The 71,647-nt window shown below is 42.4% G+C and overlaps 1 pseudogene; it reads right to left on the reverse strand.

Annotated features, from left to right (window-relative positions):
* Window positions 1–19,802: 19,802 nt before the first annotated feature.
* Window positions 19,803–60,512, reverse strand: LOC141929226 (kinesin-like protein KIF20B; annotated as a pseudogene).
* Between the last annotated feature and the right edge of the window lie 11,135 nt (window positions 60,513–71,647).

Raw genomic sequence — 71,647 nt, forward strand, 5'->3', positions numbered from 1 at the left:
GGGGTCCTGCAGATTTTTCAGCAAAGATACGAGGTGATTTGGAGAGACTGTGGCCTCTCCCTCCTGTGGTTATCACCTGAGTAAAACGGTACGTGTGCTTAAGGGTTTGGTGGGCTTGGAAGAGACCAATTAATTATTATTGGGCTCCAAAGCCCCATCCAGATGTCGCCTGCTGACTCGGGTCAGTTTTGTTCAGTAGTTGTGTCCCGGCATGGTTTCTGACAAGCACGGCAGTAGTATCTGAGGTTCATAACTGTGGAAGCCAGAGGAGTTCCTCGAGGTGAAGTCCCTGAGGCGCAGCGCAGGGCAGCGGGTGGCCCAGCCGTGGGCAGCGGCTCCCCCTCGGAGCAGGAGGGTCAATGTACACGTGTCAGAGCCCTGGCTCCTCACACAGCACCAGCCTCCTTTTGCGGAGACGGGGGATTGTTTTCCTGGCTTTTCATCTTCTGAATAGATGGCCCTCGGAGAGAGATGAACCCACTGGCCATATTCGCTTGGCGTAAGCTTGGAGGCACCAAACAAAATAAACATTTTTGCTGAATAGTGTCATAAAGGCAGCAGTTACCTTCTGTATGCCTGTACTGACACGTAGATGGCAAAATCCCATTCTCTGTGATGGACTTGCACCATCTTTTGAGTCCTAGGCCCACATGGGCCTCTTAGGCCATTCCCAGCTGGGACTCACAAAGTCCTTACCGTCAGGATTTAACGCCAAATCCCAGTTCTGCAGAAAACCACTTTGCCAGCATCTGCTTCCCTCTCTGGAGACCCTGACAGCATTTTTTGTGGAAGTGGGACATACGTGATGGTGGCTGAAGGGTTTCTTAGGGAGGGAATGGCAGGCAGGTGCCAGGTGCCTGGGAAGTCTTCTCAGAGGAGTCTTTGCTCCCAAGCGGAATGCGCTGAGCCGGTGCCCTTGCCTTCAGGTATGTTGAACTTGCCATTTGTGGTTGACAGCCTGTGGTTAGACTTGTCCTGCCTGAAAGCCGGATGAGCCCTTCTTGTTCGTGTCCCCAGCAGACATGGTGCGAGATCCAGTAGGTTGCTGGGGTGAGGAGTGGTCTCCACCAGGACAGGGCTGGCTGGCTGAGGGGCAGAAAGCTCCAGCTGGGGCGTACGACACCGGGCTCCGGGTCCCTGTGACTCCACCAGTCCGGAGCTACAGCTTTGGTGCTCTCTTAGATTATGTCTTTGGGGAGCAGTCACTGATTTAATTGCACTGTAAATTATTAACTGTGAAGATTTGCTTTACAAAACTGACACGGGATGCCTGCTGTGACTTTGTCTTGATATCCTTTCTATGAGCAAGAGCGGTCTTAAAAATCATTGTGATACACAGCCCTGGCCCTGAGTATAGTGCGTTGTGCACCGCAAGCTGAGAAAAACCAGATACTGTTAATAAATAGTAGTGGCAGTGATAACACAATGAAAATCCTGCTAAATATGGAGTTCCAAGGGGACAGTTCCTTAATTGATTAAAATCCTAGTAATCAGCTCTGCTCTGGTTTGTGTTTGTTTTTGTAATCCCGATTTGGTCTGTTTCAGTAGAATGGCTAGTTAATGCAAGGTATGTGTAAATTGGGGAATATTCCTATTTCCCATGGTATATGGTCCCTCACTTTAAAATTCTAGACAGGTGAGAAGCAGAGAGATTTTTGATGGTGACCTTTTCCTTTTAGAATTTCCAAAAATCTAATCTTTAATATAATGTAAAGTATATTCTCATCTATGATAGTAAGCAAGGTAAAGAACATTTATTTAAAAAAAGTGGATGCCCATTGAAAAGTTATTGTTAAAATAGGATGTCACCATTTCTCAATGACTCTGTAGTAAAAGTGCTACATCTGGAACATCACTGCTGAAGAATTTTGAGGAGATTACTTCACTTGAATCAGTCTTGATTTGGCATGAATTTGGGGAACTTGACTCAAATTTAGATGCAAGTGAAGGAGGATTTTGAGCAAAGTAAAAAAAAAAAAAAAAAAATCAGGAACAAACAGTGTACATCCAAGCATTCTAAATAACCTTAATTATGAAATTACTGACCTAACAGTGATATGTAGTTACTGTCTGTGATACCAGAGAAACAAATGTGATACTAATTTTGAGAAGAGCTTCGAATTTCATCCTGGAGGCTACAGATCAGTCAGTCTAGCTTCTGTGCTAGGAAAATTGTCTGCAATTCCAGTAAATACCGAGAATTTGTAGAGAGAAGAATAAACAGGATAAACAGCAGAGAAAAAGGAGTCCCAGAAATACCAAAAAAAAAAGACTTTTTGGGCTTACTATGATACGACTGTGACAAACATTTTGTACAGTACTGTTTAAGAGTGACCCTCCTCCTTTGCCGTATGTTTTTCTAACACACGTTTCTGTCAGTTCTGCACTTCTATCTGTTGTAGAGGATTTAGAGGTGACATTTGTGTGTAGTTCTTAAATATTTAAATCTCTGGAAGAAAACTTCTCAGACATGAACTTCTGTTATCCTTTTGCTGATAACATGTGCAGGAGCAGAGGACTAAATGAGACCAGGGGTCTTCTTTGCTCAAGAGCTTGTTTCTGACAGTCGTTGAGTTAGGAAATCCGTGACGTTTCTGAGATAACTTGCTCTTAGGAAGCGCTGCACAAGTCCGAGGTCGCGTTGCTCTGTGGAGCCAGCAGTGAGCCCAGATCCGTGCTGCGCCGGCACCAGTGCCCGGCGTGTTCCGTGCGGTGGCCCTGTGCCACCCTCCTGGGCGAGAGGGGCCTTCCCCCGGCAGAGAGCTCAGGCTGCCCGCCGCACCGTGCCTCTGCTGAAGCTCAGGACATCCAGCTGCATTCTTTCCAATGGTTTAATGGCCCAAAACATTTCCTCATTCCCTCCAGTACCCTTTCGAACCTTGAATTTAATTCAGCATTTTTGAGGACCAGCCTGTTCATCATTTATATGAGAAAATACATGTACAGACTTCTTTGAAACTGAAGTTGCTACATCCCTCTGCTCAGGTGGGAGTTGCATTTTAGCTGGTTATGTGGTCCATGAAATATTAGATGGAAGGAAGTAAATGAAAAGGAATTGTATGGCCTTTCTCCTCTGCCGCCGTATGCAGCTGCCAGGTGATACCATGAGTCAATCCTTAGCACAACTGATGTAATCTGGTGGTTTCAAAAGCGAGTGCAAACAGTGGATTAAAAAAAGTAATGTAGAACAGTTGCTGTAGTACCAGTGTCTCATCCATGGGCATAACAGGGTGAGCTAACTCGTTTGTTTAAAGTTTAATTTATTGTTGGTAGGCTACCTGTGAGATTATTGTGAAACCCCAGATAAAATTCCTGTAAATCCATGATCTCTTTGGATTTTTTGATTTTTTTTTTTAATTGTTCTTTCTTTTGTTGAGTACACCTTTGTGTGTGGTCATTCAGCCTAGCAACAGACATTTATCTTGAATTATCCTATTGAAAGATGTGTAATACAGGTACGGTGGCATTTAAACGTAAAGCCAAAGGAAGCAAAGGAGTTCAATCTCTTGTTGTGTAATTAAAACACAACCTGCCTAGAGAGCCCAAAGGTCAGGCTGAACGTATTATGCAATAAATTTATGCACTCACAAATATGAGTGGATTTAGAGTATTAAAAACTTAAGCCTACTGTCACTTCCTTTGTTATTTCTCCTGTCTTCCAGAGGGTGAAGTCAGATAAGGTTGTGTTAAGAACTATTTAAAAATGTGTCTGCTAATTATGGATGCTTCAGTTTTTGTGTTCAACTCATACATGAGGTTGTTTTTGGAACGTCTGCTCTTTGGTAGCTGTGATGATTCACCTCTGTTGTCTTTCCAGGGATGCAGGACGTGCCTTGGGTAGAGCAGGGGAGGGCCCTGCTTGGATGGGCTGCGTGGTCTGGTTCTTCCTTTGTTGGTCTTACAGCTTTTTACCAATAAATAGGAGAGAGATGCAATTTGTTCACTTTGGATTGTTCAAGGTATGCATTGGAGAACCTTTAGCATATTGACTCGGGAACTGGAAGAGACTTGAGGAGGCCTTGCATTCATTTTTATTGCTCTGGATACAGAGGAGGACTTGGCACCTCTACGCCAGGGCTCTGGGAAGGGGAAGAGCCCAGCAGAGAGTAGCCCAGCCCAACCGTTCTGGCCTCTACAGCAGCGCAGTCCCGGGAGTCTGCTAGACTGAACAGCACTTAAGAGCCGTCGCAGTGCTGTCTGGTCGGTCTCTCTCAAGTCTTGGAAGCGTGCTCTAAAATCTCGGAAGAGTCTGTTATCTGAGGAGGCTGTTGCGGGGGTTGGTCTCGGAGGAAACCTCCAGGGCTGGGCTCTGCTGGAGCCTGTGCCTTGGTGGTGCTACGCCATTCGGTGCTGAGCTGCTTTATCTGCTGTAGACGTCCCTTGTTTCTGATATGAATCTTCTAGAGGCCATAAGATGTTGTTTTTACATAATCTGATGAGCATTTACCGGACAAAATGTTGGGCATGATTCAACGAGGCAGCATTTTGTGCAGCAAACTATTGCACAGGTCTCTGTAAATTAAGCTGTAATAATTTGGCTGTCAAGGGGCTTATATGCATCTGTATTGCTTTTATTTCAGATTACTGGAAGCCTACAACAGCCTGAGGGACAAACACTTGGTTGAGTACTTCAACAATCCCCGGATAACACGGCATCTTCAGAGATCAGGACTGGTGAGACAAAAAAATTTCTTTTTCTGAGAAAAAAAGAAAAGAATTATTTGTTTCTCTTAATATTGTGCAAGTCAAATCACTGATAGCCCTGTTGGTCATTTGTTAGAGGTATGTGTTGTCACTGGTAAGAATTTGACCAGTCAAACACGTGCAATTGTGCTGTGCCAGATCAAAGCCACACGATCACACTGTGACCAAGGGCGGGTTGTTTAATCAGAGCATTCCCCACTCCTTTGTTCTCTGCCGTTGGTCAGCTGGATGTCACAGGGACACAGGGCTGTGGCGCTCATGGCTGCGCTACTGGAGTCAGAAAAGCAGAAGCACAGGTAAAGCGGGGCTTGGGGCTCAGCTCCATGTGCTGAGCGGTTTTTGAAGAGACTGGTGACAGCCGAGGAGATGCTGTAGCTGGCGCTGGGCACGTCTCGGGCCTGAGGGCCACCCGGGGGTGTGAAGGCACTGGACCGTGGGCTGCTGGTGGGGGAGGGTGGCACGCCAGAAGTGCCATGCTGACCGTTGGGTCGAGGCCACGCTCCGTGGAGGATCATGCTCACGCTTCCAGTGCACCTCTGTCATGCAGCAGTTGTGACGCTTGTCTGCATGAGCTGGGAACAGGGGCTGAGCAGATTGAGGGGGGGTGTAAATACTGGAGAGCCGTGGCTCAGCCCCGAGCTGCTCAGCAGTGCAGTTCCAGGAAGTTATTACACACGTCGCTGTATTGTTGCACGATTAGGGCTGTGTGAGGATGTCTGTCAATCTGCTTGTATTTCACACCCTGGCAGAAGAAGATATTTCATGGAGAGGTTTTGGTAAATTCAGAATGTTTTTATGGTTTTGCTGCGTACATATCTTTGCTCATTGGAGTTTGCCTCTGCAAAATCTTTCAGTTTGCAAATACACAGAATCATATTACAGAATCACAGAATCATTCAGGTTGGAAAAGACCCTTGGGATCGTCAAGTCCAACCATCAGCTCGACTCTACAAAGTCCTTCTCTACACCATAACCCCCAGCAGCATTGATTCTCTTAGGTTATTGATTGTCTTAGGTTTTTAAAATGTGACATCCAAGCATCTTTGACTCTAATAGCTGTTTAAATAGCTTCAGTGCTATTTTTTTAAAAGACTTTAATGGAAAACTGAAGGATTTGGTAAAGGTGAATGTGCTGAACATTTTAAATGGGTGTGACTCTGTTTAGCACATGCAGATGGTTGCAAGGCAAGTATTTAATTGCCCTCCACTGACTTGGGCAGCGGCCCCTGAAGAGCAAGGCTGAGCCCACGGCTTTTAGGAGATGTGACGGGGGCTATCCTGCCCTCTTCAGCTGGCTGATGGGGTCCACAGGGTCAAAGAAACGACAATTCTGTGCTCGGAAGGCGAGTTCCAGCATTGTGGCAGAAGCAGAGGTGGTAACTAACTGGGAAGAGAAAGTAGCCTTTCTGGGAAATTGTGCTCTGTTTAAAAACATACCTTGTTCTGTCTTGTCCTTCTTAGTTACATTATATTTGTTTATGGCAGATCTCGAGGAGTGGAAGAATAATTCCTGAGAAGGAATACCGGCTAAATACTCTACAGGAGGAACACCCAAGATATGTACGGGAGTGTCTGGCTGGCACCGTGTTTGATAAGGCCCTTGACATAGAGGTATGCATTTACCAGCGACGTGTGAGCCGTGTCAGGTACTCCCCTGCTGACAGCCAGGGCCTGTTAACTCGTACTGGACTGTTTGGGGTAGCTGCGCCCTCGCGGTGCCCTGAAAGGCTCTGTCCTGCTGGGAAAAGGACAGTCCTTGTGCTTGACATCCCCACGTGAAACCTCCACTGGCCTCTGGTTGTCAGCCCACACCATCATCAGAGCGTACGCTGTCCTGGCTCTCGTGCTGCCCTTCGGCACTCATCAGATTGGGGGATGATATTCACGGGGATAGTTGGCTTAAAAAAATTCTAGTCAAAACAGAGTAGTTGGAACATGGTCATATATCTTACCTGAACACAAAATTTGGGCACATTCCTGTTGCGTATCAAGAAAGGAGTTGGTCCCTACAACTTTACAGATGCTCAGTTGTTAATTGCCAATGTTAATTTACAGAGGTGTCATGCAAATGGGTTGAATCAACAGAGGTTTTGTAATAGGGCTCGGTGAGGAAAACAAACAAGGAGCAGGCAGGTGATAAGCAGAGCAGAAGCAAGTGTTATTACCTTCAGTGACATCTCATAATGTCCATTGATGTGGTTTCTCTCTTACATTGATAGCATCATCATCAGCCAGGAGCAAAGAAGAAACCTGCAAAGAATGGCAGGAAGGAGAAGGTGCGGGAAGTCAAGGTAAGGCTGGAGTGCTCCCGAGCGCTGAGGGGACGCGGCAGCTGTGCCCTGGGTTAAACAACAGCCGTGGGTCAGGCCAGAGGCTCGCTGAGCCAAGGGCTCTGTCTCTGATGTTTATGGAAAAAGTACAAGAAACAGGTAAGTGGAGGATGATCCTGCCCCAGGTTATGTTTCCTCCTTCCTCTATCCAGCAGTTCAGGAACTTCCATTCACGCACCTAATTCCGGTGGAATCTACTTATTATTTTGGTTCTGCCGTGTTCTTGGTTGTGGAATTACGAGTTGTAGGAAATGGTACTTTCTCGCATTTCTGCACAATAATTAATGTATCTGCTGTCTGATAATTCTGTTTGTGCTCCATTGTTCTCATTGTGAAAAGAGTTAATAACTGTTCTTTTCCAAGGCATTTGTAGTTTTACATACCTTTTTCATATTCCTTCTCAGTTTTCCAAGCTGAAGACTCTCAGTCTATTGAGTCTTTCACCCATGAGCCATTCCAGGCTTCTCATGGCTGTTGCCATTTTTCAACCTCTTCTAGTTCTACTGTTTGGGTTTTGAAATGGGGAACTAGAACAGGATGAATAATTCAGGATACATGTTGCAGTTCTTCTAGTAATTCTGGATGCTATCTGCTCTTGACTGCAGCTGCACACTGAGCTCATATTTTCAGTCATTTGCCTCTCCACACCCTATTTAGCAGAACCAGCATGTAAGTAATGAAAAGAGGTTTCAGAAGCCTTTGCTTTGGTGTCATGTAGGTAGAGCTTGGTTCTGTAGTTGTTAGAGTCATGGAAGTCCCACAGAAGTCAGTGGTTCTTCTCCCCATGAAGTCACTTGGACTCACATGGGAAAAGTTATTCTCGTTTTAGCTGAAATATACTCAGCATCTTATTTCTTTGTTAGGAGACTGTATCCATCGAGAAGAATGCATTGTGAAGCTAGCTGCTGCTTTGAGCAGTTGAAAAACAATGTCAAATCTTTCTGATTTTAAATAATACCTTTATGAGGTAAAGGAAGGAGGAGATTTTCATGACAGACAGCGATGGCTGTGGTAGTTGCAAAGGCACTGTTTACTGACTGAAGCCCTGCTGGCAGAGGTCACCCCAGTGGAAGCAGCGACTAAGGCAGCCTGTGAAGGGAGTCTGGACTTGGGTGATTTTGGAACATAAACCCAAACTGCTTCCTTCAGGGAGAAGCGTAGGGGAGATGCCTGCTGTCCTGGTTTTGGCTGGGACGGCGTTAATTTTTCTTCTTAGCAGCTAGAATAGTGCTGTGTTTTGGATTCAGTGTGGGATTTGGTATCAGAAGAATGCTGATAGCACACGGATGTGTTCAGTTGCTGCCAAGAGATCAAGGACTTTCCAACTCCTTCTGTCCTGCCCGTGGGTGGGTGCACAAGAAACTGGGAGGGGGCATGGCCAGAGCAGCGGACCCAAACTGGCCAGGAGAATATTCCCTATCGTGTAGCGTCACACTCAGGATGTAAAGGAGAGTCAGCTGGGAAGGGGTTGGTCCTCTCTCCCTTCCAGGACTGCTTTTTCAGGATCTTGGCTTCTCCGGGATCACCAGCTGGGAACGGGCTGGGTATCGGTCAGTGGGCGGTGGCAGGCGCGTTGTGCGTTACCCATTTCTACTTTCTATTATTGTTGGTTTATTTTATTTCAATTGTTAAACTGTTTTTATCTCAACTGCTGAGTCTCCCCACCTCTATCCCTCTGATTCCCTCTCCCGTGCCCCAGGGATGGGGGGTGAGTGAGCAGCTGCCTGGCGTTTGGCTGCCAGTGGGCTCGAACCACGACACCTGCAGATACGTGATCTGTATCTCTGCTGCGGTACCACGCTGGGACAGAGGAACCTGGCTGCAATTAGCAGTGTAATTTAACCCTCAGCTCATACATTCAGTGAATTCGGCTGAGTAGCTAATCTGAAAGAAAAGGAGAAAGAGAGATGACTGAGCGAGGGAGGACGAGAGACAGAGCTGTCTGTTTCCAGAAGGGTCATCAGTCCAACGTGGGGCTTTTGCAAAGAAAAGGGAGGGAGGGGCAGCAGCCAGAGCAAGGAAGTGGCAGATGCACTCAAATTTAAAAGAGACCTTCAACCAAGCCAAGAATCGGGAGATACACAGAAACAGGCAGATGAATTGAATTTGGGAGGATCAGCAGCTGGAGAGGGCTGCAGGGAAGTGAGTCAGAGGTGGGAACAAGTCTTTTCCCTCATCCCTCTCCTTCTCCCCGTGATTTCCTTTCCTTCCTTAACCAGGCGTCCCAGTGTCACAGCTGTCCAGTGAAAGACAGCCAGCAGGCAAGCTCAGACATTGCGGTTAGAGCTGGCAGGCCGATGTTGGCTTGCTTCTTTCCCACAATTTAGTACCTCAGAGATGTAAATTTCTCTTCTTTTAGGTGGAACCAGCCAGGGTTATGCACTTCCCTCATCCACCACCCAGTCCAAGAAATGATCATTGGCTCTTCCTTCCCCTTGCCAGAGAACCAGCTGGTCACTCCCGACAACGGGTGAGTTTTAGCAGCTACCCCGAAGGCGCTGGCGTGAGCACACACAGCGCAGGCGTGCACGTAGGCCTGTGAGGTCTGGGCTTAGTCTAGAGCACTGACTGCCCCATCCTCCATCCCCTGAGGCCGACCTCCTGTTTGCAGGCTTGTGTCATTAAAGAGAAATCTGCAGAAGCCGATGTTGCAGGAATGGCACATCAGAACCTAGAAAAAAAAAAAAATCTTTGCTTTGTGATAAATCTGCTTTAATCCTTCCCTTTTCTCTGCCTTGTCGGCCAAGGCTAGGCTGGTATCAGTACATTAAGTGTTGTTAATGAGTGCTGTGGCTGTAGGCGCGTTCACACACGTTCTAAAATCCTGAGAGCAATGGAGGTCTTTTAGAAAACAGAGGTGAAGGGGTGAAGTACGACTAAAGCTCATCCAGAAGGGCAGAGCTCTGGCTCAGAAACCTCTTCTCTCTGTTAACAGGCAGAGAAGGAATGTTAATATACTCTTGAAATATAATGATACTAACGTCTAAGTTCAAAGGTCAAATATATGGTTCAGTTTTAACTGGTTTTCAATTCCAGTGATGATCATGGGTGCAGACTGAAGTGAGATTTTCAGTCATGAATAACCTCCTCTCCAGAAAGAGGACACTTGGCCCTGTAGTTATGTGTGATGCTGGACATCATCGCATCAATACCGATCCAAGGGGTCTGCCTGTTCTAAGGCAGCGAGTTAACTCAGATAAACAGGTTTTTAACTTGGTATTCTGAAGGGTATTCAAGGAAAAGATGAACTAAAAAAGTCATAAAAAGGCTGAGTATTGAACAAAAATAGGCCTGCTTTGGTGGTGCGTTCCCTCAGTGTGCGTGTGCTGAAGTCACCAAAAGGCAGCACACGGCTGCGTTCCTGTGAGTGTCTGTGAGCTCACGTGTTTGCTTCAAGGCTGCACTGTGAAGAGATGTCGGGTACGACTTGAAGGACTCAGACAGAACGGCCTGTACTGCTCCGTTGTTAGAGGGGGATGTACTGGAACTTGTAGGCTACAAACCTTGGGAGGCCTGATAAAGGGAAGAGAAAAGCACTGGGAAAAGTGCTGATATGGTGAAGAATTGCTAACCTGTGAGTCATGCTTGATAAACAGCCGAAGACGGTGCAGACAGCAAGGAATTTAGAGTTTTTTATAGGAGCGGCTTAGTTGCTATTAGTCCACTTGCTAAGTGTTAAGTAGCTACCAATTAGCGCGCGCTGATAAGAATTCTGAAGCATAGCAACCAATCAATTTAACACACGCATCTTCTGATTTTCTATAAAAATGAGTGTTACATGTAATAAAGTGGAGAACTTTGCTTGCATCAAGCCTGCCTCCCGTCTCTCAATCGCGGCACCCATATACACTATAAATTAGATTAGTACCTGCATTGGCTTGGTTTACCATGCTGGACCTAAAAGACGCCTTCTTTTGCTTGCCTTTGAGCTCCGAAAGTCAGTTATTGTTTGCATTTGAATGGGAAAACCCAGAGTCCGGAAGGAAGATACAATTAACATGGACTGTGCTACCCCAGGGGTTTAAAAATAGCCCCACTCTTTTTGGAAAACAACTAGCTAAAGACCTGGAGCAATGGGAGCGATCGCATGGAATCAGGGAAGTTCTGCAGTATGTAGAGGATTTAATAGCCACAGAGACTAAAGAAATGTGCATAATATGGACTATTAGTTTATTAAATTTTTTGGGGACTTAATGGCTATCGAGTCTCTCCCACAGAAAGCCCAGGTATCTCAGCAGCAAGTAATTTACCTTGGATACGAGGTCACGGCTGGTCAACAGACCCTAGAGCTGGAAGGAGGAGGCCATCTGTCAGAGCCCTCGGCCACAGACAGCTAAAGAGCTCCACACGTTTCTAGGAGTGACTGGATGGTGTCACCATGGATATATAACTATGGACTCATGGTAAAACCCCTTTACGAACTATTAAAATCAAATCTGAAAACCCTCACTTGGAATGGAGAGGCAGACAGAGCATTCCATCAGCTGAAAAGGAAGCTGATGGACACCCCTGCTTTGGGTTTACCAGATATCACGAAGCCTTTCTGGTTATTCTCCCACGAGAAACAGGGAATAGCCCTAGGGGTCCTAGCCCAAAATTTGGGACCAGATAGATGGGCAGTGGCATACTTCTCTAAACAACTTGATGAAGTAAACAAGGGATGGCCTAGCTGCCTGAGGGCAGTAGCAGAAGTAGTTCTAAATATCCAAGAAACAGGAAAATTCACATTGGGCCAGAAAATCACAGTACTAGTATCCCACACAGTGTCTGCAGTACTAGACATGAAGGGAGGACACTGGCTTTCACCCCAAAGGTACCTGAAATACCAAGCCCTCCTAGTGGAACAGGATGATATGGAAATAGAAGTTACTAATATTGTCAACCCAGCTTCTTTTCTTAGTGAAACCACAGGAGAACCTGTAACACATGACTGCCTGGAAACGATTGAAGCAGTTTATTCCAGCTGGCCAGACCTCAAAGAGGAGTTATTAGAGGAAGCTGATGAATCCTGGTATACGGACGGGAGCAGTTCGGTCTGACAAGGTATCTGCAAGGCAGGATATGTGATAACCACCGAAGATCAGGTAAGAGAGTCTAAAGCTCTTCCTCCAAATACCTCAGCACAAAAGGCAGAAATAATAGCTTTAACTCGGGCACTAGAAATGGCCAAGGGTATAAAAATGAATATATGAACGGACTCTAAATATGCTTTCGGAGTGGTCCATGCTCATGGGGCAGTGTGGAAAGAAAGAGGACTCCTGTCTGCACAGGGAAAACATATAAAGCATGCCAAAGAAATCCTCAGACTCCTGGAAGCAGTGCAAGTACCTGAAAAGGTGGCTATAATGCATTGTAAGGCTCACCAGAGAGGAAGTTCCACCCATGAACTTGGCAACGCTATGGCAGATCATGAGGCCAAAAGAGTGGCTAAAGAAGGTAAAGTAGAAGTGCAGTCTTTGGTTCCAGACGGTAAAATACAAATTGATTTTTCTGAACCCCAAGAAAAGGGGGGTTTCAGTACCTTTTGGTCTTGACAGATCCCTTTTCCAGGTGGCCAGAAGCATTCCCTTGCTGTAAAAATAAAGCCAGAGAAGTAACTAAGGTATTGTTACAAGAAATAATACCAAGGTTTGGGGTTCCAGCAACAATATCCTCAGATCGGGGATCACATTTTGTGGCAAAAATTGTCCAGCAGGTTAGTAAACTTTTAGGAATAGACTGGCAATTACATAATTGAAGGGGGAACGGGGCAAAACACCAGCCCATCTGAAGTGCATGCATACCAATGCACACAGCATGGGTAACAAACAGGAGGAGCTTGAAGCCGTGATAAAACAGGAAAATTATGATGTTGTGGCTATCACAGAAACATGGTGGGATGTCTCCCATGACTGGAGCACGCCAGCTGATGGCTACAAGCTCTTTAGAAGGGATAGACAAGATAGGAGAGGCGGTGGGGTAGCACTGTATGTTAGGGACTGTTATGATTGCCTTGAATACAAGTGCAGTGAAGACAGGGTGGAGTGTCTTTGTGTTAGAATCAGGGGGAAGGTCAACAGGGCAGATGTTGTAGTAGGAGTCTACTATAGGCCACCCACCCAGGACAGAGAGGTGGATGAAATATTCTATAGGCACTGGGGTGAAATCTCACGATCGCTTGCCCTTGTTCTTGTGGGGGACTTCAACTTCCCAGACATCTGCTGGAAATACAACACAGCAGAGCAGGACCAGTACCGAAGATTCCTGGAATGTGTGGAGGACAACTTCCTAACACGGCTGGTAAGAGAACCAACCAGAGAAGGTGCCCTGCTAGATTTCCTCCTTGTGAACAGAGAAGGACTGGTGGATGATGTGGTGGTTGGAGGACGACTAGGGCACAGCGATCATGAAATAATAGAGTTCTCTATTCTTAGAGAGGCCAGGAAAGGGCTAAGCAGGACTAACATCCTGGACTTCCAAAGGGCTGACTTTGTCTTGTTTAGGCACCTGCTTGGAAGGATCCCTTGGGAGATGGTCCTGAAGGGTATAGGGGTCCAGGAAGGCTGGGCGCTCTTTAAGAAGGAAGTGTTTATGGCTCAGGAGCAGGCAGTCCCCAGGTGCTCTAAGAGGAGCAGGTGGCAGAGAAGACCGCCCTGGCTGAACAGGGAGCTTTGGCTGCAACTCAAGGAGAAAAGGAGAGTTTGCAGCCTTTGGAGGAAGGGGCTAGCCACTCACAGTGATTACAAAGAGGCTGTGAGGCTATGCAGGGCGGAAATCAGGAGGTCCAAAGCCCAGCTGGAAATTAATCTGGCTTCAGCAATCAAAGATAACAAGAAATGTTTCTATAAGTATGTCAACAGCAAAAGAAAGACCAGGGAGAGTTTCCATCCCCTGCTAGATGCTGAAGGAAACTTGGTAGCAAGTGATGAGGGGAAGGCTGATGTACTTAATGCCTTCTTTGCCTCAGTCTTTGATAACAAGACTAGTTGTATTGAGGGAATCCAGCCCCCTCAGCCAGATGATAGAGACTGGGAGAACGACCCCCCTGCAATCCAGGAGAGAGTCAGTGACCTGCTACATCACATAGACACACACAAGTCTATGGGACCAGATGGGATACACCCAAGAGTGCTGAAGGAGCTGGCTGGGGTGCTCGCCAAGCCGCTTTCCATCATTTACCAGCAGTCCTGGCTGACCGGGGAGGTCCCGACAGATTGGAAATTGGCCAGTGTGACACCCATCTATAAGAAGGGTCAGAAGGATGATCCAGGAAATTACAGGCCTGTCAGCTTGACTTCGGTACCTGGGAAGCTGATGGAGCAGCTCATCCAGAGTACCATCTTACAACACATGCAGGACAACCAGGGGATCAGGCCCAGTCAGCATGGGTTTATGGAAGGCAGGTCCTGCTTGACAAACCTGATCTCCTTCTACGACAGAGTGACCTGCTTATTGGATGTGGGAAAGGCTGTGGATGTTGTTTACCTTGACTTTAGCAAGGCCTTTGACACCGTTTCCCACAGCATTCTCCTGGCGAAACTGGCTGCTCGAGGCTTGGATGATCGCATGCTTCGCTGGGTAAAAAACTGGCTGGATGGCCGGGCCCAAAGAGTTGTGGTGAATGGAGTTAAATCCAGTTGGAGGCCGGTCACGAGTGGTGTCCTCCAGGGCTCGGTTTTGGGGCCACTCTTGTTTAACATCCTTATTGATGATCTGGACGAGGGGATCGAGTGCCCCCTCAGTCAGTTTGCAGACGACACCAAGCTGGGTGGGAGTGTTGATCTGCTCGAGGGTAGGGAGGCTCTGCAGAGAGACCTGGACAGGCTGGAGCGATGGGCTGAGGCCAACTGTATGAGGTTCAATAAGGCCAAATGCCGGGTGCTGCCCTTGGGCCACAACAACCCCCAGCAGCGCTACAGGCTTGGGGAGGAGTGGCTGGAGAGCTGCCAGTCAGAGAGGGACCTGGGGGGGTTGATTGACAGCCGGCTGAACAGGAGCCAGCAGTGTGCCCAGGTGGCCAAGAAGGCCAATGGCATCCTGGCTTGTATCAGCAATAGCGTGGCCAGCAAGGACAGGGAAGGGATCTTACCCCTGTACTCGGCACTGGTGAGGCCACACCTCGATTACTGTGTTCAGTTTTGGGCCCCTCACTACAAAAAGGACATTGAATGACTCGAGCGTGTTCAGAGAAGGGCAACGAAGCTGGTGAAGGGTCTGGAGCACAGGTCTGATGGGGAGCGGCTGAGGGAACTGGGGTTATTTACTCTGGAGAAGAGGAGGCTGAGGGGAGACCTCATCACCCTCTACAATTACCTGAAAGGAGGTTGCAGAGAGCTGGGGATGAGCCTCTTTAACCAAGTAACAAGCGATAGGTCAAGAGGGAATGGCCTCAAGTTGTGCCAGGGAAGGTTTAGACTAGATGTCGGGAAGTATTTCTTTACAGAACGGGTTGTTAGGCGTTGGAATGGGCTGCCCAGGGAGGTGGTGGAGTCCCCATCCCTGGAGGTGTTTAAGAGTAGGGTCGACGTAGCGCTGAGAGATATGGTGTAGATGGGAACTGGCAGTGCTAGGTTAATGGTTGGACTGGATGATCTTCAAGGTCCTTTCCAACCTAGTTGATTCTGTGATTCTGTAATTACATACCCCATATAATCCACAAGCCAGTGGTCAAGTAGAAAAAATGAATCATTTAATTAAACAACTGTGGTGGTTTAGTCCCTGTCGGGGTCTGAGACCATGCGGCCGCTGCCCCTCCCCCATAAAGGGAGTGAAATACAAAGCCCCAGGGCTGAGATAAGGAGAGGTTTAATACAACAGTGCAACAGCAACACAACAAACAACAGTAACAATAACAGTAACAGTGATAACAATGAACAGAGCAAGATATCTACCGATACAGCAGTGAGAGCAGAGAGATGGCGTAACACAGGCGATAACCGACTCTCCCGTGCTGCCGCACTTGGGCACCAGGACGTGACGTCAGCATGGTATTGAATAACCCGGCTAGAGCTTCCCCCCACTGCTGGGGAAACTTAACCCTATCCTAGCTAAACCAGGACAACAACAAATAGTAAAACTAGGCCAGGAAGCTGGATTGTCCTGGCCCCAAGCATTGCCCTTAGGCCTTCTAAGAATCAGAACCAAACCCAGAACTAAGGAGGGATTAAGTCCTTTTGAAATAGTATATGGGAGACCATATATGATACAAGCAGGAACATCAACCCAGGTTGGAGATGAAATACTAACAGATTATAAGTCTACAAAAGCAGCTGCGAGAAATAAAAAAACTGGTCCTAGGGACCAGGCCTCAAGGTCTGGACGGGCCTGTACACAACATTAAACCGGGTGATTATGTGTATATCAGATCTTTTTCAGATTCACCTCTGGAACCAAAATGGGAAGGTCCGTGTCAGGTGTTATTAACTTCCCATACAGCAATCAAAACTAAGGAACAGACATCCTGGATACACCACACTAGAGTGAAGAAGGCCCCTAAGCCAAAATAGAACTGGACACCTGTGGGACTGCTAAAGCTTCGCATCCAAAAATGGTGATATGGGTGTAAGTGCTTATGATTCTGCTGAACTGTAATTTAAAAAGTGCTTGGGAAGGGCCTTGGACAGATGCTTATTTTGGACATACAGACATTATGGGAAAGAATCTATTGGGGATGAATCTAGCAACCATTCTAATATATGACAACATGCCAACTTGAGATTCACCCTAATGAAACCCCAGAGACTATTATAATTTACATGGGTACAGGATGTGTTTGTTTAAGAACCCTGTGTAATTTTGTACAAGTGGATGACCTTATAATAGACACAAGTAATCATTTGAACATCTCTGTCTGAAATTTTGTTAGTCTTACAAGGTGTGATTTGATTTTCATAAGTATTTTAATGATGCAACAAAATCCCTTTTTCCTCTAAGTGAAGCGTATGTCTGAGGAAACTACGTTCTCTATCACAAAGAACACTGGTGAAAAACACTCGGTCTCTTCCAGCATGGCTCTGAACTTCTGAAGTAGAATTCTGGTGCTGGAGGTTGGGCTAAGCATAGGAGCTTTTTCCCCTCAAAGATGTGGTTTCTTAGGAGGGCCGGCAGAGAAACAAGGGAGGTTGGTATCACTGCAGAGCTTGGCTGTGGAGTGTGTTGCTCTTTCCCTGCTTTTCCTGCCCTTTGCTCTTTCCTGGGGGGATAGCAAGGGGACCTCCCTAGCTGTTCCCTTGCTCCCATTCTGCATCTCTCCCACCCCCAGGATACGCACCACCCACACCCATCAGTGTCACGAAGGCACCAGAGACACCCACAACCACCAGCTGCCTCCATCTCCCGGGATGGGATCTCAAGGAGCGAAGCATCCCTGAGTCACATCACCTGACCGTACGCTTGCTAAGGGCTTTGTAAAGGAGCCCCCGGCAGCGCCGTCTGCAGGGTGGGTCTGTACTTTGTGGGTGTGGGGTCTTTGGCCGCCTGGGGAAGCGGGCTGGGGCTGAAGGCCGGGGCTGTGCAGAGGCCGTGGCTGTGATGCGCTCTGGCCCCTGTGACATCACAACGGCTGAGCCACGGTGGGGATGGTTACAAGAGGCAGTGCTGCCCCAGTGCGCCCTGGGCCAACGGTGAGTGCACACGCGTCGGGAGGGAGGCTGGGCTGGGCTGGGCGAGGGACGGGGTAGAAACGCAGCCCCCTCCGCAGGGCCCAGCTGTTTGCGGAAGCACCTTTGGCAGGGCCCGGTGACGCCCCCGCCAAGGCTGGGCGCAGGCCTTGCTGCCTCGCAGCTGCCTCGCCCCCTCTCCTACCTGCCCCCAGTGCCCTACGGCTGCCCTCCCCTCTCCCCCCGCCACCGGCTCCCTGCCTGCCAGCCCCACTGAAACCCTTCTCCCCTTCCTCCTGCAGGCCATGGCTGTCATAACGTTACTCGTCCAGTTGCTGAAAAGCATCATCCAGCACACGCAGCTGGTTGGTGACAAGGTGGATGAGGCCATGGGTGACGACATGCAGCAGCGTGCGGCGCGGCTGAGCCAGGAGATGACGCGGCTGCTGCAGGAGGTGAATGAGCTGGAGCAGAGGAGCCCCAAGCAGAGCGGCTTTGGCTGGCCGGCCCTGCTCTTTGCTGCCTGGCAGCAGTGGCAGTTCTGGGCCACTGCTGGGCTCCTGGTCCTGTTCCTTGGTCTCTGCTGGTGGCTCAGGAAAAGGAGCCCTGAGGTGGACAGCAGCAGCAAAGAGGAGAGCTCCAGCAGGGACACAGAGCGGGAGGAGGAGCAGCAGGAGCAGCCACCGATCGGGGTGGGCAGCACCTTTGAAGGTTGGAGTCCCTGTGAGGACGACGCTGTCTACTGCCTGCTCGTGCCCCCCCATGGGCACGCCTTCCACCTGGAGCCGGGCACCCCAGGAGAGATGCCGGCAAAGATGCAGCAGATGGAGCTGCCACGCAAACATGCAGCAGTCCAGGTCCCGGACTGCAGGGCGTCCCTGAGCAGCAGTGACACCACCTGTGTGCGCTGCAATCAAGTGGATGACCTGCTCAGCCTGGTGGCGGAGCTGAGAGAAGAGGTCGAGAGACTAAGAAGTATTAGGGAGTGTGAAATGGAGATTGATTGGTGGTGGAACACCCTAGCACCCCTAATGCAACGGGAGCAAATGGGAGGCTCCAAACAAGGCAGGTAATCCCTCATCCTCTTGCTACCAGGCAGAGAAGGAGGGGACCTAAGAGATGGGGGAGGCTGGAAACAGGTCCCCACTCAGGGAGGCAGGAAAATCCTCTCCTGACCTCCCTCACCCTCCATGGTGTCTCTTCACAACAGATTCGGTGCCCTGGAACGTTTGAATGAAGAAGATGTGGAGCCGGCAGCCAGATGCCACGTGGCCAGCCATTCACCTCCCCCTCCCCCCTCTGATAAGATAGGGGAGGGACAAAAGAAGAGAATTCATGGGTTGAATAAAAAGAAATAATTTACTAAATATAACAAGAGAACAACAGTAACAATAGTGAGTCTTTCCTTCCTTGTGTGGGAAAACAAAACACCAAAGAAGAGAGGCCAGGTCTTAAGAGACTGTTATTAAAGTTACAAGGTTATAAAATAATTCCCTCTTGGGAAACAGAAACTTTAAGTATCAAAAGTTTTCAATGCATAGAATAGATTGATACTGAACTAAGTTGTCCTGTTGCAGATAGTTTCAGAAACCAGATTTACTCAAATGTGGGGGGATGGGGCGGGGGGGGGCAAACCAGTGGAAGTCACTGTTGGTACCCCAGGAGACTTTCCTTTGTGGGATTTGAGTTCTCTCAGCATCCCAGCAGCGCACGACCCCACTCCATATGCAGGAGCTTGTATTCCCCTCGTCAGCCAGCGCTGCAGCGATACACGCATCACACAACACTGCTGGAGTACAACCTTCCTGCGGCCAAGGAACTTCTGAAGAGAACAAGAAAAGTATTACCAGATGTCTTCTCCATGTGAAAATATAGACCAAATTTCCATGAAATGGTGCTTGCCTTTGGTCTTTGCTAGGTAAAGAATTGAGCTGTCCTCCATTAACAGACTAACACTAATCCTCTGTGCTCTGCAAGCTGACTGATGAACCTTACACTAAGGTAAGACTAAATTAAAGAGTAGGCCTATTCAGCTCAGCTTTTAATCAGTTACAGCACTTATCAGAAAAAGTCAGAAGGCAAAAGGGAAATGATGTCCTAAAACACCTTTTTGCTTTGCTGTCCAGAGGAGCTGAAAGAATGACAATACCCAGCCAGTCTCAGTATTGACCAGGAAAAAAATTATTTCCCATTACTTCCAAAGAACTGAAAGTGAACACCTTTATATGGGACAGTATCAAAAAAAAAACCTGCTGGCTTGAATTCTTTTTTTTCCCTTCATATCACACCCATGCTCTTCCTGCTCGGGAAATAATTGATAATCCTGACATAGACAAAGGTGGTACACAAAGTCGTTTTCTAGGCTACCAACACACAGGCTCAAACTTCAAGAGCTGTAGGAAGCACAGAAATCACCATCCCTTGACCAAAGCAAAGGGAGCATGCTTTATTTCTGTATCTATTCAAAATCAGTTACCACGAAGTTTGATAACCAAGTCTCCACCGATGAAGGAAGTTAATTCAGTGCAATTCTTGCAGTTGCAAAGGCTACCTTAGGGACAGAAAAACAGGGTAAGGGAAGCAGACAACATTTTTGTACATGTATATATAGCTACTCTAATGGCCAGATTATACTGAAAACATCCATTCAAATGACTTCCAGAAAAAACAGGTTGTCATACAGCCTCCAGCTAGCTCAGCAACACAGATAGAATTTTAGTAAATACAAGAACTTAGAAAAACTGGCAATACAGGTGGAAATACAGGGGCGTCCCTGAGTGTCACATGGCTTGACTAAGTTGAGAGATTCTACTTCCTAGTTAGCTGCACAGATAACTAAACTAAAATTTACCAGAGTCATTGAAATAAACTATTAAATGTTTTGTCACTTGTTATTTACCAACAAAATCAGAAAGAAGCACAAGTTATTTGAAACTATGAAATATTGTATCTGATAGGGAGAAGAACTCTATCAATCAGCAATTTCAGAGATGTCAAATGGCTGAAGATATTTCTATTACTTCCACACGTTTGAATCAATAAAGAAATCCTACATGCAACAATCCAGTAATTCAGTATTCTTCCAATCCTGCATTTACCCTGCAAATGTTTTTTGGTGAAGTAAGAGCTATAAGGCCATTTGATGATTTAATAAGCAATCAAACTGTCATTCAAGGCAGCACGATGACATATGAATTTCACTGCAGGCAAGTGCCAGGTTATACACAATGGAAGGAACAATCCAGCTAAACAGACACACGCTGATGGGTTCTAAAATTAACTGAAACTGTTCAGAGAAAGCAGCAAGGGTCAAGATGAACAGCTGACTGAGAACATCTGCTAAAAATGGAGAAAACCAGACACAATGTTAAGAGAAAGACAAAGAATAAATATTCCAAGTACTGTCCTGTTGTTTAAGACTGTTATATGACTTCACCTTGAATATATTTACTGTCTCCAGCTATGACACTTCTGTAAAATGACCAACTAGCACCTACATGAGGCAAGAATCTTCACTGCTGTGCTCTTCTATAGCCCTGAAAGAGATCAGTCCAGGTATCTGGACCACAGATAGCAGAAAATGGAAGATCTCGGGAAGGACAGAGGGGCTCAAAGTATAAAATCCTGCCTGTAAAGAGATACTAAGTGATATTGCATTTATTTTTGTTTAGAATTACCTGATCATCACCTGGATTTTACATCTTTCTACTAGAATGAAAAGAGGGAAGAAAGAAGATGACAATACCAAGCATGACAAGGAAATCTAAGTTCTCATTCACACAGACAGAAGGTGAAGACAAAAAGTTGAAGCAATGGAAGAACTGAATGGTTTGTGGATCAGGCTCACTTTGCCACTTTCAAGTTAGAAAGAATAAAGTATCAATCTTTGTTGAAGAGTACAGGGGTACAACTCCATTTTACAGCCATGAAGCTAGAGAAAAGACAGACTCGATGTTGACAGAGAACTTCTGAAAAATTTTTGTGGTCAAGACTATACCAAACCTCAACAGGCAATCTTGTAGACAAGATATTCTTCCTATGGTGCTGAACACTATATATGTGCAAACAGACTGATAAGGAATTCTTTAAACAAAGATACTTACTGGGATTGTCTTGTTTCATCCATGCCAACAGCAGGTCCTTGTCAATGCAATTTCAGCTCTTCCTGAAAGATGATCAGGACTGTTCCTCAAACAGTGCAAAATCCTATGAAATACAGTCACTGCCTGTGACTTCAGTAAATGCTACACTGATGAAACCAAAAGCGTTTTAAATGTTTACTCAGTCACTGATTATAAGCTGAAACCTTACTACGTATAGCTGGTCTAGTTGAGCAGAACTGGATGGTTGGAATAAAATGTCAAATGTCTGAGAGTGGGTCACTTTAATAGCAGATTATAATTATTTATGGATATTATAATCCCCAAAGAAAGAATATTTGCTTATAAATTACTTTAGAAGAGTAAATAGAAGACAGTTAAAACCACACAAGTGATGAAAAACATCGTATTTCTCCACATAGTGTCAATTCCTTTTTTTGTCACTTCACAGAATTTGTTGCATACTCTTTTTTTTTTCATTAAAAGTTATGGTAGGTATATTGGCCAGCTGAAAAAACCAACTTAAACCATTCCACACAGGCATAGTTCTTACTGCACAATGGATAAATTATGAACACTTCCAGAGACACCATTCCTAAAAAAAAAAGAAAAGATTCAGACACAAACTTCCTGAACAGTATTTCAGCTTTAATGGAACCAGAACCATAAACCATCAGAACAATTCTATACATCTAGATAAAGACTTCGGAGCATGACTAAGTACCTATTACTTCCTATAGACCTGAAACAATACAGTGTAAATATGTCTTAACTAGAAAATACAAACATGCTTTTGCAAGATTATATCGCTGTTTTTGAGCGTAGTTGTCACTTGAAGATTGGCTGATCACTTTCCTTCTCTTTTTTCTATAAAGATCTGAAAAAGATGATATTTCAAGAGTTACTCAGCATTTCTTCAGGGACAAATGACATGCACTTCTAGACCCACGTAACCAATAACATGGTTTTTCCCAGAAGCTGTTTTCAGAATGAATTTTGCCTGTTATCAGAGGTCTCCAGAACAGAGACGCCATTTTAGTGCATCATAACAAGCAACAAATGCTGGGAACATACAAAATGATATTTGTTTCAGCAAAAAATGGAAAAGTCCAAAGAAAACAGTGATCTGAAAGCAGCTCTCACTTCTTATCTCTAGTACTCATTTTGTGAAACAGGAAGTGTTCAGAAAACGTATTTTTAGCTTAAATTTCTTTAGCTTTCTGACTTTCCCAGGATTCATTCTTTAACTTTTCCTTTCACTTCCAAGCTCCTTAGCTTCTTTTGCCCTGCATTCCTGTCATTTTCTTCATCCTCCTGTGGACAGCATTTTGGTTACTGCTGCATCTATTCACACTGTTTACAGAAAAGTCAACAGAATAACTCAGTATGGGCAAATGCTCACCAGAGCAAATGAAAAAGGACTGGACAGAATGAAGAGATGTACTTCTAACAGCCAGAGCACGCTCAGCACTTTAGTTACTGACAAAACCATAAAGCTGGATTTCAGAAACAGTCCATCAAGCCCTGGCCTGTAAGACTCTCTATAGGCTGGCTTAGACAGGGCAACGCAATTTAAGCACACGCAGAAGGCTACTGAAACTGTGCTTTGAAAAGCATGGGTGTATCCAAATCCTAAAGTAACCCTAACATCAGCTGGGCAGAAAAGGAATCAGAAACCACCTTAGGTGCTCACTTGCCCTGCAAAGTTCACTGTACACGCAGACCTTTCTCTTCAGTGTTTCAGTCAGGCTATTCCAAATCTATGGATTCCTTAATGGTCTCTATTTCTGTTATCCCTTTATGCTACTCTTAAACGAACACCAACTACTGGAAAAACAAATTAAGGCTCAACTGCTGTACTAGAGGAAAAAGTAATACTCCACAAGCCCAGCTAAAGTATCTAAGAATCCAAATGTGAAGCATCTCCGTGACTACTGTTGGGGTGATACAGCAAGTCAGCAGTCACCCGCAGAGAAGAGAGGTGAGAAAACAGAGACAATTAAAGTAATGCATCACGAAGACCAAAAGGAATGGTTAGGTAGAATCAAGACATAAGTCAGTACTTTCAAACCTCTTCTGCAGTTTGACTCGATCAGGTTTGTTCTGTCCCCCCGATAGTTTATTTTAAGCCAAGATTACAGAAATAGATTACAGCGGACAGAACACTAACCCGCAATCACTTACTGAAGAATTAGGGACATCTAGAGGGCAAGAACTGTCCATTGAACACAGCTTTCTCTTAGCTCGTGCTGGCTTGAGCTCCTTTCCTTTGTCACTTTCTGGTTCTGCAGACTTGGGAGAGCTTATTGTTGCCATCAGCTTCTTTGCTACAAGAAAAATTTTATCGTAAATCTTATTGGTTTATGAACCTCAAAATTAATGAATAAAGGTTTAATGAATAAAGGTTTATTAAAACCAGTTTAAAAATGAAACAGATGTAGTCTGAAATTGAAACATAAAAATTCAGAAGTGGTATGTATTTGACTACCACAGTCTTCTATATCCAGAAACAGTTTTCTATAGCTTCAACTGCAAAAGCTTAAAGGACACATTTAAATAGCACCAAAAAAATCAATTGGGATTCAGATTTCACTGGATGCTAAATACAACAGGAATTGAAAACCAGGCTTAACTTCTTTGTACTGACAGAAGCACAAGGCTGAGTCAATTTCCTCTATGTACTTGTATAGTTTTATCAGACTAGTACCAGCTCTGTGAAGAGATGAGTGTGTGCATCTTATGAGCTAGAAGGAAAGAAGAGATCCCAAACAATACTAAGTTATGCAAAAGAGGGAAAAAACACAGGACACGGTAATAAAGGTTACAAATTAGACCTCATTTGCTCAAATTACGTATTTTCAGGGTGAAATTTGGAGTAGTCTGAATTCGGTTTCCATTGATAATGACATGTTGTCCTCATGGAACCACTCTGACAAATGCCGAAAATTTTAAAAATCCCACTATCTTAATTTTAACTGTCCATGTTGAATAGTGACTGACCTTGTTTTAACCAGCCAAATAATAGTGTCTTTTAGAATTGGGGATTCCTTGGGCCCTCTGCTAATTTTAATCTTTTTTTTAAAAAAACCCCAGTAACTCAGAAATCATGTCTTACTGTAGGAAAGAATAAAAATATATTCTTCAATGGAAAGTCCTAGCAGTTAATTTTCCCAAGGCTATGCTTAAACTTCATGAAATCCATTAATTGCTTCAGAGCTAGTTTATTGAAGTCTTCCACATATTTTCAGGAGATACCGGCTTTCAGACTCTGTAGAACTAATCTTCCTCTCCCACATACATACTTCAAAAAACATTAATACAATTTCCACAGAAACAAAGCAGGAGGCGGGGGAGGGATTGCTTAGAGAATAAGGTCAGATCTGGGTTTGAATTCAACTCTTGATTTTTTTAGATCAGCAGGTCAAGTTTCTGAAATTGCCTTTAACTGTTTTACTGTAAGCAAGAACAAAGTAACTCAGACATTTTGAGCTTAACATTGCTTTTAGGATCAGTTTCTATGCACATATTCCACACTGCATCCTTCCGCTCTACCTGGCTCACCTTTCACACTTAACCTAAACTCTAGAACCATGTGGTCCTTGTAATCCAGTCAGCCTCTTCCACTCTGCAAGATTCAGGCGAGCAGGCCCCAGCTCCGACTCCATTATTTCATAAATGAAAGAACAACTGGATGCAGCAGACGTGAGCTTTAACAGCATATACATGAACAGATTACAGCAGAAAAAAGCTATTCTACAATACCCAGATAACATGGAATAAGCCTTATTTATTCTGCACAAACCTTTAGAGTGAATAATAATAGGAGAACTTTGGAAAAAATCTCCAATTTTTTGTAGTGTTCCATCTTTCTTTTTAGCTGACATTTTCCTTGAAGTAGATCCTTGCTTTCTTAAGGGGTATTCTTTTTTAAACAACTTTGTAGAAGACATCTGTACAGAAATACAAGATCATTGTTTAAGTTGAAAAATTGACTTATCTTCAAGTTTAATTCCATTTTATTTGACTTCAATGGTATTTTCAAGGTGACATTTTGAGCTTTGTTACTGATACCTCTGTTCATTACACTAATGATACTGCCACAGCAAGCAATGTAGACAACCTTATTTTATACCCAAAAGAAAAAAAAATCATCAGAATTTCACAGAATAGATTTAAGGGCATGAGTAATACAGGAAACAAATAGTTTCTTTTAAAAAAAAGATTCAAAGTTTTAGAGTATTTCATTAGACCAGCTGTTCTATTTATAAAACAGAAGGAAACTGATGGTGAAAATAAATCTTCTGTCCACCCTTTGAGCCTGCCCAGGTTACTACTAAGGCCTAAAATCATATTTTTATAATTGTCATGCACATAGATGACACAAACCTTAGTTTTACTTCAAAAGGAATTGCCTATAACATGACATATGCTAAGAGTACGCTCAAACTAGTCTTCATAACTACTCAGCATGCAACATCCTTCCCTGTGAATCCCTGTACGCTGCAGCCAGTACACGTTCTGGGCAAATACAGACTGACTCTCCTTGGTTAGCTTAGAAAGTTCAGTAGGAAGACAACGTACGTGTTTAAGAATCCTATTAAAATACATAGATAAGGATAAGATACTGCTGCATAAGAATGTTTGCTCCTTTCACAAGTCCAGCTTTACAGAAAAGGTGGACTTGTGAAAGGAGAAACTAACTTCAAAATGGAACAAAACCAAACTATTTTCTTGTTGCTTGTAGAAGGTGAATTAGTCATAGCAGGTTTTGCATTTTTCTTGTTCTCACTTTTCACAAAATCCTAAGAAAATAAATATGACAAATTTTAACTAGGATTCTTCTGGAAAGAACAACAATTATCTGTATTACAGAAGCAGCCACTGTTTAAATGCTAGGACTAACAGTAGGGAGGCATTGACTACTGCTGGAGAGAGGTAACTCTTCAAATGTGCATGAAACGCTGAACAAAGTTGTGGAAGGGAACTAGAAATGCCTGTAGTCAAACCATTCTGACATTTACTATTTTCTTCTCTCCATTATTTCCTATACTTTTGTCTTTAAGAGATTTGACAAGCCAACACACAAATTGAAATTAATAAATCTAAGTGTAAATTCAGATTTATGGTGACAGGTTGGTAGCACAGTGCCATTGTTAAGCTGTCTTGTAATGATATCTTCTATCTTGTGGAGTGGTGCCAAGAGAGTTCAGATAACCAACAGCCATACCAACTGATAACAGCATCAGAACATGGAAAGAGGATTTTGTTCTTTAATTAGAAGGGAGTCTCTGCAAAAGATTTGGGTTTGTTTCTAAAAAACCAAGGGGGTTTTGGTTTATTTTTTAAAAAATTTGACATGAGCAGTATGTGGTTATTTTAGCACTACAGGTTTCCCCTCAGTCCTTAGTTTTAGTTTTAACAATGCTTTTCAGTTTTAGGAAATTTAAAAACCAAATTGTGTCTTCAGTAGACTTGTAACAGTTAAAGTTACTGAATCATTTTATAATCTATTTCTGCTTGGCATATGTAACATGGAGATAAATATTTAAGATAACATTCAGGTGAATAAAACAGCAATAAGATACTTTTAAAATTAGTTCCATGTTATTGAAAAATTACTTAGCTAAATGTTATCCCAGCGGGGTATGAACATCTACACCATGAGAGGATTTATAAATGGACTGGTAAAACAGTTCTCAAACCATGGATGACTACGTTAGATGAAATATATCCATCTGTAGATAGGGTGCAGTACTTTTTCAGTGCCTTCAGAAGGATGATTATTTTTACACTTACTTTTCCAGCAGCCTAAGAAAATACAATTCTCAAAGAAAACTGGTTCAAGACATAGGAAATTTAAATCAACTCTGGACATTATTCCAGACTGAAGTGTTCAATTCCAGATGAATTAACTTACACAGCTTTTAACAGTTACTTTTGCAATCCAAGTTTAACAAAATGAGTTTACTGAAGTACTGTTGAACACTAATCACTGAAGTGACCATTTCCCTTAACTATTTTACTAAGAGATTAAAAAAACATCACTTGAGAACACTTGAAGGAGAATGCTAGAAAACCATCAGACACTTCACTCCCCAGCTGAGACAAACTCACTCAAAATGCAAATGATCCACAGGTCATCTCCCTTATACCCCCCTGTCAGCTGCAGAAGTCCTTAGAAGTACAGAGATTCATAAGCCCCACAAGTAGGATTACAAGTATGTAAGTACCACCACCATGAGGTGTCGGGGTTTCAGAGCCTTTGTAAGTGTCTTGGAGATAGCTGTGTTCGTGCTAGTGCTGGTAAAAGGCAGAGGAAAGAAATGTGCAGTTCAAGTAGGAGCAGAGAAGATTTTTACCAGCCTGAACTGCTGTGAAGCCTTAGTCTCGCACGTACACACCCCAGCACACTAGGAAGGCTGGTGCATGTAACCTAGCACAGCTGAAGGAATTAAAGAGGAATTAAGGTCTGCAGAAAACAGGGAGGTTCAGGTGCTCGTGCAATTAGTTCTGTATATTCCCTTTAAGTACAAAAAGATCAAAGAAAACACAGACTGGACAAAAAGTCAAAGGAAGTGGTCTTGAAGCTCTGAAATGCATTGATTAAGCCCAGGGACTTAACTTGTAACTGCCTATTAGAAGAGATTATAATTGATACCAGTGGTTGCTTAAACCAAAAGAAGCAGTTCTATTGAGCTGGTCTGTAATCCTGCAGATCACAGCCAGAGACAGAAGCAAATAGTAAGAGCAAGGAGAGAGAAATGTAAAAGGTAAAGAGGAAGTACCTATCAGGGACAAGTGTCCAGAGTCTGGATAATATGAAATCTATGACTTCATTCAACATAGGCCAGAGATCCACCACTTGGCAGGGGGTGGGGCATGGGGGGGGAAGAGGTTTAAATATTCTCTCTATGTATCCTTAGGATCTCGGTGAGAATCAGAAGCATAGGATTTTAACAAATGATCAGAGTAATAAATTGAAAAACGGCACAACACATTTTGTCAGTTGGTCTAGGTCGTACCTCATCCATCTCTTCACTCTTCCTTTTCTTTCTTGGCTTGAGCATTTTAACTGGAACTGGTAAGGTGCTGCCCTGGTGCTTCACCTCCATCTTACTGGGTTGCAGAGCTGTGAACTGCATTTCCATCTCTGGTTTTGGGAACTGACTAGTATTTCCATTTTCTGTGGACACTTCTGAAGAGTGAAGGACAACTGCTGAATGGTCCTGCAAATACATGGAAATTTTAAGAACACAAGTTTTAAAATAACTGAGTTAAAAACCCCATAATACATATCTTTCCCCAGTGGATTGCAAAGTAAGCATTCCATTTCCCAGCTGTTCACTTTCAGAACACTCCTAATTGAAGGAATCTACTTCAACCATAGCAGAGTTTAACCCTTACTTTCTACATCTTTGTTACATTTTAAAAAGTTAACGTTTCTATCTACAGTGACAGAACTTGAACTCAGCCTGATACTTTGTTTCCAAGTCATTTTGCTCAAGGTTAGAGACAGTCACAGTTTTCACAAGTAGCAGTAGAAGAATTGACATGACTTTCTTCTTAACTCTGCTGCTCCTTAGGAGCTAGGCAGTAGTGGGAGCTTTTGAGAGAAAAGTATAACCTTTCTCTAGCCTATCTTTAAGGAACTCTCCCTTCCCCTTCTACACCAGAGAAGTTGTGTAAGTAACAAGGTCCAACTAGCAAGGTACAAGCCAAATTCAACCTGCGAGAGACTTCTACAGCACCACCTCTTCTCTGGAGGAAGAGCAGGCGTTAAGGCAGCCCCTGCCCACAAGCTGAAAACCTTGTCTTGTACCTGCTCACAGCCAAACCGCATGAACTGCACAGGGAGGGGGGGACGGAAAAGTCAGTTTGCACAATTCTTCTTCCTCAGCAGCACTTACCTTCCACCATCCACCCAACCTGTTTTTCTTAGCAAAACCAGCAAGTTAGAGCTGTGGTCTTCCCAGCTCCTGCATCTCTGTGGCAGCAGTTCAGCTGCTGGCTAACATACAGGAATGGATTCAGCAGCGGTTTGAATGAAACCTGAAAGACAGGCTGCTGGGGTGGTTGGTGCTTAGAAATTGCAGGTGGCTGCTACTACTGCTGCTGGTGGGGTCCCAAACAGAGCAGCTGCTGTGGCTTCTTGAAGGGCACCTTCCTCCTCTCAAAAAGGAAAGTGATCAAAGCTCATGGAAAGCCCAAAGATAGTCACATTCTGCAACAGGCTCTGCTGGGATTCTGAGTGGGAATACGAGCACCACTGCATTCCCAAGAATGGAGTTGGCTAACACAAACATTTTTCTTTGTAACTGCTACTTCATGAGAGTTAGCAATCAAAAACTTACATAGGAATGGCTAGTGTCGTTAGCAAACAAAGCTACACACAAGAATCCTGCAGTGGAAGAAAGCAAATCCAATCTGCCCTGCTATTGCTCATCCATTTAAAAGGGTTTATTTATTTTTTTTCAAGTGACTTATCTAATAACCAGCCACTTCATAAGCATTGGTGAGAGGTAGGATTTCGAGAGCATGCAGCTGAAGTCAGATAGAGCTATTCATGTGATTATGTTACACATCTTTCATTTCTACCAAAAGCCACTAAATCAGGTGATCTGATCACCAAGGAAGGTATTTGCAGAATAAAACTTTAGAATTGTTCAGACAGCAGGATACATTTCCTTCCCTATTCTGCATTTAGCAAAACCCATACAACTGCATAAAATTTTAAAATTTCAGTTTTGTACCTACCTCACTTAATGAAGAGGCACTGCCAGGACATCGAGATAATGAATAATTCCCTTTAACTTCATCATATCTAACTGGAATACTTTGTCCAAGTACAGGATTAGTCCTGCTTTGTTTTTCCATAAACTGTAAATATTTAGAATGAGAAAAGGTTATGCTAAACTGTAAACCTCAAAATATTTTGATTTTACTAAAGCTACAATACAAAAGCTCACGTGCAGACAGCTAATGAACACCTGGGCTGAGAGACAACACAAGCTGAAGGCAGTAACCTCGACTCACGATGCCATCATAAGACGTGCCCTGCTGGGTCTCACCAACAGTCCATCTAGTTCAATATTCTGCCCCAAGAGTGGCAAAGGGAGATGCTATTTAAGGATAACATGTGTGATCCTGGTCACCTTGTCATCTGTTCTCTCCATACTCTCCCAGCAATCTTAGCTGTTGCATTAGAATTGTCAGAGTCTACACCACGGCCTAACCCTCAGAGTATCCATTTAAAAATATATTTATGGATTTCTGCTACAAAACTTTTCTAATCCCTGCTGACAGTACCTGTTTCCACCACCTCCAGAAGATTACTAGCTGCTTCATATAGGAATATGTTATTTTAACTGTCTTAAAATTATCTCCTATTAGTTTCATGAAGCGCTGCCCAGTTCTTGCAGGATTTTAGCAAGGACAGTTGTGCCTTCTGTCTACCCATCGCAGCCATGGTTTTGTAAACCTCAGCCCCACAACCCTCTGGTGGCCTTAACCTCTCCTAATCAGAGTGCCAGCTTCTTAGCCTCTCCTCACAAGGCAGGAGACACACATCGTCTTGATCACCTTAGATTTTCTTCTATCTCCACTCTATCTTTCCTGAGAATTATTTGACTTCCCCCCAAAACTCTACCCCATTCACTTCACACCATAACAGTTTCTCACACGATAATCCTGGTAGTAGCCTCTCCTTATTCACAACATCAAGTACTGTGGCTACTGGCTTGAGGTAAATACTTCAGCACCAACTGTTCACAACAATTCTTCTCTGTAACTAATTTTTTAGCAAAAATAACTAATTTTATGGTGCTCTCTTAGCTGCCATTACAAAGCTGTATAAAGCAATAACCATTCTGAGAGCTCCTCTCTACTCCCTCACACATCACAAGCTTTATCTATGCGGCACCAGCTGAACTGACGAAGGAGCAAGAACCTGGCCAGTCTTATTTGGCCGTAGACAGGAGAGAGATGAAGAGATGCATTTTATCATTCAGTCCAGTTCTGCCCCAAGAGGAGAATCGCATCTTCTAGCAGCCAGGGGAGGGTCTGCTAGGAAATCCATGTTCAGCTCTATTACTTCATTACTAGTTAGCAATGGAGTCACAGAGCATTAATTCAGTTTAACAGGAAAACTACCTCATTAAATACTGCTCATGTAGCACACAAGGGTTTGGTCAGAATCAGAAGGCTCAGTACAGGTGCAAGCATTTTAATTTTTGTTCAGGAAATATGCAAAGTCGATCTTTTCTTTGTGTAAACTTCAAATATTGTTTTGTTTTTAAGTTAGATGCAAGATACTGTTTTGTTCTTGTGAACCCCATATGGGCTGGCAGCTCTAATTACAGAACCATCTCTATTACCACACTATAGGTGACATCAGGAAAGTTGTTTGAGCTGAAATCCCCTTAGTGCTGACATAACCAGAGATGGCATCATAAATATTATGTCTTCAAATCTCTAGAACCTGGATTAGTTAACTAGTTTTTTTCCCACAGGCGCGTAAGTTTTATAGTGTATAGAGAGGTGGTATTCTATTAACTAAAGTACTTCTTCTTCTGAGAGGGAACTTGAAAGAGGGAGAGAGAAGAATGAACAAGAACTCAGAACTAATGATATAGTTAAAGCACGAAGAACTACAGAAAGTAACTTTTGGGAGATTCCCCACGTTGCTGAAATATATAGTGAGAAAACAACAAAACAAAGAAGTTATTAACAACATATCATTAGTACATACTTTCTATAAATATAACAAACATACCTCTTTGTTTACAGACTGATCTATTTTATCTTGTCCTTCAGGTAAAGGTACTTCTGCCAAAGACTGAAGACTTTTATGGTTAACGCCTTGTTTCAATTCCTTTATAAAGTCATCTTTCTCAGCCACCTGTTTTCTTAGTTCTTCTGTATCAGTTTCCTCATCCTAATAAACATAGCAAAAATTGCCACAAACTGCAGGACTGGCAAAAGAAGTTAACATGTGCATGAGCATCGTTACAATTACTCAGTAGCATCAGTTTTAGAATTGCAGGCTCAAACAGCCAGCTGTCCAACAAAAAGCCAACAACTTCATGTATGAGTGGCCTCTATTTAAAGTCACGAAAGGTCATAGAACAGCCTGGGAAGATGTAATGCAAAATTTTTATTTTACTCTACTTATGTAGGGTTATAAAAGTTCACCTCCCATTTGTTCATGAAGTTCTTGGTTCTGTGAAAAAGGCAGCAGATGTGATAGTTGTTTCAGATTTCCAGTCCAATCAAATTGCAATCAAATAATCAAATAGACTTGAGTGTTTATTTGAACTACTAAGTTTTTGGAAACTTCAGTTACTGTTATAAATTCAGTTTCAGAGAAGCACAAAGCTTTTCTTATATTAGCTGCAAACAATTTCAATATGTTTGAAATAGAGCCAAAATGTAGTATTAGTGAATAACAAAAGAAAAACAACAAAAAACAACTACAAAAAAATCCCACAGAAACAAGAGAGAGAGAATGAGAGAAGACCTTTCCTGAATCTTTTACTGCAGCTTGTTTCAGTTCTGCTATTTCTTTATCTTTTTGTATGGTGTTAGAAGCCAAAGTCTTGGGCTGTACTTCCAAGGCTGTACTTCCAAAGCTTCTACTAATTGATCTCTTTCTTCACACCACTTTTGAAGATTGCTGGCCTTTTCTACCAGCTGTGCACCAAGTCTTTCCTGAATGGGGGAAAAAATAGGTTAGAATTGAACACCACTTCTACAAACCATCTGAACTGTTCTGACAGTTTAGTTTGGCATAGTTAGTACTATCTTATGGCCTTAGTAGACTTGAGAGCCTATGTAGATCTTAAAAAGCTCACACAAAACTAGTTTCACTACAAATATACAAAAGCAAACCATGCTTCAAATTAGAAGAAACTGTATCTAAATTTATACTCTTTGTGAAGAGAATTTTTGTCAAGAACCACCACTCCTGCTTGCCCACTTTCTGATTTTATTAGAAAGTCTCAGGCAAGAAAAGTCACAGACAAAGTGGAAGTAGTCCCAAGCTCCTAACACCCCCCTGTACTGATTGCAGGTCCAGAAGGTCATTGCTAACTACTTCTAGATGCAAGTACAGTTTTAGATGGTACAGATTCATACAATAATTTCATATGCTTAGGAAATTACGCCCTTGATACAGTCCAGTGACCAAGCAAGGAATCCACCTTGTTATTAACTATCAGTCACTCTACTTTGAAAGCGATATGGGAGCAAAACCACTAGCATTTTGACCCAGTACTTTTACTGGAAAGATCTAGAAAGAAGCTTTTTCTGTCAACTACTGCTTGCTTCTTCTCTTCCTTCTAAAGCCTCATAGGCTGCCTACCCCCCTCCCCCTTTTTTTTTTTTTCAGAAAAACCAAGCAACAAATCTTGTTTTTCAAGGTATGTTTTCCCAGCTTCATTAAGTAGCAATTCATTTAAGCATAGGTTACGTATTGGTGTTTTACACACAAGATGAAGTTTGAAGAATTCACAGCAAGGCGGTGCTGGTGACAGGATAGAAAGGAACAGGCACTTTCACTTCCATTAGGTATTATGCTTTTTCATTTTGTGACACTCCTGTTCTTCCCTTTTCACATGGAGAAGATCCCATGTAGGCTTTGCCATGTGATAAATGAGGGGATTTGACAAAGGCCAGCTCCCCTCAAGCGCCCACACTGTTAACACTTGACACGAGATCTGCTCTGTACTAAAGACTCTGCTGAGACCTCCAGTCACTTACAATTTCTGCTTGTTGCTCTACACAACGTTTTCTGGCCTCTGCAAATTTTCTCATTTCTCTGTTGCAATGGCTCTCAGCTTCTTTCACTTGACTTATGAGTCTCATTTTTTCCTCCAGCCAGTTCTTTCTATCAGTTTAATACTTTGCCTCATTCTCCTATTTTAGTGGAAGCAGAAATAAAGCCATAGGCAGAGATTAAGCGACACAAAAAGAAGTCTTAAAATCCAGATTACTGTTAAACACATCTTTTTGAAACTAATAACAGAAATACTAGCACAGTTTTACTCCAGCATATTCCCAAGTGCAAGTATTACATTCTCATTTGTTCTTTTCCATTTACAAAAATTGTTAGCAGTTTTCAGAACTTATTATTCAGACTGGCATGTCTTCAGGGAACAGACTTTTTTTCCTCTAAAACATGCTCTGGGTAAGTCACAAACACTATTAAAGTTACACCAAAGGTCATGGCAAAAAGACCCTTTTTACTTACAAATTCCCAATCTTTTATACTGCCTTTCAGGACATGTTAGGAAACCTACTTCAAGACTGAAAGGCAAAAAATGCAGCACAATTTGAATGGGAAACAAAGATAGTGTGTAACCAGGAATGTTACTTCAATCCACAGCAACTTTGCCTCCTTCTCTACCACAACCAAACCTCTCGTCAGACATTCTCCCACACAAGACAGAAGGCACCTGAAAAGCTGCCTGGGAAAAAAGTCTGCTTTCTAATCCAAGGAGAATGAAGAGGTGAACCCTCAGCCTAACAGGAAGGGCTTACAGGTCACACAAGCACAAGATCTTTAAAGAGTCTGATTTATTTGCCCAAGCAACTGATGGGAAAAGGTCTGAAACAATCCAGCTCCTGACATCTGTTCAAGACAACTGTAAGAGGAGCCCGGCTACAGAAGCACCGTCCATGGCAGCACACCACAGCGAAGGCTGCACCCCACTGTGGGGCATCAGTGATGCTGTGTATTACACAGACACCCATCCAGACTTTGCTGCACTGACGCACTGCAGTTTTTAGAGGAGGTTTCCTTCACCAGCACAAGAACTGGCCACATCATGCCCTAGCTCTTGAAGATAGTGACACAAAAATAATTTAGACTCCTAAATGAAAGTTATGGTTTTAAACCTAAGTATGAATTACATCACCATGTTTTACCTTCAGTTGTTTTTGCAGCTTTATTAACTCCTCATTTTCATCTCTGTTTTTTTCCATGGCATTGCTCATTTTTTGCTGCCAGTCACTATTGCTCTGGTTATTCAGCTCTCTGTATTTCTGCTTCCATGCTTCCAGTTCTAGTCAGTACGCAAAATGAGGTTATATAACACACAGTTTAAATGCATATTTGACCACATTTACATCCTTCTACTGAAGTTACTTGGATTTATCAGCTATGACCACAAAGGGACAACAGAAGCCTTTAACTGTTAGAAGTTTGTTATGTCCTATATAAAATTAATGCCTAAATAACACTCAACAAATCAAAACAGAGATTTAAAGCAGCTATATATATATACAATACATCCAAAACACTTTTGCCTCCTTGCTCCCTTTGCAAGGAGAGATTACCCCAAACTAAGCTGTTGGTCTCTTCTAATTTGGCTTCAAGCACTTGACCTTGTTTAATCTGAGTCTGTTCTTGTTCTTCTAATGCCATCCGCAGATCTTCAATTAGTTTTTCCTTTGCACACTGTCCTGATTTGGGCCAGGACAGAGTCAGCTTTCCCTGGGCTGAGAGGGAGCACAGCTGGCGGGTGGTCCCAATGCTCACTGGAGTATTTCCCACCGGCGATGCCGTGCCCAGGGGGTACAGCCGGGCCGGGCTCTCTCTGCCGCTGCCGGTCTCGGGTGCAGTTGGGTGCTGCTGTAGGTGGGGGGGGGGGGGCAGTTGCCATGCTCGGTAAGACACTGCTGCATTTTATCCATTTTTTTGGACTCACTATTGTTACTGTTGTTTTCTTGTTATATTTAGTAATTTCTTTCTTTTTATTCAACCTACGAATTTTCTTCTTTTTGTCCCTCCCCTGTGTCACCGGGGAGGGGGGAGGTGAACGGCTGCCACATGGCGACTGGCTGCCGGCTGAGCTCAAACCTCACAGATCTGAAAATAAATTTACAGATGAGCCCCCATCCTGGTTCCCACCATTCTCTCCCAAAGTGCCTTCATCACAAGTAATTTCCCCCATTTCCTGAGATCCAAAGCTCTATTAGAAAGAAATAGAGTATCTCTACAGAACTTTCCAAATCCAGAATTCTGAAGTGATTCTCATCAACTTGATTTAGGTGAGCATGTCAGTGTTAACGTCAGACTAAGGCTGGTATTAGATGAAAAACTAACTATTGTTCAACTGCTGAGTGTTTATCAAACCTGCAGAAACTGTTACTGTGCTAGTTCATGTTTCAGTGTTCGATGTTGTTAACATGGCCAGCTAAAGTGGCAAATAAACACCAATATCGAGTAAGTTAACACTGATAGAGCAAATCCAGCCTTTCTTTGGGGCTTATGTTTCTTATTCTGAGACTGTTTCTTTGCTTTCAAATATTCCTGCTAATAATGATTCAATAAAAATTAGTTCCTGACTATAACATTTTAATGTCCAGGTTGGAGTTTCTCAGTATTTTAAAATATAAATATGCAAGACTCTCCAAATTAGTTAACATCACAACTCATTATGTTGCCATTCCACACCCAAAAAATGGCACAAGAAGGGCTTTTTCTGACCTTTACACGCTTTCTCATACTGTTTGGAGATTTCTTCCAGCTTCTCATTATTCAGCTGCTCCTAAATATCACATTGAAAGCAAATTAAAGAAAACATGTCAAAAACATGTTGAAAGAAACAAATACACACGCTACATATTAGTAGCTTTTCATTCTGAGCCTCAACAAGTATTAAATAAAGTATTTAAAGACAGTCAAGAATAAATACTTTTTTCATATATTGAAAGGAGCATTGAAGCTGTCTAAAAAAGTGTTTAGAAGATATTACTTTAACAAAAGAAAAAAGTGTTTCTTGACATGTGACCCCATCCACTCCTTGCTACTTCTCAAAGGATTATACACTGCATGTTGAGTAGGGAAAAGGTCCTGACATGTCAGGCTGCTGGGGAAGACATTAATACTTTTTTAAAGCTTAACTTTCAAGCCCAAACTCCTGCAATAGTCTTCTGGATTTTAAGTTCTTGCTATATCCCATGAGGTTCTAAGAAATCCCACTGCTTAGTAACCAAATACTAACAATCCACGTTAGTAAAAGTTATTCCATTTTTTCATTTATTTTCCCCAAACTTAATAGAAAACATCTCAGATTTTAAAAAGTCTCTAGAAGTTTGTGCTTTCCTTTTCCAATTAATCCATCTTTTCCTCCCAGAGGTGAGCATTTTCCAAAAGTCTGAGTTCTGAGGCTTTGCAGTCAGCACAAACAACAACATACGGCTACTGTTGTTATGAAGATTACACAGTCCTCCTCCATAACCAGGTTAGCTGACTTTTGACAAGCCTTTTTCAAGTGTATTAATACAATTTACTCCCCCCCTTCAATATCAGTACTAATCCATGTTTTGACATCTGGTCTTATCTTTAGCTCACAGCTCAATGGCAATGGAACTTTAGACTCACTCTCACTCTAAATGGATCGCTGAACTCAGCCTTGTTATGAACCACTTTTAACAGCTGTAGCTTGAGACTTGTGAAAACAGCTTTTACTAACAGAACCCCAAACACACTTGCAGAAGAAACATTTGGCCTGGGGTTACAAACCTCTTTGTGTACTTGCTGAATTTGTTTCGTGGCATCAGAAAGTTTCTCTTTCAAATCTGCATTTTCTTCCTCTTTCCTCTGCAAATCTTTTTTCAAGCTCTGTACAAGGGCAGAGCTCTCAGAAAGATCTTTACGTAGCCTTGTGTTAGAAATTAAGAGACATAAATAACATTAGTGTTACACATCTCAAAGAAACAGCTTTTACACATTAACTCAGGCTCTTTGATGGCTGGTTTTATGCATGAACAGAATCCCAGATCTATCAGCTAAATGATAAGCTTTATAATTTTGGATTTCAGCTACTTATTATATGATCCTGAAGTAATAAACCGCTCAGATTCACTCTTGAACAGTGCAATCTTTTAAAATTCTTGTTTTTAAGCACAGTAGAGTAACCATTTCTATCATTAGGTGTCCTTACACAGTAACAAAAGGGACAAGGTTAATATCAATTGAGTATAAACTTAGTATTTACATCCCAGACCTTGTAAGGATCAAAATAAATAAAAATCAAAAGAAAGTAGAAAAAACAATAACATTGTAACAAGTCCTGTTGTTATTAAGTGCTACAAAGTCATTAAGAAGTTTAATGGGTTTATTTTTAAATGGTCATATTTATTTTAAAAAGCTTACAGTAAGTTATCTTGGATTTTTACTTCGCAATTACCTAATAGAAGATATTCTTAAATTCCATAATTAACAATACAAAATAAGGTCTCACAAAAGGAAAACCTTTCAAAGTTTTACAAGCACAGGGTCAGGGATCCCCAGACCCTCATGCTAAATTGTATTTTAGAGTACATGCATGTGCCCACAGATATTGGGACTAAAGAAACCCCAGTCAGAAGGGCTACACAGCATCTTAAAGCCATTTTTACAGGATTGCAATTTCCTTGCCACATAGCAAATATAATCTCTCAGATACATTTAATCTCTTATTTCTTAAAGATTTAAAAATAGAGGGGGCTGGGGAAGTTCTACTCTCCTACACCCATTATTCCTTCAAGTGCTTATCATATACTGTGTTCACCTAGAACAGCTATTACCAAAACCAGCTGTTTACTGTTCAATTACTAGGCTTTTTTTCCCTTTCTTCTTTTTGTTTTTACCATTCAGTCCTCTCTAAAGAAATCATTGCCTGCTTTTATACGAGTTACAGGATATAACATTAAACTACGCCATTTCCTCCAAAAAGGGTATGTAACATAATACTATTAGAAATCCCCAAATAATTCATCCTTTCCTGTTTCCCCCTACAATAGTTCTGCAGGATTTAGATCTATATTTCTGAAAGAATACACAAACAGGTGAGGAAAACAGAGCTAGCAAAATATGCAAATATAGAAATCAAGTAGTGCATTAAATGTTCTTAAGCAGTTTGGTTAATAAAGTTGACAAACATGCAAATGTGTTATGTCAAAATAAATGGATGTTCACAGAAGGTAGTTCTAATTTGAGTCTGTTCTCAAAGGGCTAGGAATTATCTCATCGTTTACTTACAATTCTATAGATTGTATTTGCTCATCCTCATTCTTCTCTTTTCCTTGAAGAGTGTGTTTCATGTTCTCCAAGCTGTTCATCAACTGCACAACTTCCTCCTTTACATTTGCTTCCTGATCATTTAATTCTTTCAGTTTTTTGTCTGAATTGGCACATTCCTCTTGCAGAGCTGCTGTATTACTTTCCAGATTTAAAATAATAGATTCTTTTTCTTTAAGTACTTTTTCTAACTTTGCTATGCTGTCATCTTTAGCTCTAAAAGCCTCCAAGAGGCATTCAAGCTCTCTTATTTTTCCCTTGGAGCTGGTAACTTCCTCTTCAAACGGTGCAATTACTCTGTGATCCTCTGCAGCCTGTTTTCCAAAATCCTGGGTTTTCTTCTGGATGTGCTCTTGTAACTGGTTCATAAGAACTTTTTCCTTTGTGGACTGATGATCTTGATTTGCAGTCTCATTTAACTTTATTTTTAGTTGATTATTATAATTCTCAGCATCATCAAGTCCCTTCTTCAAGTCTTCAGCTTGTTGAAGTGGTTCTTGAATCTGCTGACTTTTTTGTGAGGAAGCTCTCTCCAGCTCATCTTCCTGAGAGTCTAAGGAATCCTTCAGATTAACTGAATCAATATCTGTAGTGTAAGACTCCAAGTGACATTTATACAACTCATCTACTTTGGACTGCATTGTTTTAATTAGTGGCACTTTATAAATTATATTTTGTTTAGCACCTTCTACTTTGTTATTTAGCTGAATAATCTTTTCTTCTTGTTCCCTATTGATAGTTTTCTGTTTGTCCAATTCAGAAACAATCTCCTGATGGTCAGCTCGACACTGCTGAAATTCTTCACCTAAGCCAGAAGCCCTTTCTTCTGAAGCAGAGAGCTTGAGATTCAAGTTTTTTATTTGCCCACTGAACTCCTTTTTTTTTTTTTCTCTTCTGCACTGTTCTTCAGGTGCAGCTAGCTGACCTTCCAAGGTTTCAATTCTTTCCTTCAGTGCTAGTAGTTCTTCATAGTTCTCAGTATTATTTGCTTTCACATATTCAGTTCTCTTTTGGTCCAGAGAGTCATCTTCCCAACTCTCCTTCATACCTCCTAAAAAAACAAAAAAAACAAAACAACAGTTCAGGATGATTAAAATCAATAGTACAAGTCACTAGCACTGCCAAATAGCAATTACTACATGGAAAATGGTCACCAGATGAAAGCCACACCCTTATATCACATGGCTTTTTGAAGCCTTGAAGTAAAGCCCCTCGGAACAGTTTAAAATGCAGTAGGTGCCTCTTAGGCTTGTAGATGTGGTTTGCAGCAAGAGGTGTTCGGGAGCCTTAAAGAACATTTTGCCATGGCTCTATTCCAGCCTTCTGCTCTGCACCACTACAGAAAAATCTAGCTAGTTTTACTAATGTGTAGTAATACCTATGAGCTAGATAACGATCACAGTTATGTCTAGTTTCCACTTTCACTGGTTCAACAACCCTTTTAATACAGCCCATCCCCCATTTTACATTTAGAAGAGCAATTGCATTGTACACTTTCCTGAGAATTTTCATTCATACTCAATATGCCCTTACTTTAAAAATTAAGCTAAAAATCCAGCACAAGTTTTTTGCTTAGTGTTTGGGACTTTCTTCTCTTTTTTCAGTTGGTTTCTAAACTAGATACAAGGAGAACTACTTATGCCCACACCTAATGTGTTGCATGTAAGGTTCTCCAGAAAGATCTACAACATTCCATCACGATCCCAAATTTCCATAAACATTTTATTAGCTTAAGACTGTTTTTTCCCTGAAGTAAAATCATAGGCATTTCACCACCTTCAAAACTGACTCCAGCTGTATTTTACACAAGTGTTTTAGAATCCAGCTGGGTCCATTTAGTAACATGCAGATATGTTTTAGTATTAAAATCAAGCCTGACTATCATTACAGGATTAGGTCATCACAGCTCTGTACTCCAAAGTGATACTATAGATTTCTGTGAGTACTTCAGTAAGGTGGAGTTTGGCAGTTATCTCGCTTTGGGAGCATTAAGCACACAGGTACCTGTGTACTGCATGGAAACATCCTCTGAACAGATCCAACAGGTTTATTATAGAGTCACTAACAAAAAGTCGTACTGAAGCATTAGAAATAGTGGTTTCCATCTCAATTCAGGTTTTGGTTTTTGATTATTTTTAGAGGGATCAAATTCTACAGGACACTTCTTTCCTCTTGCTTTTCTGTACCCTTTCTTTTCTGTTCTAATGAGATGTATCAAGTGTTCCTGCTAGGCCAGAGGAAACAGCAGCTTTACTTTGGCTTGTAAAGCCATGCTTCTAAATACTACAAGATTAAAAATTTGGAACGGGGAGATGGTTTTCTCTGAAAGCCTAGTTGTGTGGTCTCAAGAAAACATATCAGACAAAATACTACAAACTCCTCACACTGGACATGAATTTTACATACTTCACTAAAAGGGAGAGGTGCCGAGATGTCTTAAGACATATTTTGTGATCTAAGGTGCCAAGATACAAAAAGTAGCAGAGTTTTGCCCAACAGCTCTAGTGAGAAGGGTATGATCATTCATAAGAGGATTTAGAGGTGATCGAGATGCTTTGTGCTGACAACCACAATCATGTAGCAAAGCAGGATAAATACTAGTGCAAGAAGATACGTGATATTCTGTGCAGAAGCTTCTTATGTAGGAAGTACTAAGAAAGGAAAAAATCCCATCCCAAAACATGGGAGGCAAGTCCTAGAGAAGAGTACAAAAACCTGAACCTCAAGACAAGATAACCTATCTTCTCACGAAATAAGCTTTGGTCACAGGCCATTAGCATGTCTAAACTCTACAACAAAGCCATCACAATGTTCCTGTGCTCATTTTTCTATTGTACCAAGTACGTTTAATGAGAACAGTTAAATGTAAGTATATATAAGTTTCATCATTACGGAGCATCTAACAACTCAGTTTTTAAATTAGATGCCTTATATTCTCAACAGCTACAAATCAAACATATTTAACATGACTGAAGAGCCTGCTCTTCCCAATAAAAAGACAATCTCAGTGCTGTCATTGATTGGCACTGTTAACTAATTTCTTGTTTGAGAAGAGCTATCACTTCTCTATTTTTTGCTGCTTGGAACAAGTTTCAGTCATGAGATAAGAAACCTATTACTATATAGTGTATCACAGAGTCTACATCAGCTTCAGTTCTCACCCCCTTCCTGTAACATTTATATAGGTGGCACTACCAAATGGTCATGCTAGGATCCAGTATTCATCCAACCAAAAAAGGTAGAGACAAATCAGAAATGCACCTGGTACAGACAGAAGATTTTCTTAAGACAGACTTCAAATGACACGTATTTGAACAAGCCGCACAGACATCAGAAGTGCCCTACTGGATGACACACCATCAGTTGACCTTGACCTAGCCTAATATTTTGCCTCCTTTTGCTGCTGTTGGCAGACCCAGCCACTTCCCACAAACCTTTTCTGACATAAGACACCTGAGAATGTTGGAGGAACATGAGACAATCAATCCCTGCCTGACCCTTTCAGTATCTATGTATGACCCTGTTGGCTGTTAGCTTGTCTAACCACTCCTGGGATCTGAGAATTATCTGTCTCTCTCACCTTCTAGGGCAACAAATACTAGAAGTTCACTACCCATGGCATGAAGTGCTGTGTTCCATAAACTTAAACTGATCTTCTAGATTGAGCATTCCCTTGGTCTTTCACTGCAGTGATGAATGACAGTCCAGCATTCAGTTTATTCACCACCTGTATCCTCAGTTTTCTGTGATCATGTGAACTTGACAAGTCTCCTTTTAGCATGTTTTATCCCTCTTTATGGAGATAGATATTTTCTGATCTCCATTTTTAACCTTATTCTCTTTTTCTATCCTATCCTCACCCAAACAATTGCCTGGAAGATCTTCTTACTTGCACCTGTTCTGCAGGAAGAAGGCAAGAAAGTGAGGGATACAAAGGGAAGATCTTTCATTCTCCTTTGGCATATGCTTCCCATAGTCCTATGAGAAACTGGAGCCCAGCTCTGTCCTGAAGTCAAGTAAGAGACTGGCAGATCTTACAAATACCATTTTGTACAAGTCAGTCCCATGTAGCTCAATCTCACCAATTAATAGACTTTAATGCAATGGATAACATAAGTAGTGGTGTCCTTTTAAGTTTCACCCTTATGCTTGAAGGTCGTCAACTGTAGCTGGTTTATTCACCTCATTCTAAAAAGACTGGTAAGCTCACAGATAAAGCAAGGAAAGCAAACGTGGAAGTGCAAACGTGAGAGCTGCACAAAATATGTATCTGTGGACTTAAAATAATTTTACTTCCATTCACGTGAAAAGATTTTCTCCTTTGCCAGCACTGTCACCTTGCCCAAAGCTGGTGAGTTCACAGCAGCACACAGCACGAAACACCAAGTTTCACAGTCCATGCTGTAGGACTGAACAATCAGTAACTCACTGACACCTTTGACGCTTGCGTAGGCAATTTTAAAAAACTTGAGCAGGGGATGTTTCTTTCCCAGAAGTCCACCAACAGCAAGTTTAGTCCAAAAACAACTGTTAAGAAATTGATTAAGAACTACAGCCGAGTCTGCAAGTACATTAACAGATGAGAGATGCAGCAGAAAGGAGAGTCTAAAAACTAACTTTTATTTTAAGCATTTAGGAGTGAGCAGTATAGGACCTTCTGCAAAAGATGATATTTACATACCAGTTATTTTGATTTACAGTTTAACAGAGTAGGTTTTCTCCTCACAACATAATGTTTACACTTCACAATTTTTCACTTCTGTTCTGGAATAGTAATCAAGTTTTTTTGGAAGGCCCCCTCTTGAGTGACAGTAGAAATTTTACCTTTCTCTGCAGGTGGGTGTTTTTCCACAATAGGCTTACTTTCAGAGCAATGTTTTCTTCCCACTTCCAATACAGTCTCCTCACAATCCTTGAATTGGCTGCTTTCAATCACTTCGTTAAGAGTTCTTTTCTGTGAATTTTCTTTTCATGGTAGTTACAGTGTTGTCCTGTGTTAAAATAAGATCAATTACTTTGAAGTTTTACCAAGTGAGCACTTAAAAGCCTTAGTAATCTTTTAGATGCAAATATTTTTACAAATCTATCTGGGTAACCTGTATAAGGGGTTGTCAGAAGAACAAGTCAGTTACAGCTCAGTTACTCAAGCAAAAAGCAGGTACACCTTCAGACAGTAATAAGCACAATGTTTTGCACTGTACAGAAAGTAGAGCAAGAGACTAGGAAACTACAAAATGCAAAACGAGTTTACCACCTGAAGTATCCAGTGTCAAAAGAGTTGAGGAAATTCATGATTTGCCCAAAGGGCCAATGGTCAGCTCTACAAGTTCACAACTTTCTTGTCATAGTTGGTAGAGCTGGGAGTTTTAACCGCCTTCAGCAAAGCCACAGATCATTTTTATCATGACAGATCTGATGCAATTTGAAAGCCCAGTCAGTTCTGTCATATGTACTTTATATTTGTATATTTGACTAAGAATGAAGTTTCTTTACTCACAAGATGACACAAGTGCCAAGCCATGCTGGTTGCCAAGGACCAATCACTCATCTAAGTAACCAATTAAAAAAATTAAATCTGTAGAACAGACTTGAGGTTTGTGGTCACGTTTTAAGTTTCATGACACAGAGACTCGTCAAAACACTGGACAGAGCTGGAGCCTTTCTTTTGGCAGGAGCAGTGACAGGAAGCAGTCATCACAACTGCCATCACCCTGAGCATTCCTGCTACTGAAAAGCTCAGATGCTCGGAGGCAGAGAGGGAACAGAAGGTTAAGTATGGTCAAAGCCTTAAGTTCACAGTGGAAGAGAAAAAGGGATCAGATGCTGCCTGAGTTTAATTTAAAATGTTCTCAGAACTACGTTTCAGGTTACTGGGCATCAGGCTCAAAAAAACACCTAACTGCATGTTTTGATTTTTTTTCTAACCTGTATCCATGTAGCCCAGCCAGTCTTTTGGCATTCAGCAGCCAGCAGATTAGCCAGCTGCAAGTTTTATTGATCCCATCAAAAACAGAGATACCCTGGCCATCCACTCTTAGTTCAAACTCTGCTCAATACATTCATAGTACTGCTCTGCCTTAAAAAGTTTGTGTGCATGGTGGTAGTAGGTGGAACACACTGATTTTTGTTGCCAATTTATACAATCACTGTCCTTCTCACATTAACTTCTAACTTCAATTAAATTTGACCTTTTGCTGCAGCAAAATCTCCTTTCCTTCCTCTTCCATTCAGGCAAAACTAAAAAGACAGTGACATAATCCCTCTCTTCCCACTGCTAAAGTCCTCCCAGTTTGAGTGGCTCTTTTTTTTTCTTTAGAGTAGCTCTTCATGGTCTCATTGACAGTCCTCCAGTAATAACTCCAGATCACTGCTTCCAAAAGTGCTATTTTCCACACACACCTCCACACACGTTCTGCTGCAACTTTAGTTTCAATGCCAACTTCACCTGCTGCCATTTCAAGAAAGTAGCAATTACTTACAGAAAATTTCAATTTTCCAAAATCGTCAAGTCCATTATAAGCACAGATTTAGATTTTTTTGTAAACAGAAAATTAAGATGTCTAAGACTTACATAGTCTTTCATGTTTTTTTCTAAACGGGATATCAAATCTTGCAGTCTCATGGTAACATGATCTTTTTGCTCCACGATGTCCACTAGTTCTTAAATCCTTTCATTCTGCGTATTCATTTTCTTAGAAAAGAAAGTAGTTCAGTCAATGTTAAATTCTTGAACTATACGATGCATTTAGAAGTAAGATCAGTTAAGCTAAGCTTGATATAAAAAAAGCTAGAAACATACTACAACAGCATTTTAAGCCACTGAAATTTTGTATTAAAGCAAGTAATTCTGCACAAGGTTTTTTTTGAAAAAGTTACCTCAGTTGGTTCTTTAAGCTGCTCAGCAGACTCATCCCATTTAATCATCTGCATTTCAAAGTCTGTAACAGGAAAAGAAGACTGCATCAAATAAGCAGCCATTACATAGTTTACTCAGTAATCCATTTTTCCAGATCTTCTGGTATGTTAGTAGCTTTTGAATATACTCATTTATTTTTGTGTTGGCTTCTACTTGCAGGACACATTTCAAAAGTTCAGGTTGTTTTGAACAGAATTGGGCCCTGCAACCCGTATAAAATACAGATCACGTCAAGAGACTTCTGCTGAAATCGTACTATGAGGTATTGCTACTTCTATCTACGAATGTTCCACAGAATACCTGAAACCACTGCATCAGCAAAATGTAAAGTGCTGGGATCACAATATAACCATGAAATCACGAATAAATAATGTTGACGTGTTACCCCACAGTTCAGAAGTCTTCAACTGACAGTTTTAAGTTTTGTCTTAAAAATGAAATAATCAAGGCCTGTGGAATTGTTCAACCTGAACATACACAAAACAATTGATTATCACCTCTATGCATAAGATTTGGTTCAAAAATCCTGCTCAACTGGATTTTACAATGCTCAACTACTATTTTACAGTAGTCATTTCTTTTTTCTGTCACATCACACACACACCCAGCTCACCTTTGGTTTTCTGTGTCAGCTGCTCTTCAATTTTGATTAGTTCATTGGTTTTCTTTGTCAGCTTTTCTTTGGTCTGAGTTAGTTCAGTGGTAGTTTTGCCCAGCTGTTTTTCAAGCCAACCTGTAGCTTCCTGAGGGTCCTCTAGAGACACCACGTGTCTGTGTGTTTCTTCTGCCTGCTTTTTGATAACACCGACATCATTCTGCAAAGAATCAGTAACGCCCTCAAGATCAATATAGGTGCCTGGCCCTATGCCATATTCTTCACTCTGAAAGATAATTTATATCCATTTAGAAATAGCAAATAATTACACAATACCCATTATTTCTACTGAAAATTTGGAAGACCATTATGTCCTCAAACATCTACGTACAGTTAATTCTCACTTCAAAGCCATCTTGTGGGTTCACAGGCAATTTGATTGCCAGTTTCTGTCTACCTTCACACAGAATTCTCCAGCATCAAGTAACAGCTACTTTATTTTTAAAGCAGTTAATGGCCCACCATCACACTCCCTTTTATATCACCACAAAAACATCCCCTCCAAATTTAATATAAAAGCTAGCATTTTTACCCGATGAGAACACTGAATGAACACAGCAAGCAAACAGTTTTAGAAGGAATACATCTGAAATTTTCAAATATCAGTAAAAGTTTGTGAGGTCAAATAAGTTTGTGGCAACTTATCAAATTAAGTTGCACTTAAAACATTGACTTTATATCTTTCCTCCTTGTTTTTTAAAAACAAAAGGTTCCAAACTCACAAGAACCAGCCTCAACCTAAGAGTTTAGTTATGCCCAAGTGTATATACAATTGTCATTGCTTCAGTTGCAGCCACAATAGCCTTAAGAGGAAAAAAGTCTCTGGGACCACTCCAGTACAATCCATATACGGGGCCTAAGAATTCAGCTTCAAATACCTTAAATAGGCACTTAATGCAACAGTTTATAGCAAAATTGCAGCTTTTCCCCCAGTTTCTTTGTATACAGTAATTTTCACTTTGTGTTGCAGAAATGCAGAAAACCAAAGATTCCTAAACGCATATCTGAGGCACAGCAACTACTCCTGTTGAACATGATAAATGTATCTTGCTGAGGATACAGTTACACAGCATGCCATTCCTTGAAACCGTTCTTCTAATTCTTGAGACGTACCATCTCCACAACAGGTGGTTAGTGAAAGGGATGTTATCAGGGGGATAAAAATACCAGAGGTCCAGCTTGTTCACTGCAAGGCTGATCCTTTAGTTTATTTTCTTCATCCATGTCTTCAAGATAACCATCTACAAGTTCCTTGAAGATTTCCAGGCGCATGTCAGCATCTTCTTCAAGCCGTTCTTGTTCGTAAGAAAGGCACTCACTACAGTAGGAAAAATAAGTCAGATAAAAGCTAGCTAGCAGGAGCTGCTAAGAAGTTATTAGTACAGCTGCCTATAAACAAAGATGTTTTTTTCTTTATTTTGGCAATAATAGAACAATACACAAAATGGTGTTCCTACACCAAAGCAGAAGTGTATTTCCTGCACACACACTCCTGAAGAATGAGGGGGAGACATATATACACAGATTATGGCTGACACTTAACTACGAGCATTTTTTCTAAGCTTCTTGAGCCAGAATACCCATTTGAAGTATCACTAAGGCTGCAGTAACCAAAGAATTTGCAAGTGTCACTCTTTCTACAGACATCCTATCCAAGCTCTTCCGTTAGGGAGAGCTCTGCAGGAACACTGCTGACAGATTACACACACCCCCCTCCACCCCCCCCAAATCAAAGCCTTTCCTACACAGTATTTTTCCTGAACTCATAGTCCAAACAGAAACTGATCTATTACCAGAGGCAGTAAGTCTAGCAGAAGAGTGTGGTCTCTTATAGCCAAGAGACAGATTTAAGAAATAAGTGAATTGAATTTCATTGTTTTTAATCATTAACTTTAAAAACCACTTAAAGCTAACTTACTTGAAATATATTTCCAGCTCAGCAAAATATTGGGCAAATTCCTGCATCACCTCTTCACGAATTTTTAGTTCCAGCAGTAACTTATTCTTCTTCTCAGCAGTAAGTTTGTTCTTCAACTCTTCTGTGAGACTCAGCAGCATCTAGAATTACCATTAGTATTAAGTTTTTTATAAAGAAATGGTTTCCCAGAAGTGAGATTTTTCTCATTCCTCAAACACTACAACACCACTTTACTCTTCCACCTGACAAAAGCTCTTCCAGTTCTTTTATTAGCTTATTCATAAACAGGAACATTTATGAGTAGATCAAAAGATCTCTTTGGTACTAACACAGCAATTTATAAGTTTGCACAGAGCAGAAATTTGTAAAGAACATCCATTTTATTACAAGAATTGTTGAAGTTGTCTTAAACAGGCTTAAGCTCCACAGAATTTGGCTCTTGTTTTCCAGATGCTCATTTTTGGGGCAATATTAATGAAACTTCCATAAAACAGTTTCTAGTCCTCCGTTCCCTCCTCATCTTCCCTAGAAGTGACTGAATTTGCTTAAGGAACAGTTTTCAGCATTTTCTTGTGCATAGAATACAGAGGAACAGTCTGTATTGCTAAAAGCAGGTAATACTTGCTGTGCATTGACAGGAGGAGGAGAGAAAGCCAAATCTGCAATTCTTACTGCTTAGTCTATATTTAGACACATTATAGAGTTTTCCTACAACAGGCATTTTAGCACTTTAGTGTGACTAAGTAGTGATGATGTTGTTGCTGATTTCTGGCCAAACGACTGATCTTGGACAAGAACAGATGTGTCCATAGCTAAAACGTACCCAGAAAACAAAGAATAAAGTCTTCAGTATTTTTTAATCCTCTACTGCACTTCCAAGATAGACCTGTTGCACTTCCCTAGAGGTCTCTGAGCACAGCACTCCCCCAGTCTGTCCTCTGCTCAGAGTCACTGCTCAGACCAGTTTCCAGCTAGAGTACAGAAGAGGCACTTTAGAGTCTAACCCTTCTTTGGATTGCAGGAACACCAAGTTTCAGTAGCTTGACAACCTACAAGAGGGTTGAAACCTCACGCACCAACAGATTTCTGTATTTCCTATACTCTGAGTTTCTAGTTGCATTACATGAATGCCATCCCACAAACTCTGTTTCTTGAGCAGTTCTATCACCCTCACAGTCTGCTCCTTTTAGTGTTGTACTTAACCTGCTTAGATGAGCCCACATTCTAAAGGCCTGGATCTCTTGTCCTTTGAACATATCTAACTGTCAGCAGAAGTTTTCCATGGCTTCCATTAAGGCTGCAGCACTGATCCCCAATATTTTTGTCTTCCAATTCCGCCAGGGTTCTATCACTGCACTTACTCCTACTCATTCTGCCTAACCTCCACCTTCCCACTAAAGCTTCTAAGGACATAAAGACGACCTCTTTGGTGCTCAACCTATATACCTCAGGTGAGCAATATTCCACATAAAGATAGCAGTAGTATATGGGGCAGCTAGACTTGCTCCTAGGTGAGAGCATGGAATGACTACAGAACAAAAATTCACGCAGATCTCAGGGAATTTCTTCCAAATATAGCAAGTGTCTTGTCAGGCTGGATATTTTATGGGAATTATGGATTTTTAATAGAACATGTTCCCACTCCCACAAAAAAAAAAAATATGTATGTCCCAACAAAGCCTTTTTAAAAGCTTTACAAGGAAATAAAGCATGACTAGGAGCAATTAGAAAATACGATTGCAACATGAGACAGAAAAATCCAGTAACTAAATTCATATTCTTAGAAGTAAGGGAACATGCTCTTTAAAGGCAAATCAGAAGTACTGATCAAGATAAACTGCAACACACTTACTTTTTGTGCAGTGGCCGAGAACTTTAACACATGGAGTGTTTCATCATATGCTGAAGCACACTGGCTTATGTTTACCATCACGTATACCTTCCCCTTTGCACTGAAGAATCCTTGAAGGAAATGAGTTAACTTACTCTCCCGAAAGGGTATGTGCTGCTGCGACCTTTAAAAACAAAAGAACAGATGACCAGATGCTTAATAATGTCCAGCCAGTGTAAGAGCTATCCAGCATGAAGACTTAAAAATATTTATTAAAGCAGTAGTCATTAAATCAATTAAAATGGTTTTGGACTGGATGCAGCTGTTTGCAGAGAGACTGTGTGGCTGTTGTGACTGCTGCTTTAGCCATCACCTCAGACAGGCTACAGCAATACAATCGGGGGGAGCACCTAAACTAAGGGAGTGTTCGACCTTTAGCCTTGGGCAGGTCACACAGCCTCATGCTACACCAAACTATATCCCAACCTCTCTCCTCCTTTCACCATTAATGAAGAGAACATGTCTAGTCCTAGGCATGCAGTATCCAACATCATCAGAGATCTCTCTCACTCAGTATCCGGCCTCTGAGAACGGACAATAGCAAGTGCCTAGGCAAGAAAATGAGCACACACCAAACACATGGAGATACTTTTCAGAACTTTCTTCCTAATCTCCCAGCAGTTTGACACTTGAATTTAACAGCTGGGGATGTAGTTTATGATGCTTATAGGAAATTTTATGAGAATTCCTAAAACATGAATGAACGCACACTTGCCACCAAATAGGTTGGCTGCATTTTGCACACATAACAGCTATTCAGTTATATGGACAGTGCTACAGAACTCAGGAAGGCAGCGACACTCCTACCAGAGTACATAGACAGCTCATAAGTAGCTTTGCTGCAGGACTGACAGTCCAAAATATTTTAAAGAAATGTACTGCTTCCTATTCAACTTGCAAGGGGCAGGTATTAACACTTTAAGAGATCATGCTTCAGAACATTCCTTCTACATTGTTAAAATGCCAAGTTATTAGGATCAGAAAAAGACATTCTGAATACATTAACAGCCCTCTAAGCAGCTGCTAGTTTTAATGCATCCTTCCTATCTGGAAAGAACAGGAAAATAAGACAGACTGTAAATTCACAAAACATAATCAGGAACACACGCTAGCAAAGCTTTTTCATCTTAAGGTGTTACAGACTTTGAACAGGCGTCAGGAACAGTGTTACGGGTTAAGTGAATTTGGCAAAGCACATCAACCAGCAGACTGAGTTCATTTAACTTCTGGGACAGAAACAGATCTGCAAATGAGAACATGTGGAGAAAGCAGTTCCTAGACAGTTATATCCAGCTGTGACTATAGATCGTACTGTCTTTTAGAAAACTAACTTCTTGTATTATTTCACTCTTATTTAGATCCGCAAGCTAGGGCATAAATAGCAGGAAGGCTTTCTTTTGTCTGCATATAGTTAGCTGGATCAGGAGGAGAGTGTTAAAAGTTATGTCAGTATTTATTAAAAACAGACAATTTTTGTCAAATGGTGCACAGTTATCATAGCACAGCAATATTCTGCTGATGAAAAAAATGTTACACTAGAAGTACGTAGACAGTTGAGTTAGTTCATAAGGAGTAATAAAAGGCTAAAAATTTGACTCTTACTATGACACTAGTGAAAAGGGGGTTTTAAACTTATTCCAAAGTTTGTTTCTTTGATAAACCAAGCTCAGAGGAGTAAAGTTAAATTGCTAAAATATATGATAGCATGCTTAGAGGAGATTAGAGCAAAAGAGCAAAACAAGGAAAAGAGAAAAACAAGACAAGTTTTAAGGTAACTCTGGTAGATCAACAAGTCTATACATCATTTCTGCCAGAAACTTAGTGTTAGCATTTCATATTTTAAACAATAGCTTTTAAACATTGGAGGCAGTACCTAAAAGCCACAACCAGTTTGCAATTCGTAAAAGGACTTACTTTAACCGTTGACAATTCTTGAGTGTGTTAATACACTTGCCCAGAATCAGAAGAGAGGTGTTTGTATTTCCACTCTCTTTCAATCTGTGACCTTCACTGTGGGTCCTGGCATATCTTTCTGAACCAGCAAGATCACACATTGACAGTCTGAAAGCAGATAAGGAAAATTCCCTTTATTTACCTTAGAACATGCACAAATTATTCACTTTTAAAAACGATCACTTTTTTTAGAAGAAGAATTTCTTGATCTTCATCTGCACAAACACTTCCATCCTTTTCAATGTTGTTTTCTCAATCAAATTTTACATTACTTCCTGACAAACCTTTTCCCAACACACCTCCTATTTCCCCTCCCCCCACCATCTCTTCCTTCTGAGGACTCAGAGGAGTTCAGGTGTACAGCGGGCTGACAGAACCTTGTGCTGCACAGAGGGGACAAGGCACAGAAGAGCCCTGCAGCCTGATGGCTGGAGGTAGAGGGTCAACAACTGTGTGATGGTAGGAACTGGGGAAACCACCACACAGGCATGAGTTTCTACCAGGAAGCACTAGGTGTATAGTGCAGTACAAGTCCACCAACACAGACCATAACTGACAGTTCCCAGTACCAGTACACCAACACAGACCATAACTGACAGTTCCCAGTACCAGCACACCAACACAGACCAGAACTGACAGTTCCCAGTACCACCACACCAACACAGACCAGAACTGACAGTTCCCAGTACCAGCACACCAACACAGACCACAACTGACAGTTCCATCACAAAGAAGAGAGGGTCTCTGCTCTGAACTTACTCATTGACTCGGGTCACTCGCGGTGCTCCTGAATCTTCAGCTTTTAGTATCTTAACTGTGAATATGCTGTGACTAAAAGGAAAAGTTTAAATCAGCAGAGAAGTGATAAAGTAGACGAATACATTCAAAATATTTTTAGCCTCCACAACATCTGTTCAAAACACTGTTGAATCTGTCAACTTCTCTAAGCATATACTCTATCAGATACAAACTTTCCAAGAGATGCTTATGTAGCCTTTATTTTGCTTTTTCCTCAGACAGTTAGATGGAATAAAGCTAAATGCTTTTGCTTGAAGGAGAGTATTTGATAAAACTGTTAGTTTTTGAACATGTTCATCTTACTGAAGGATTGAATCCTTTTGACTAAAAGCACTGGGTCACACAGTGCTAAAGGATGCCAAACCTAGATATCTAGACCCTGTTAAAGCCTCTTCCCCTCCTAAAAGCCACAATCCATATTTTAGTTCCCCCCTCCTCCCAGACACCATCCTATGCCCAATGTTATTCAGAAAGTTTCTCACCTTCTGCTGGAGCAAGTATTTAGTTTCTTGCTTGTGATACTCCGGTGTTTCAACCCCAGTTTTAGAAGACTAAAAGCTTCTTTAGAATCAGAAATCTGAACCCACTGCAGATCTTTAGGAAAAACAAACATGGTAATCTTGTAAATATCATTATCAAAAAGAAAGAAGGGATTAGGGGATAAGATATGCACACCAAGAACAATACGTTTACTTGAGACATAAAAACATTTTACTAAGCATGCTTCAGACAGAAATTATATGATGACAAAATCAAGATTCTTCCTTCCATGGGAAAGGAAGGGCACATCTATCTCATCATTTCATCCTATTAGCACACAGAAATATGCTCCATCCAAATTAAGTGAGCAACCTTAGCCCATGCTCTGAAAAGCCAAAGCACAGGGTCTAATATGAGCATAAAAGCCTATGTTCATATCATCAAGGCAGAACTCTACCTGGACAGCTTCTCTGCTTTAGCCTATGATTTTGAGGGCAGGGGGGAAAAATCACCTAGACATCTTTCAGGGCTATCAAGTTAAAAAAAAAATCAGTGAAGAATTCTGTCTGCAGTATGATGACTGTATGTCATCTTGGTATGGGCTCGAGTAAATACCTACAGCCCTACTAATGGAACTTATAATATGAACATCATGGCCTCTGTTAAACTAGAGGTCACCAAAATTGTACTAGCAAAAATACCAGCTGTGACCAAGAAAAATAAGAAAATCATCAGCTGGTTTTCCTGAACAACACCAGGAACAATCTTATACTTCCAAATGTTATAAAAAGAGATTATGCTGAAGCATAGCTCAAAGCAGACTATTTCCTACTTCACACATTTTGTAGTCTTTGAAGAAATGAAGGAGTTGGGTTTATCATCTGATTCAGCTTTTTGAATCTATAGTTTGGCATATGAAAGATAAAAGTAGCAGGTCAAACACCTACAAAAAAGCCTTTAATCTAGAATTGGTGTCTTGATTGTCCAAAGAACCTATAACAAATCCAATAGGATTTGAAACCTGTTTTTCCCATGGCCAGAAACAAACACTGAACTGTTAGAGTTCTGCTAACCCCCCGCCTCCCCCAACCCACAACAAATTACATCACAGGCTTGATTAGAGTACTGTAAAATGTAATTTGCAGTCAGACTGAACTTTCTCACATATTCTCTGAAGTGTATCTCTACAGAAAATACTAAAAAATAGAACTGTTGAGCCAATTATAACTATAGGTAAGAATTTGGAGTCTTTTTTTAAGAAAATGGAAAAAACCAAAACACTAAAAAATTTGTCAATTGTTCTCAATATTTCTCCCATTTCAAAGAAATATCAAGGCAGTGGAGTGCACGCAGGCTTTTCAGAGTTACAGTTAAGAATAGAGAGAAAACACTATTAAAGGCACAGATACTTCTGTGATGCAAATTGTTGCCTTTCACGCTCAAGGTGGACATTTCTAGTGCCACAGTGAATACAGTCCGGAGTTTTCTAATCTAGAAAGAAACATTATTACAGGAAGACTGACTTTTCAAATTACATGTTTGGCAATTTGCAATGTATTCTAATCACCTTTTACATAAGAACATCCCTTGATGTCTTGAGCAAGGCGTAGTGTTTTTCTTTTCTTGTCATTTGAGACAGCAATCAATAGATCATAAAAACATTCATTGTAAATCTCACAAAATGAAACCCACAGAGAAAACTTCACGTCATTTTTCGCAGTTGTGCTAGATTGTTCTGAGCCTTTTAAGAGTTCTTCCAAATCTGCCAAGTACAAAATATTACAACTCAATATAGACCTTGTAAAATGAACTTCATTCAAAAAATTAATAAGTGAAAACTGGTATTACAGCAGCCTTCTAAAAAGCACTTACCCCAGACAAAAGTCCTTTGGAATTTTTCTCCCCTTTCTTAAATATCTGGAAGTCACAAGCTTACCCTACATATCTGCCAGACACCTAATCTACCACTGCCTTTCCCACTTGCAAATTCGATCAAAACCATGCAGCTTTGTTAGAATTATTCAAGTCTCTTCAATGTCTTTAGAAGACAGAGAATCAAACTGACAAGTACATGACATTCTAACATTTTAAAGCAAACCTAGTATTTAGGTAGTTTTTAAATGGCAGAATTAGGTTTATCTGATTACATACAGGGTCAGGATACCACTAGAGACCACAGCATAAGTAGTACTACTCTTCCTTGCCATAGCTTCATCTCATTTAATGCCTGTTCAGGTATACTTCTAACCATTTTATCCTTGTGTTTTCTGGCCAGATAACTTACTCACTGTCCAATTCACAGGCATATAAAGATGTCAAGTAGTTATTTTATTATTAACATAGGCCAGAAGTCAGTTGTTGACCTTAAGAAAGCTTCTTTGCCTGCTTTAATTGCAATTCTTTAATATAAAACATACCCTTACAACCAACTGGTGCTTTGCTGTTAGTGCTCTCTCGACGGTCTCCCTGCAAAAGAGAACAGAGACTTTAAGACACGTCGCTGGCAGGACATCACCAGTTACTGGTGTAACAGCTCCACTGGACAGCAATACAGTGTCGTTGCAATATGCCAATACAAAGATCCCGTATGACGCTTGTTGAATCCTCAAGTGAAACACAGTTCTATTAAAAGGAAGCAGAAACAATGCAGGCATGAAAAGAGTATGAAAAGCTCAGCAGAAAAAAAAACAAACCAAAACCCAAAAAAAACCCCAAGCATACGTTTAAGGTATTTTTAAACTATATAAATGTCACACCTGCAATTCATTTTCTCTTTCTGACGATGTAAACGGCCTAATATGCAGGCAAATTTGTATGTGTTCCTTAGGCTCCAAACTGCATCTCTTAAATTAAAAAAAATTAAGGAAGTTAGAAATTTGACTAGATTCTTTGCTGGATAGCTAGCATGTTAAGACAGTTTTATTTTCACCAGGCTATTCTGAACAGACTTATTGGATGACAAGGGAAGCAAAAGTAATTCACTACATCAGTTTTCACAAGTGCTCAGGCCCCTGCAGAAGTTTGCTGTGATAACTTAAGAGTTCATAATCTTGCAGCATGTGTGTATATATATATATACACACACATATATACAACATTAAGGCAATTAGAGATCAAGAATGAAACCCACAAAACCATTCTATGATTAAGCTGCTCCAAGCTGGCAATTAGCCTCATTCACAGAAGGCTGATGCACCCAATGAAGTATCAATGCAGTGCCACACAACTTAGTCTAATCCTATCTATCTCCTCCAAAATTAAAAACACACTAAAGATGCTTTTCATTTTCTCTGTAAAATTCTGATTATTCTTATTGATGCAAAGACTAAGCTGATTAAAAAATATCCAAACAATGCAAACATTAAAGCTTTCTTACCTGGCTTGTGTTTGAGCTTGCAGAAACCAAAGAGAGATCTGTTTTAAAACCTTCTATGCTTCCTGGTGCTGTTCTCTGAAGTGGCTCAACACCAGCAGTATAGGATGGTCTGAAAAAGTCCTCCTTAATCAAATCCAGTTCCATCCTGTGAGATAAAATAAACCCCTTTTTTTGCCTTCTGATCACATAACATAAAGCTTCTGAAGTTTCTTATATAAGACAAGTCAATTTGAAACTGATAGCTGCAGTTTCTTTAAGGAGAAAGCTTTCTTTATCCTATTCAAAATTTACATAGCAAGTTTCTGATAGCTGCGGAGAGGCTCTGCAGTGGGGTTCACATCATGATGAAACAAGACCAGCCATCCTTCTTCCAATGCAAAGCAACTGTTTACCAGGGAAAAAGCCCTACACATATACCACAACCTTGCTAAAACCCGTGTCTGACAAGGAAGATAGAATTAAAAAAAAAAAACACCAAACAATCATATTGTTCCGCATCCACTTCTCCATCATCCCATTATAGCGGCCATTTAGAATAAAAGTTCATTGCAAGAGTAACCCAAACTTCATGGTTATCTCTGCAGGACCTGATAAATAAATTGGTATTATAAATATAACACAGTGTAGCTTAATACATGACAGAGTTCAGAGAAATTCTGAAGACTAGCAGATAGTTTTAGCTATTAAAGGGACACTAGAAAATCAGAAGACCTCATGCCAGAGTGCAAGTTAAAGAACTGCTTTTTAGTAATTTTTTCAGTTGTTTTACAGATCAGCAATTCATTTATTAATCCAAAATTTAATGATTTTTGTGCATCTCAGAATCTGGGCAGTGAAAATTTGCTATAGAAAATGGAAGTAAATTGATCCAGTGTTGATAGCAGACAGGTAGATTTCAAAATAATCTTTAAAAAGTGCATTTTATTTCAAAACATTAGTATATTTTGTCTGCACTCTCCAATTGCTTTTTCCTGTGATGTTACAGATGTGGCTTGGCAGCTTTTGTTATGGATTAAGTTTAACTCCTTGGGCTCACAGACTATGACAGCAACTCCCTGGGCTCGTAGACTCACAGACTGTGGCAGCAAGCATCCCAGCAGTTGGACACCTACCACGTGGCCTCCTGCAGTTTTGAAGCTTTGGACAGGATGAGTCAATGGTCTTCTAATACTACATTCCCATGTCTGTGCTACAGCCATGCATATACATTTTGTCTCTAAATACTAATGGAGAACACACGGTGTTCATTCAAGCAGCAGACAGACCAGGGCTGGTTCAAAGCCCTTTTGCTCAGAAAAAGCGTTGCCTATTAAGCAGTCGTAATATTTTTGTTCCCCCCAGCAAAGAACCTGAAAGACGCCAGCACTTTGGGGTCAGAACAGTTAACAGCTCAGCCTTCCCATCCAGCTTGTAAAAGGCAGATACAGGACTTCATGAAGCCAGACAAACTTCACCAAGATGCAAATGAGGTAAAGCGATACATAAACTAAGCAGCAACGTTTAGTTTGATCTACAGTTCTTATTTTTGTCAGACAACTATATGAAAACCAGGAACAATTTGGCCTGAAATACTGACAAAGCTTGAACAAACACTGAGCTGGAAATAAGCTACTGCTGGAAAGAAACATACCTGTGCTGTGCCGATCCAGGAGTGTTATTCATCAGCTACACAAGTCCCAGGGCAAAACTCTTACCAGACCTTGACAGGAAACATATTTGTTAGGTAACTGACAGTTTAGTTGGTTTAAATATAAGCTTATTTTAGAGTGTGATTTGTCAAGACTATGCTCTCACTCTGTGCTTTTTTACCCAAGAGGCCAAAGGCAAACATGAAGCTCTGCCAGCCAAGCTGGAATCCAAAGCATTCCTGCGAGCCCCGCACTCCGAGAAGTCAGGTCCCACCACTACCAGCAGGTCCCAGACAAGGTGCGACTGTCCGTCTGTCTGCACACTGTGTCAGTCACACAGCACCGTCATTCCCTGGGATGTGCTGGGGCAAACGGGCACACTGCCTGCCTGGGGCCACTCCAACCGACTTGTGTGCTGGGAGATGTCCCTGTAATTCTGCTCACGGTGCCAGCAGAGTTTGGAGCTGCAGACACCTTCCGAGGGGGATCCCGACTGGCACACCAAGCCAAGCGTGCTCACCGCACACACACAGCCTGCAGCGCTGCCAGGCAGCACAGGGGCTGGAAAGGCTCCAAACCTCACAGCCGGCAGCTTATAAAACCACAACGCATCAGCGCTTACACTTAAAGAGATTCAAACGGAGCCTGTTCCCTCTGCAGATGCCCGTCTCTCAGCGCAAGGCTCCGCAGGTTTCCCGCTCTCATGGACACTGCCGCACGGCCTTGCCATGGCCCCGGCCGCTCCCTGCCGCCCCACAGCAGCACCGGAAAGTTTTCACACCCCCCCCCACCCCCCCAGCCTTTCCCCCCGTAACGCCGGGAGTAACCGCGGCAGCAGCGGGGAGAGGCAGGGGAAGAGGCCTCAGCCCCACCCACCACGCAGAGCCCCCAGCACCGCTCCCAGCTCCGCCACCCCCAGGCCGCAACCGCCGCCTCCTTCCCTCCTCCAGCGAGGGGCCGGCAGCCCCGCAACGCCTTCCCGGAGAGCCCCCGCCAGGCCGGACCAGCCCCGGCACCCACCTCCGCCAGGCGAGGGCCGCGCCGCCGAGCTGCCGCCGAGCTGCCGCCGAGCTGCCCTGTCAACCGCCGCCACTCCCCAACGGAACCAACGGGCACGGCCGCGGCTTCTCCCCATCGGAGCAACGGCGGAGCGCGGCGAGAGGCGGGGCAGGGCCACGCGGCGGGGCCGCGCCGGGGCTGGGCCGGGGCCGGTCCGGGCCGGTCCGGGGGTAGGTTTCCTGTCAGGCGGCGGCTGCGCTTCGCCCCGGGGCAGCGCTGCGCGGCGCGGGGCTGTCTCCGAGCCTTCTGTGCTGCAGCCCCCGGAGCCCCCAGGGCCCGCGCCCGCAGCGGCAGCACCACCTCGAGTGCCCCGGGAAGGCGCCCTGGCCCCGCTGGGCCCGCCCCGCGGCCTGCCCTCCCCTGCCCGCCTCGCCGCCGGCAGTGCCCGGGCGCTGGTCCCGCCGCTCCGGCAGAGGGTGGCTGTCAGTCCGGGCCGGGCGATGCTCCGGGGTCACAGCGTCCAGGAGCGTCCCCAGCCCCCGCCGGCAGACAAGGAGCGGAGCCGGGCGCTGGAGGAGCCCGGGCAGGTAACGCGGCTCCGGCCCGGGCGGTGCCGCCGCGCTGAGGAGCCGGGGGGAGCCGGGCCGCGCCGCGGCGGCTGGCGGGGGAGGGTGGGGGGGGGCGCCTCGTCTCCCGGGCGCTGAGGGGAGGCGGGCGGGGGTCGCGTCGGGGCGGTCCCGGGGCCGCAACTCCGCGCCAATCCGCGGGGGCCGCGCTCCGGGAGCGGCGGGGACAAGCGAGGGCGGCCGGCGCGGGGCGGGGGGGTGCGCCGGCGGTAGCGCCTTGGCGGCGGGGCGGGCCGGGGCTCGGTGCCCCCGGGGGCTGGCCCGTCCCAGGGCAGAGGCGGCGCCGGCGGGGCCGCGGTGCTGGGGGGGAGCGGGGCGCTGGGGGGGCACAGCGGGGGAGCCGGTTCCGCGGCGGCCGCCCCGCTCCCGGGGAGTGAGCTCCGGCCTCGCTGCTGCCGCGGGAGGGGCGGGAGAGCAGAGGCTGTTCGGGGCGTTTCTCCGCTCTGTCTGTGCGGGGCTTTTCCTCTCCGGTGGTCACGGAGCGATCGGCACTGACCCTGCGGGCGGGCGGGGAGCGGGGGGCTCAGAATGGGGCTGGGGGGGCCGAGGCACCGGCTGTCCTGGGCGGCCTCTGCCCAGGGGGGTTGGGGGCAGGAGCTGCAGGACTGCCTGCGGTTTCCAACAGCAGGCATGGAGAGAAACTGCGGTACGCTTTATTTTCTTGCTGCGCACCTTTAGAGCTGCTGGAACTAGAAGGGAGACTCAGGATCTCCTCTGACCCTCTGCTCCGCCCGTGGGGGGTTTTCTATCTGGGATAGGTTGCACTGGAGGTGTTAAACTCTCAGGGGCACAGGGGTGGGGAGGGAGGCAAGGTCTGCTGGGTGCTTCAAACAATTCCTCTTGCTCATACTTCAGAAGGAGAGAAAGGAACCTGTTGTAAAAGCAGCTGAGGAATTTATAAAAGTGAAATATTAATGACCTGGAAAAGCTCAGAGAGCAAAGACGTTGCGCCTGATCATTCAGGAGGGTTCTTGTCCTCTACAGCTCCTCACTGTGTGTGTTTCTGTAGGACAAATGCAGTTGGTATGAAGGACAGCAGTATTTTTATTTATCTAGCTAGAAGTAGTGATAGCACATAAAATATTTCTGCGTTGTTCATTATCTCTGCAGCGGCTGTTTTAGCCATGATTTTTGAGGCTGCTGTAGGACAGAGGATTAATTGCAGAAACAGTAACAAATATTTCAAGAATGTTTTCTTAGCAATGGAAATGGGAAGGGCTGACTCAGACCTGGAATAGCCCAGAGGAATGACGAGCCTTAGAAAAGTCCCGTTAGAGGCGTGATGATGGCTCTTTTCACCCGAAGCTGGTATTCATCTCGGGGATCCCAACCGGAGAGCAACATCCCCTCAACAGGCAGCACTGTCTGGGGAGAGGGTAACACACGGCTGTGCAGGGTCTGCTGAGAGCATCTTGTACACCCAAGGGATATTTTCTGCACATTGGGGTTCCTTTACCCAATTTTAGTTTTACCCAGTTTTAGTGTGGACTGCAGCGATCCCTGGAGTTTGAAGAACTCCCTGAGTTTGGCCTGGAGGATGCCAAAGGCAGCAGCAGCTCTCTGCAGCAGTGAGGTGAGGGAATGGAGTTCCGTGGGAAAGGTGTCTGTCAGCCCGCAGGGTGAAGTCCTGTGCCCTGGCTGAGGGCCCTGCGGGACTGTTGGAATAGCTGGGGCACGTTGGCTTGAGCCAGGCCTGCGTGGGGAGAGCTTGGGGCAGCCTGAGGGGGGATGGATGTGGGGAGCTGGACCAGGAGGAGGACCCGGGACAGAGCACAGGGCACGCACTGGGGCTGGGTTACAGGAGAGAGCGCTGGGGATTTAAGTCTGTTAGTCACAGAAGATGCTGAAAAAGCATCTTGTATCTCCAGATGTCAGCGTGTGTGTGTGTGTGAGCATGGTCTGTCATGCTGCGTCAGCTTCTGGAGATGTCCTGATAGAAGGAGCAGTGTGTTCACCAGGTGTTACAGAGCTTTGAGGCAAGGTGAAGAAGTGAAAGCTGCACAGTTGTTTTTCTGGGGTTGATTAATACAAGTAAAGCATGAGGTGAAACAGCGTTTGTGTGTCAGTGGAAGTATTAATGGAAAAAAACCCCAGTAGACACTTCAGGTCAAACCAATGAGCAGTGCATGCTTTGTTTTTGGAGTAACTACCAGCTTGCTAGGGGGAAGAACTGAACTCTATCCTCTGTCTTGCAGAAGTTACTGCTTGTTATAAGGTTCAGTGTTCCAGGTCTTTCCCTTACAAAGCAGTTTTGTGGCACTTGGAGGGGCTCGTCGGGGGGGGGGGGACGGGACAAAAGGAAACGTGCGCATAAATAATGGCAAGTAGGGGCTGGGTTTGCAGCTTCATCAAGTGTTTCTCTTGTTATTGCATTGATTTGGCAGTTTTCTGCAGTGATAGTAAACTTGGGTTGCCTTGATAAAGTAAATATGCTTTTGTGTTAGACTTCAGCTGTTGGACGTGCTGGCTGTGTGCCACGGCAGAACTTGTGAGCACTCGGAATGTGCAGTGTGATTTGTGCTTGTGACATTTGATGTGACCCCCTGTGTTTCAGCAAGGGCCTTTAACACTGAGGTTGTGGAAGGTGCAGCCATAGATGTTACATGCAATTGTATTAAAGCCCTGTCGCTGTTCACTAGTTAAACACGTGGTTACTTGTACTTACTGCTTTTGCCTTGTTCTCCCTGCACTGCATGGCAGAGGGTATTGCTGGGGTAATATAAACCCACACACCCTCTGACTGAAGACTATAGTATCATTTTTTCATTGTATGGCAACAAAATGTTAATGTTTCCTACAAAGTCTACTGCTTTTACCTGAAACATGATCTGTCCTGTACAGGATAGTTGTTTTATAGTAAAATACAGTGGTGGTGTAAGGGAAAAGAAACCACAGGCAAGCAATAAGTAAAAGCAGAGAAGTCCTGGATGTGGAAGAAGCAAGAAGTTTTTACAATGAGCACTGTAATCTGTTGCATGCATTTTATAATTCTGCAAAAAAAAAAAAAAAAGACCCCCAAATACCCCATTGAGGTGCATTATAAGATCTGAATGATGATGATCTAAGTTGCCTATAGACAGCACTATTTTTTTGCCCTGGGTGTTGCTGTGTAAGCCCCTGTGAGTGCCAAGATAGGAATGTGTAATTATTTCCTTCATAGGTGGGAAATGGACTCAGTGGTTATGGTGAAGTCACAGCTGGTTTGTGCTAGAGAAAGGCCGTTGCCACTGGAATATGCTTCGCAAGTCCCACAGTCTTATCTCAGTGACTTAACTGTGGTAGTGTAGGGTTTTTTTATAGTTTGGTGTAGATGTGGAAACTTCCTGCATACCCAGTTGCAGGGTTTGGGTGTAAAGTTATGCAGCATTTTCTCTGTAAAGACTAATACTAGCAGATTATTTTTTCAGTCTAGGAGAAAAAGCTTTTCCTGGATCTTTTTTGGCGTTAAGTTTGAGAGAAAGCGTGTGCCCAGGGCTCCTGCAGCCTCTGAGCTTCTGCAGCAGCTGCCTGGACCGCGGCTTTGCCAAGTTCAAGGGCACTTCTTGTGTGTCTTGGCCCATCCTGTCCAAGGAGAATAGGATGTCACTTCCAGTGATCCCACAGGGGCTTGGGGTTGAAAAATCCTATAGGAAAGAGAAGAAGGTGTCAAGTAAGGGGGAAAAAGGCTGATCAAATCAGGAAAGAAGATTAATGTTCAAATGGCTCAGACTTTTTTTTTCTTAACCTGGTATGAGGTTTTTGTCGAGCAATGTTTGCTACAGTTTCAGGAAATGGTATTGGCATTTAAATATTAAAAAAAAAGATTGCTTTTTATTTAAAGTATTTTTTTACCTTCCAGAAACAGAAACTTGATTAGCAGTTGATTATGATAAATGATTATTTCCTGAGAAGTCAAATGGACTCAGCTGAGATGAAAATTTTTATTGTCTTTGTGAGATAAGAATAATCAGTCCAATATGTTGTTGCCTCTTTGCTGTCTTTCACTGCACAACTTAGTTAAGGTTTGGACTTTCTATTGGGCATTTTGCAAAGCAGGAACACAGATGTGGCTGAAATAGAGCAGTCTGTGGGCTGTTCATTCTCGTGTCCTGCCTCGCGCTGTAAAGAGTGGCAAGGGCTCTGGGAGGAGCTGCAGGTGTGACTCCTACAGAGGCACTGCTTTTATTCCGTGCATTTCTGAGATCTGCTAAAGCACTGAAAGTTGAGGTTTAACAGAATATTGGAATAGGATGTTGACATTAAATATTGTGGTCATCAGCATTGCCTTACCCATAAAACTGAACAGTTTTTGATTCATTCCAAATTCTAGCCTTTGCAGTTGATAATGGGCAAGGTATCTGCAATCCTTGGTACCCCTCCAACAATGAGAGCTGGGAACAGAAATCACTGTGTTGTAAAGCATCTATGAATGTCCTAAAATCCCACGGAATTACAGATTTTTGTTCATTATGTGAAGTGTATTGATTACCCTTAATGGCAGAGGGATTTTTTTTTTAATTAAAAAAAGCAAACCCTGAGTGCATAATCAGCATAGAGTATCTTCTGTGTTGGTCTATTTGTGCTTTTACTTCAAGAGGCAGCTGAGAATAGATGAATGTCTGTTAGAGGCACCTTGTTGTAGTAAAAATCATAACCACCCAGAAAGCTAATGTATACGAACAGGTTAGTTGTAAGTAAAAGCTCACTTTGTCTTTTAGATTTTAATTTTAGTACACACCTTTGCTTAATTATGCTCTCCACTTCTTTTAAAGTCTTCTCCATTGTTGTGTGTGGAACTTTCTCTATGATAGTTTATACTAATGTTTAAGAATTTTTCAGGGAAATAGGGCTGAAGCAGCTAATACAATTTTTATTATTTTTTTTTTAAAGACCAATCAGAATGGGTATAATTAAACACCTAGTTCATCACCTCAGTAGGCAGCAATTCCACTCATGTTCTTGTGTCTCATTGCACTGTCTGGTGACACCTGGTTAACATGTTAGCTGGACGTTTGATCTGATCTGGTCAGTGGTGAAGTTCCCAAGATTGCCAAGTTCCTGCACTGTTTATGTGAATACCAGCAATCCAGTATCACACACAGGCCTATGCTTTTACAGAGAAACAACTCTGCTTTGTTTTCTATCTACTCATACTGAGAAACTTAGCTTGGAAACAGATTTTTTTTCTTTTTTTCTTGGCAGTTTAGATTTTGAAGGAATAGTAAGTACTGTGATCAGAGCAGGAAGTCTGAATTCATCCAGGCAAAACAGTGAAGCTACTTTAACAAGAGTATTGCATAGCTTTGGAAACAAAACCCAGGTGTGTTTATGTGTAGTGCTAGGTGTAACAGAATTCTAAGTGTGTATTTCCTACATCAGAAATATCTTTTACTATTGCAGCTATGGTATTAATGTTGGAAAAATACCAAGTAGAACTTCTGTGAATTGTTGGAATAGGGGATGGTGTGCTCTTTGTTTATGCCAGATCTTTTCCAGTAAAGAAGAGTAAGTCCAGTGTCTTAGCTGAGGTTGTGCAGGAGACTCCTGTCAGCAGGTTGTTTGGAATGTGGTGAGGATGGTTACTAAGCTTTCTGTGCAAATGTGCTCATCCCTTGGAAGCGATGTTGATGGCACAGGGGCTAGAGGATTCTCTTCTAACCCAATCAGATCAAAATTACTGCGTGGTTGCCCCACTGGGACACAACCCAGCATTTGAACAGTAACAACTGTAATGCTGTACGAGTTCATCTGCAGGAAGAAAGCCTGCCTGCCTTGGAGTGGCTCCTGTGACATCTGAATTCAGCATGAAGGAATTGCCACTTGGGGAAAATGAACTGGCTTCCAGAAAATGGGTACAGCTAGTAAAAACTCTGCCTAACATTGGTTAGTTCCGAATCTGTACAGTAAAACTGCAATTTACAGTGAGGGAGGCAAGAACAAGGGTTTGAAAGATCTTGCTTAGTTTGTGCTTCGGGTGAAATCAAAATCAGATGATAACCCTTCCCTTTTCTTTTCCTCCTAAAGTATCTGCTATTGTGCTTTTCTTTAAAAGATACTAAAAAAAAAAAATATCAAGTGAAATTGTTGCTTGAAAACTGGCGTGAAGTTCTTTGTGTGTTATTTACACAGAAATAGCCTCCAAAAGGAAGCCTTATGGCTTTCTACCAGGGAATTGTATTTCCTTGTATTTGGTAATTGTAATGTTGTTAATTGAAATGTTTTATTTTAATAACCTTACTTAAAATACTTTGTGTGTGTGTGTAACAATTACAAATTTTATGCAATGGGCTATATTTTGTTACATTTTGGCAAAATGGTGAGTATGGATTTTTTTTTTTTCACATTTTAGTGTATTTTTAAACTTTTCCTATTGGTGAAGGTCAGGTGGTTAGCTTAACGCTAACTAAGCTTAATATGGCCAAATGGAGGAATCTTCTGGGTTTAATCCCCTGACATGCTTCAGGAAACTTCCAGAATATTTCCTGCCACCCTCAAGATATGGTGGGCCACATTCCTCAGATTTCTAAAATAATCTCTGTGTGGCATTGCAGATGGAGAATAATTTGGGAATAGTTGAACAATCTCCTGGAAATGATGTCTTCTCCATAACCCTTCCTAATCTCCTGGGTGGTTAAATGCCGGCTACGGGGTTCCACCTTTCTCGGGCTAGAACCCTTTATGATGGCTGCAATGGTGGAATAATTCTGATACTTTTCAGCCAGGAGAGCAATGGCAGTGAGTTTGTTGTGGGTGTTTTAGCTTTATCGAACTAAAGTGTGACTTAAGATGGGAATTTAGTGGGAAAGAGGGGGCTTCTTGTCATCTCTGCTGCACGTTTGAGGTGGTGTGGAGTGAGCAGTGGGTGAGAATGGCATTTCTGCTGATGTTACTGGTGAAAGGGGAGTGTGTGTAGTAGAAAACTTGTTCTGGGTTACATGCTTGGAGGAGAAAGTGGGGTTTTATGTGACAGCTGCCATCCTGGCTTACATGTGAGTGAGTGAACTGTCCTGTGAGTTATTCAGTGTTTGAGGCAGAACTGTGTACCTGCAGTGGTGGCGGATCCCGTTGGTACTGATTATCAGTGGGGATGGGACATGCTGACACCAGTTGGCTGCTTCTTCAGGGAAGGTGAGGTGTGATGTAGAGGCGTAGCTTTCCAACGTGTGTCTTCAGTTTCACGAGTAAAGGGATAAGTAGTCGTATTTCAGAATGTGTTTTGATTTTAAAGATGTGCATTTTTGAGGGGAAGAAGCATTCACATCATCTAACTTCAGTCACAGAACTTGGATTCTTGTGTTAGAAGTCTGTTTTTCCTCTATGGTCAGTGGAGATGGAGAGGCTTCTCTGTAAAGCAATTAAGAACATCTAAATTGGATTACTTCCCTGCTTTGCTCCCTGATGGAGCCCACTGTTCTTCATAGAAGGAGCTTAGGGAAGCTGGATTCATAATGTACTCTTAAGTCAGATATAGTGGAACTCCTCTAACCAACTTAATTACATATATTTGCATTATATGGTGGAAACCACCCAAAATTCAGTATTATGACACTAAGTCTTTCCTTTTCATTTTAGAAAAACTCTTCCATAAAACACTGGTGATCAGCAGCAAGTATTGCAATTACCATGTAACGGTGCTTTCAGAATTTCTCAGTGTAACGTTACTGAAAGTAGCAAGCTCCAGATGCCTTTGAACATCTCATTCAAGATGGGATCATGAAATACACTGTTGTGGTACGTGCTTGAAAATATTTATTATGACAAGGAGGCAAAAGGAACCTAGTCAGTTGTAACAAATATGTGATTGTGTCTCCACAAAATAGTCTTAATGTCATCCCTGACGCAGGTATTTCAGTTTTGGATGTTTTGCAGTTGAGAGGGAGTGATAGTCAGAGACACTTTTTGAAAAGATTATACTCATGCTTCTGTTTTTATATAAAATAACTAGTTGCCTGATTTCAGTAAAACTTGTCTATAGTGTGTGGGTTTTAAGGATGTGTGTACAAGAGTTTGGGTCCATCTGACTTACTAATACATTAAAATGGTGCCATTTACAGTGAATGGGAGAAGTTCTGCTTTTGGATCTCCATCCCTGACCAGCAGAATTGGCACACAGTGTCAAGGATGATTGCAAGCCGCCAGGCTTTCTCCCTGGCTGACAGTTAAGCAGATTTTTTAATAGTTCTGTTGAGCTGTGTAGCATTACCAAAAGAGTTGCTCACTAAGCTGAAACAAAATGTACTGAAATGTAAAAATACATTCTTGCTTCAGTGATTTTCATATGAAATAAGAAATGTTAAAAATCAGTCCCAAGCTGACAGTGTTTATACCATCTGCTGCTCTTGTTCCTCTCAGTAGCATATTCTTAGTGATCTTGATCCAACAGCGGGTGTTTTCCTGCCAAAGAAGTGTGCCGTGGAGAGCAGCAGAATGGCCAGAGACACTTTGGCTGGTGTTGGACAACAGGATTAAATGAGAAAATGTCTGTGTAGTCTGTTTGGATTTATATCTCTTTATAATCCCATAATGAAAATAGAATCAAATATATGAATCAGAGAGTGGTACATTCAGCTGACAACTGTGGCTTGTCAGAAAGGACATGAAATAAAAAATATTTTAATGAACTGTAACTCTTTCCTGGGAATATTTGGGTTTACAGTAGAGGCAAACATAAATAAAATATTCTTAGAGTAATAACCAGCGATTAGTAGGAGACTGTTAAAACAAGTTGGCAAGCTGTTTGATCTGTCAGTACCCATTTTTGATACTGCTAACACCAGTTTTGTTTTGGAGAGCATGTTACACAGTTCTCTTAAATTACTGGGGACCATAATCTGCTGGATCGGATGATGAAACAGGGCGTAGGGTTGGGTTGCAGTGGTGTTTTTGCAGAACACTTTGGTGGAATCTGTTTATTTTTTTTGACAAGCAGTTTTAAGGATATTTTCATCTGTTATTTGGAAACCAATTATTTTAGGATGAAATAAAAAATTATTTTTTTTTTTTAGTATAAGTGAAGGCAAATTAGCAGTCCTTTCTGTCTTCAGATTTAAAACACTAGTATTTTCTTGAGAACAGGTATTTTCTGCAAATATAATCACATTTTGACTTTGAAATGTATTACTTTGAGTATGTTTACATGGAAATGTTCATCCCACATCTGTGGAGTATTCTTTTTTGTTCATTATTCGCAAAACCAGTCAGTCCAATCAGATTCAGTTGTACAGACTGCTGCTGATTTTATGCCAGTCTGTGAAGACAGACCAGGGGGTGACAGGGCTAATGACAGTCTCTTGTGCTTCCTCATCCACAGACACTTGCATTTGAAGCGTAAAATTCAAGCTGTTGTATGTGCAGCTCGTTGCACTCAATATAAATATATTTGCTCAGAAATATTTAAAACGTGCTAGAGGTACTTGGGAAATTTAGAAGAAAAAGTGGAGAAAGAACACATTGCAAAATTACTTGGGTCTCACTGATTCTGTCTGGCAACTCTAAAAGCAAAAAGCATGGGCGGGCAGGGAGGATGAAAAGTGTGCAAGCTTTTTTTTTCCTGCTTTTTGTTTGGAAATAGTAGAGTTTTGAAAAGCTGGCATCTTTTTTCCAGTGAGGCCTTTTTTTTTTTTTTTTTTTTGGTCAATAAGAGTCCCACAATTTATAAGACAGCATAGTGTTTTTATTTCAGTGTAGATTATCTGTCAATAAGAATTTGGAATGCTCCGTTTACTATTAATATGTACTAGTACAGATATTGCTTACAAAAAAAGATGATGAATCGCATATTTAATTAAATCTTAATTGGGTGATCATATCCTAGTAGTGTGTCTTCAGTGTAGCCCATTGTTAGGAGCTGTTTCACAAGTGTTTGCTCTCTGATGGAAGTTTTGCAATCTCTTTTACGCCTGTGTGAGAATGGTGTGTGAGGCCCCTGAACTGCTCTGCAGAGACAAGCAGGGAGATGAGTCCACTTCCCACAAGCACATTCTCTGTGCAGCACAGGACTAGCCTGCGCAGAGCAGCAACTAGATTCTGATAAAGCCTGAATTATACTGGGTGTGAATGTTTGTACCCTGAGGGCATCTGCCCATCCTGGAAGTGGAGTATCACATCACAGCTGTAAGCCCACGTAACCAGTATTGAGATAACTCTCAAAATGCAATTGAGAGTGGTTTGTAATGCCCTTATTGGGATCTCTTTCTGAGTTACTTTTCTCATATTCATTTAGTTTAAAGCTGTGTCTATTAAATTAAGTTGCCTTTTCCTCAAATGCATTTTCACAGCTTCTTGGCTTCTTAAGACAAGAATGAGTGAAAGCCAGATGTCGCATCGTGACCTTCTAGCTTTCTGTGTAGTGCTCCAAATCAGTCATAAAGATGTGTGTGTTGTATCAAATAGATACGTAAAATGCAGTCTGTGATAGACAGTAAACTGTTTGTTCATCAAATTCCATTAAAGATACTGGGAGCTCGTGACATGTTATTCCATAAACTATGTAGGCCTAAGCTTAATCTTAACTATTACATTGTGTAACGACTAACTGACTGCAAGTGCTTATCTAAGTTGAAATGCTGAAGCAAGGACTCCTATTGTACAAAAGATTGAAAAGAGGGAGAAAGGGAAGAAGGACAAAGGGGAGAAAGACAAAGGGAAGAAGGA

The sequence above is a fragment of the Strix aluco genome, chromosome 13, assembly GCF_031877795.1.
Source record: "Strix aluco isolate bStrAlu1 chromosome 13, bStrAlu1.hap1, whole genome shotgun sequence".
NCBI classification, from domain to species: Eukaryota; Metazoa; Chordata; class Aves; order Strigiformes; family Strigidae; genus Strix; species Strix aluco.